Consider the following 58,345-nt stretch of genomic DNA (forward strand, 5'->3'; position numbering starts at 1 on the left):
AACAGGGTGTTTCACTCAGTGTTAATGTCATGTAGCTTCAGTGAAGGGATGGAACCAGCTAATATACACATACAGGACATGACAGATTTAGTGGAATAAGATTATTTTAACAAACTTAAAGGGACAGGTTACCTTAACATCAAAAATACATACTTTTCCTCTGGTCTAGATTGCTTTGGTGCAAGATATCAGACATGGAGCAGAGTGCCATCTAGTCCATTATATTGGAGAGAAGGCCGATGTCTTACTAACGCAAAGTCGTTCCAGGACTAGCTGCAACGTAACTTTTGCAACATGTGACGTTATGGCAACCTACCACGTGAACTTTGAGAGTGTCATCACCAGCACATCATTTTAACCATCGCGGGAATGTTGTGCCGACATTTCCACCACTTTTTGGAGATGTTGTGATGTTTTAGCAAAGTAGCAGCAACGTAACTAACGGAAGCATTGCAGCTGTAATGTTGCAGTAACGTCACACATTATTCATCACAATCGCAACATTGCAGGGACATGCTGTGTTTTCCAGGTCTATGCCGGATATCTCCAAAACTCTGCGACTCACACCAAAACAATTTAAATGAATAAACAGCACTACAGGCCAGAGGAAAATATGCATTTTTGATTTTGAGATCAACTGTACCTTTAAAGGTACTTCAAAGGAAATAAAAGTGAAAAAGTGAATGAAGACGTTCAAAAAATACCATAAAGAACGACAAAGACATGGTCATAAAGGAAAATGATACATTGTACATAACGTACAAATAATGACTCTCAGTGTGTGAAGAGTAAGGAGAAACGCAAGTAATAAAAACAAGCAGCTGCACTCAAACAAATAACACAAAAGTCAAAAAGGAGAGAACATGCACAGTTACATACATTGAGGTGATGCTTACATACTTTTGCATATCTGTGTCCTGTAGAGACGATCAGAAGTGCAGCAGAGTACTGAGATTACACAAAATCAGCAACATAAAAACTCATGATATCACAGTGAGTGGCACCACTCAACCATATAGCTTTTTTAGTCATTTCAGAGACACACACACACTCATACACTGCCTGATACACAAAACATCACGTGCACACCAGAGACGTGATAAGAAAGCTGGATGGATTCTTGTTGCGCTTTGTTGACTGAAAATGTGATGAGAAAAAGGAGTAAAACTAAAGAACGATGGCAAGGACAGTGTGTGTGTGTGTGTGTGTGTGTGTGTGTGTGTGTGTGTGTGTGTGTGTGTGTGTGTGTGTGTGTGTGTGTGTGTGTTTATGTGTGTATGTTCTCCTGGGTATGTCGCTGCAGCCCTGTGTGGCAGAGATAAGACCACCGCCTACACAGAACTGTTTCTTGGGAATTAGAGAGCTGTCCCCAAAGTCCACTGGTGACACACAACACCATCCGTCCCCCGTCTACAACGCAGCCTCCCAACTGTCCAACAAGACGCTCCAGTGTCAGCGCCAACTGCTCCTGTCCAGATACTGTCAACAGAGCAGGCATGTTTTGTGTGTGTCTGTTTCTACATGTGTGTGAGCTACATGGCACGACCACAGACGTGCTGCAATTTCCTGTAGGTGTGTGTGTGTGTGTGTGTGTGTGTGTGTGTACGTCTGTGCTGCTGTATGACAGTGAGCGGCGGCGGCGGGCCTATAATTCCTGGCCTCCTCCTTTCATCTTGATAACCTCTTATCAGAGCAGAGCAGCCCGCTCACACTGCGGCAGCAGCCACATCCCTGCCCAGCTGTCCACGCTGCCACCACCAAGACCTCATTTCACTCTTACTCTCATAATATCGCTCTTCACACGGACTGACACCATCATAATATCACTTTTATTCACAGGGATCAGTCTGCTCCATCAGCAGTTCAGCTCATTGCCATCCAACCCCTCAGGTTCAAGTTCAAATCCATTATGATACCAGAGGGCAGTTGTTTTGCACACAAAGAGCAACACAGCCAGAGTGTACAGATGTTAAAAGACATAAGCAAACACATCAAAATGGGATACAGTTTAAAATAAAATGCATCACAGTAAAACACCATATAGCATATATAATAATATAACACAATATAGTTAAGTGTGAGTGTCTATCTAGTTAAATTGACACGCCAGGTGGTTTGTAAACAGAACCACCTGGGAAGTTGTCCTTAGAAACTGTTTGGAAAAGGGCAGGAACTTTCAAAAATCACTTGGCAGGTGATTGGATGAACCATGTGTCTGTCGCCTCTAACACTGACTAACTTCAACCAATCAGATCAAACTCTTGTCGACGCTCGTTGCAAAAAGAGTGAAAACATCTTTTCCATGGAAAAGCCTTCAGTGTCATTCTTTGCTTTTCTTTCAATGAAGAAATACTCTCCAGTTCTGGTATAAGTGATGCTATCGCAGTATCTATGCTAACATCTTCAGGAGCTGCCATTGTTTGTTCAAGATGAGTCACTTCTATTGACTCTTCTCGCTGTCATCACACCTGAAAACAACGTCCGTAGCTGCCACTAGTCCCTCCTAGGACACTGATTGGCTGCGCAAGTTTTGGTGTGGGCCCAAACAAATAACTTGAACTAACATAACTTTATATACATTAGATACATAGCTATATGTGACTTGTCTCGCCACTGTTTATCACAAATAAAATCATACCTTAGCTAGCTGCAGAATGTCTTCACTTTCTTGGAAAGTGTGTGAAGGGATGGCGTGGAAAGGGAACAGCTGTAAACAATGACAAAAACTTCAAAAGAGTCAAGTTATTGGTTGCGTTTGAAGCAGGAAGTTTTACATCCAATCACAGTAATGATGTTAAATAAACTGGACGATGAACAGGCAGTTGTGATATCCCAGTATGGTCTTGACAGGTCTTGAAGTAAAATCCTGAGTCTTCTTTGACTGAGACCAAGACAAGGCCAAGACCTTCAAAAAGTGGTCTTAAGGCCAAGTTCACAAAATTATCTAAAGCCAGCGTTTGGTTTGTCCATTGTGGGCTACTGTAGAAACATGGTGGTGCAACATGGTGCCTTTTGTGCAAGAGGACCTGCGTCCGCTATAAAGATATAATCATCTCATTCTAACACAACAAAACAGATCACAGATATTACAGATAACACAATAAATTAGCATCACCAACTGTCTTTCCGTATGTTTCTATTCATCCTGTTCAGGGTTGTAGAAAACTGGATCCTATGCAGCATGAACTGAGAGAGAGGCAGGCTACATCCTATCCTAATACATCCTGTATTAGTATTAATAATGAATAATAATAATTGTTATTATTGTTTAAATAATAAGTATTTTATTTATTAAATAATAAGTATTGTTGCAGTGGCATACAGGGTTATCTCCCATTTTGGTCTTGTCATTTTCTGCCAACTTTCATTAGTCTGTCTATCTAATAAACCAACTATACTGATATGAAATAGTAGTGCAAACACTAATGATACCTTTATGATATGAATGATATGTTGAATGAATGATAGCCTTTCCAACTATATCACTGCAATCACGCAGTAAATCATCCAGTGGGAATACATTTAAATTGCTCATAAAGGGGGTGAAGAATCGTGCCATAGCCACAATTTTAGAAATACTGTGGTCATGAATCCTGGATAAAGCATTTATAGATAAGACGTCTGCCTGGTTTGGTTGAAAAAAAATGATGAAACAGATGTTTATATTATGTTATATCATATCATATTGCAATTATACAGTTTAACATGTCTTCAGAAGTAATTAAATATCTTATTTATATGTAAATGCTATAACTAAACCCTCTCAACAATAACTATTTGATTGTAATCCATATGATTTTATGAGACCAAAAATCCTTGTGGATATGACACAATGAAGCCTAAATTTCAAAATAAAAGCTCATGTCATAAGTGATCATTACACTAACAGACTACCTGCACATCTAATTTCCATTAGAAAAATTAACTTTGTTCATGTAACAAGTTTCTAAATACCCCACATTCCCCCATATACCATGGACATGACCTAAGCGTCCTCAGTTTCAGCTCTGTACAGCTCTGTGTTTCCTGACATCCTCACTGCTCAAATCTTCTGTGTAGTTGTTTTGAACCCGTGACCTCGCTGACCTTTACTGTATTCTGCAGTTTATTTCTGTTGGCACACAATGAGAATTTCATGCCAAGCAACTGTGGAAAGAGTGAAAAGTTTAGGGAAATAGGTGACTCAATTATAAGTTTTTGTCCAACAGTTGGCATGATTTGCATCTGGCCTAACTGATACACTTTATCTGCCTTATGAGGATATAATTTTAATTTAACTGCTGCAGATTCTTAAGTGGCAGAAAAGGCCCAGTGTTGCAAGTTTTAAAAAGGCCTCAATTCTTCCTAACTGTTTTCCTCCCCTGATTTCCCTGAAAACTGTAAATGAACAAAGAGAGAGGAAAGTTGGGGAGCTGCTTTGACTATCAAATGACTGGGACAGTGTCGGGCTTGTGCACAGCCAGGCCGTGTCCAGACCATATCTCTCCCCCATGATTGCAGCTCCTTCCCCGATTTGCATTACTGTGTTCCATTCTAAGCTTTGCTGGACCACAAAGAAATTGAGTCTTTGCATTTTATATTTGCTTTGTTCAAATGTCTGTCGACTCTTTTCCATGTGGGCTCGGCCTTATCAGGGGCTGTATGCACATTTCATCAACAGACAAAAAAGCTCCCATCCTGCAGGCTCGGTGCAGCCTGTGACTGCTGCATGATGCCCTTTATATTACATTTATGTGTCTGTCTGTGATCAACTTAGTTTTTAATTGTTTCATAATGGTTCAGTGTTTTTTTATATGGTGCCTTCACTGTGGAGACATGTTATCAATACTACACTAGCGGCAGACACACAACCATAAAGGAAGAGGAACCAAGAATTAAAACTGACACCTTCACCTTTCCCTCTTGCTTCAGATGCTAATACCCTTTAACACAAACATTATTTGTACTATCTGTAGATAAATTACACAGTTTGACATCATTTTACATTTAGAGTTGTAAATATGATGCATCTGTCCTCATACTGCACAAGTTTTTTTTCAATACAAGAGGTGTGTCTTTCAAAAAAAGTTGTCCCCAACCCCTCCCACGGACTGTCTCTGAGCCCTAAACTTTTCTGCTGGTTGGAGAAGTAGTTCTTGTAGCCTTCAGCCTGTACTGAGGTAGACACGCGAGCTGTGCCGCCCTCCACCTGGCTATAATTTTAATCTTACTGCTCACCTCGCTCATTATCTGTGGCGTCCACTCAGGTAGGCGACCCTTCGGCTTTTTTCTCTCCTGCTGCTCTTACTATGTCTTATTATATAAGATTATATATTATAATTTAGTTGATTTAGTGAAGAATATCTGGCTTATGGCGGTGTATTTATGCATTTGAAACTTCCACTGGTGAGATTTAATATCACCACAGGCCATTTACTGCTTGATTGACTCTGAATTGTAGAGATATGAGAGGTGAAGACTTTGCTTTTGAGTTTCCTTCTCAATTAAATTAACAGTTTATCTTAAACTTGAGTGTACTATTTATTTTTTATTAGTTATTTAAATCATTTTTATCATAATCACTATGGTTCTATGTCACTGGACGATCCAATCAATTCACATCGGTCATGCTTTTTAGGTGATATCAGGTCAAATGAATTAATATTCAGTTGAATATACGTACATTGCCTCTGTGTTTATGTAAGTTTTTCATCAGCGCCGTCACATCAGTGCTTGCTCTTGGTGGGATCTGCTGGGTTTATAAAGAGTACAGTCTGCATGAAAAGTACCCCAAGCTAATTCAGTTAACATTTGATGCCATATCAATAATAATGAATCATTAATTAATTAATTAATTATTATCTTCTTCTGTGATGCTTATATCTAAAAAGGTGTTTAGTTAAATCTATCTAAATGTGAGTGTTAATTTCTCAGTGTTTCTCATATGATCCGCTGTCCACAACACACTGTCTTACTCTGTTGTGTTTGAAATTTCTAACAGATTTCTATTAATCAGATGAGATTATATTGTCATGTTGTGTCGGTGGAGCTGGATATATTTAGCCTTATAATAATACTGTCTATCAGATTTTCTCAGACTTTATCAGACATTATCAGCCTCTTCTCCTTCCTCTAAAGATATGGAGCGAGAATGGCCTCGTCTGTTATTGCAATTCTCAGTTCTCTCACAAGTTACATCAGTTTTTTTTAAGGCTTTAATGGTAATTTTCTTCACAGAGCAGCAAATTAACTCGTTGTCTCTAAAAAGTTAATCAACAACTCAGAGTTAGTCTTTAGTGAAAATATAATAATAATAAAAAAAAACACACCACCACTGAACAGTTACAGTCACATGATAAGAACACCACACACGCATGAAAAACACATAATCATCAATGCATGCACCATAAAAATAAACTGTGCTCTGTCTTAAAAAAAAGTTAGTGTGTGGGCTGTCAAAATTTGAAGCACTTTCTAATGAACTTGGTTTTAAACTTAAAAAAAGATGGGTCTCAGGAGAGATGTAACAATTCAAGCTGGAAAGTCTGCTGATATACTGATCATGTTTCTTTAGAAATGTAATTTAATGAGTTGATTGAACTCAGTTAAAAGAAGTTAAAAGAACTCATATTTATAAGCTCTGAAGTGCTCTGAAAATAAATAGAACTTTTAAGTTTAAGTAACTTGAATAATTAAAACTGTATTATATATTTTTATTATTTATGTTGATTCCACTAAATTCAGGTATGATATTTTACAGTGCAGTGTGACAGAGGTTTCTGCTGACACTTTCACTTAGAAAATCTGTCTGCAAACACAGCTCAGCTGTTGGTGTGTTGTGCTATTTGCTCTGGAGGGCGTCCCTGAGGACATATCTTTTGCATTCTTCTAACTGGCGCACCTTGTAGAAAGGCCACCTCGTAACCGTTTGGTCACTGGCTGCATCACTGCAATTATAGACCTATTTATTTTTAGTTTTTTACTTTCAGCCACTGTTTCAGCAAACTTCCCTTTCCTAGAAAAGGAAGTTTGAAGAAGCCTGCTGTCGAGCGATCTCGTCCCTGATAACTTCAAGTTAGATTAGTTGTCAAGAGTGTGGTGATAATGTGATAACTGCTTCAATCAAAGTAACAGTAAATCAGAAACTGTTGTGTGCAATATATTTACACAGCTGGCAAAAATCTTCAGCTGTCACCTTCTGAAAAATGATCCTATCAGTAGGGTTGTGTGATATGACATAAATATCTCAATCTTTTTTAGGCTGTTTCATGTTATACAAAGTATATCTCAATATACACATTTTCTATAAATTAAAACACTGTTAATGCCAGGGGAAATGAACAAAATCAAATATCACAATATTTTTGAGCAAATACCTTGACATCGATTAAGCAACAATATTGTAGAGATGATTACTGGTGCTTTCAAAAAATGCTAAGATGATGATATTTCTGATATATAATAGTGATGCACAAAACAATCCAGTGGAAACATTTATTTTACCCAAAGTCGCTCATTTTTACTCAGGAAGAAATATTTTACAAAATGTAACACAGTAATGTTACTACAACTTTTTAATATTATAATATCATTCTAACATTAATTATATATATAACATTCTCATATTGTGAACTTCAGTAAGAATAACATCAAGAATCATGAATGCAGCATCACAATTTCGGATTATTCTCTTCAGCTGAAGGATATTTTTTTGTATGTTCATTCATCAATGCAAATCCCCATTTAACAGGACCGGTGGTGGTGGGATTCACTTCATAAAGCTTGAGTTAAAGTTAAAAATAAAAAAGATATGAATAGAGTGTGGAAATATATTTTAAGTTAATTATATCCCAATATTAAATCAACTTGATGCTTTGAAGGCACAACAAATGCATTGCCGATAAATATTAGGTCAGAAAATACAACAATTGCCTGTTTTTTAACATGACTAACGGTATTAACCACATCCACTTCTCTTTTTTCTATCTAAATACAGATACAGAGACAGGTCACTTTGTTTGTTGAACATACAGATACAATTAATGTGTTTGATATAATGAGCGTGGGTAAAGACAAATAACTTTGCTGTAATGGAACCTTTAAAACCAGGAAAAGACAACACTTGTGCCATATCACAATACAACAATAAAGTTTCATATCACAATATCATTATAATATTGATATATTGCTCAATCCTTCCTGAGAGGATGCATTTGACACAAATCTTAAAGATTTCTAACGTCCCTGCTGTGGTGGTGCTTTAGGTCGAGGTCTGTTCCATCAGCATGGAGGATTCGTCAGAGCAGTCCCACTGGGTGTCTCCGGCTCTGCTCAGCTCAGATCCTCTGGCTGGTTTCTCCTCTGAGTCCAGTCTGCTGCCTCCAGGAGAAGAAGGAGAGGCCTTTTTCTCCAGCCAGGACTCAGACTACGCCAGCTTGCCCTCCTTCTTCTCCAACCCGAGCCACAGCCGAGCGCCATCCACCTACAGACACAGCTCGGGTCAGTGCCCCCCACCCGTCAAATCTTTCTTCTTATCCACCCTCTGAATCATGATCTGACTTTACTTTGTCCGTCTTTCTAAAGTCCGGCAGGTGTTCACCTCTCCAAGCCTCCTCAGCAATCTCCAGCTGCTGGACGGGCCAGGCAGCCACTCCCTGAGCTCGCCCTACACCTCCTCGACCTCCACCTGGAGCAGCAGCCCCCTCAGTAAGGCCCCGCTGCATTCACACACCCCGACCTCCCTCTACACCCCCGGCATCACCTCCTCCTTCACCAACACCTCTAGAGATGGATACTTGTCCCCGAGCAGAGAGGGCAGGGAGAGCCCCCGGCTTCAGGAGGCCCTGAAGGCCGAGCGCCTGAGCCCACTCGGAGGGTCTGGGGCCAGCAGCAGTTTTCTGAATCTGACCCCCGCCGCTGGGAGCGTGTACACTCCGTCGTCCCACCCACACATGCTGAGCCCCTACAGCTCGTACATGACAGGGCCGCAGGACTACAACTCTGCAGCCCTCTACTCCAGCCCCGGATCCTGGATCAGCCCCTCATACTCACCTAAACTCCACAATAAGATGCGGATATCCACTCCAGGTGAGAGCACAGTGACATGTGACATTTTGTCTGATTTTATTTTGTTAGGACATTAATTTGATTATATGACAGAGTTGAAATTGTAAAATCAATTGGATTAAGTTAAGTGAACCTTGAAAAACGATGTGTCTGCTTTCTCCGATTTTATTTTGTTAGGTCTATAATTTGATTATATGACAATCAGTCAATAATCTAAAAGTGAAGGCATTTATCAAAACTTTATTTTTAACCTTGAACTGTAAATCCTTTTAAGCTGGTTCAATGTTAACATGTAAGTTGCACTGCTGCTTTAAAAAATGTGAGTTAACTCAACATGGGTTGAAAGATTGGTTCAAAGTCGTCTTGTGAGTTTTGAAAATGTAAAACCAGTGAAGTGAATCTGAGAATAGATACAGGACTTTTGTGTAATCAACAAATCTTTTCTCATTAACTTAATCAGAGGTTTTATTAATCTGAAGTTAATGCAACTCAAAATTCATTGTTTTGTTTTTGTTTTTTTTGTTTTTTTCAGACAATTTCAGAACTTTAAAACATAAATTCTTCTGACTTGAAGTCTGTAATAAATGCACTACTGTGAGTTCACTTAACTCATCAAATTAAAATTCAAAAGAAACTCGATCACAGGTCAACTTTGAAACTTGTTTTTAAGTTGAACCTACTGAAATGATTTACAGTGTACTAACCTTAATCATGGTTGTTTTCATTATTATGAAAATAAACATCCATCATTTGCCTTAACATTAAAGAGACATAAACATATATGTTTTATTTCTTCAAACTAAAAAACAGAGGTTGGAGGAGAGTTTCTCAACTCTCAAATATTTGCATTTTGGTAAGTCTGCTAATATGCTGATCAAGTTTCTTTCGAAACTTAATTAAATGAGTTGAGTGAACTCACAGCTGTAGATCCAACTCAAAAGGCTTCAAGTCAGAAAAGGTCATGTTTTTAAGTTCTGAAGTGATCTGAAAATAAAAACTAAAAATTTGAAAAATTAATTCAGTGGCTGTTCTGGAGCTTTCGACCGTATCACATGGCCTTCATGGTCATAGAAAGGTAGGTAGTCAAATTCAACTTTTAAGTCAACGGAAAACAAGAAGCTCTTAAAGTGCTCAGGGCAAATATACCAAGTGACTAAGATCATGTGATATGATTGAAAGCTCCAGATAAGCGAACAAATGGACAAAATGATTAAAGAATATAGTTCAGTATTGAGTTATAATGTTTATTATATATTTATTTATATTTGTTTCCAAATATTGTCTGATTTATTTCAGGAAGCATTTGTCTCTTAAATGTACATGTAGCATTTTGTAATAATAATGTAATACAAACATGTACAGTAACAACTTTCTACTTTTGAAACAGAGGCCAGAGAGTGTGTGAACTGTGGAGCTACAGCAACCCCTCTGTGGCGTCGGGATGGTACAGGCCACTACCTGTGCAACGCCTGTGGACTGTACCACAAGATGAACGGCCAAAACAGACCACTAATCCGACCCAAGAAGAGACTGGTATGATCCACTGAGACACACACTAACAACACGTCTTTCTGGGTGGCTGAATATATTGGTATGAACTAGTAGGGCAAACACACAGGTTTTACTAATGGTGCTAATTACGATCCCATTCCATTTAGTGTAGAAGAGCCTTTCTAGTGAGCCAACATGCAAAGTAGCAGCACCCTGTTTGATTCGAATGGAACAGAACCTTTATTAGTGTCAAAATGATGAAATAATTTGTGAAATATTCAACAAATAATAAATCATATCATCCAAAGCAGTTTAAAAACCCTGATGATGTCCCTTCTGTGTTTCAGATTGTCAGCAAGCGTGCAGGCACACTGTGCGCCAACTGCCACACAAGCACAACAACACTGTGGAGACGTAATGCCAATGGAGAGCCTGTGTGTAACGCATGTGGACTCTACTTTAAACTGCACAATGTGAGTCAGTCATTTAGATAAAAGTCATAACCAGGCAGAGCTCTGTTGCACGATTAAAAACTCATCTCTGTTCACTAAAGTCAAGTTTATTGATGTAAACTGAAATTAAATAGAGTTCAGTCAGTATGGACATGCTTTCTTACCCAAATAAAATAAACAAAAAATAAATCTGAGTGCTGTCAGGACCTAAAGGGGGGGGACACAACTGCCTTTAGCTGCTGTTAATCTTGAATCACATTTTAAATTGCAGTTTAAACTTTTGGTGTAATAGAATTAAATTTAATCTAGGTAAAAATTAAACTGAGGTTTAAAGAGGGTTAAACCTCTCTTGCAATATTTCTAATAATAATAATAACATTAGTAGTAGTAATAGTAGTATGATAATATTCATATGAATATTTTTAATAATAATATGTAATATTTCTTAGATTCCTAAATATATCGTAAATGTAATGGGTTTAAACGCTAACTGCTGCACAACTTGTATCTCAGCTCTGCTTGTAAAACCAAATTCTGATGGGCCAACTTCTTTCTTTCCCAGGTCAACCGGCCCCTCACCATGAAGAAGGACGGCATTCAAACGCGCAACAGAAAAGTGTCCAACAAGAACAAGAAGAGCAAGAAGGCCGCCATGTTCGAGCCGTACTCGGAGGGAACTCAGCCGTCCTCCTTGGATGCCAACGGTGGGCCCTTTTCCCTCGGCCCAGGGACTCTCCTCACCTACAGCCACACGCCACACCTCATCCCAACACCGTCACCCCTGCACCCCTCCGCCTCCTTACCCTACACACACCACCTCAACACTGGCATGGTGCCCACACTGGTGTGAAATGACAAAACAGGCACCTGAAAGCCATGTATATTTAGGAGTCAGCTGGTCGCTTGCTTGCTGTGTGAATTTGTACATATGTGTTTCTACACTGGATGTCATGTGAATGAGGTTTTCTGTTTATTTCACTGTATTTTAGGGGGAAGCATCGATTCTGTGCTTGTGCTTGTTTGAAATCAGATAAGGGAATTTCTTTTCAGCTGTAAATACAAACACAAATCTAATTTGACTGCTACATTGGAGGCTTAATCCCTCTTCTATTATTCATAATGTGAAATTATACTTTTTTGTGTGTCTGTTTTGTATTTGCAAAATTGATATTATCATAGTGAAACCTACAGAGAAAATAATAAAATGTGTGACTGATTCTGCTGGCGTTATGAAGGCTTCTGTTTTTGATGTCATTTGAATTGTGGCTTTATCCGTTCAGCACAGTGAGCTGACCACAGCGAGGCCTCCTGAGTGGAGTTATTGTACTCCTCTGCTCAGGTACACTGCCCTCTTTGTTGAGGCAGCGCTCCACTCTGACACTGTAATTGTGCATGTATGCAAATTCTCCATTCTGCAGAAGTGACAAACATTCTACTAAAGTGCAACACTTAACAGCAGCCTTTTATATTTAGAGCGGCGCTGCCAGTGGATGACTGGGCTTCAAGTTGAAAAACACAGGGTCATGTTTGTTTGCTATTACTCATCACTTCATTCTCATAAAGGGGATTTTTTTTTTCATGCATAGAATTTACACTTTCATGCTTGAGTGCAAAAGGTCAGAGTCGACAGGGAACCTTGTCATGACATGCAACATGATAGTAAAAAGATTAAAATTGAGTGAGAACGACGAAAGCCGTCTGTTTGAAGCACTAACAGGACGGGGACATCAGTTAACATATACTGGTGTCATTATCCAAAACAATGAATAAAATCAACTCTTGGGTTTTGCTACCAAAGATGTATCTTCTCAAGTCTTATAATGTAGAGAGAATCCTGCTGTTTCTTCTGTCTTCATGTCGGTTGAAATGTTGGAATGTAAAGGGGAAATACTGAGGCTTTAGGTCACGTCCATATATTGATAACGTAATTATTGTGACAGGTCTAACCCAGCTAACGCAAAACACTCCCATGACATTCCTGTAACATTCCTTACAGGTTTATATTTGCTAATCCCCTTTTAGGCAACTATCCGCAAATGTTTAAAAATATTGTGCAACTGATTTTGTTCAGTTTAATGTTCCAAAAGCATTTTAATAAAACCACGAGGTAACGTAACCACAATGTTCTTCATCTTCCCAAACATTTTTAAAATGTTACCAAAGGTTAGTTTTATGCATGGCACACTTAGAATTGGAACTTCAAGAGGCTGTTCGGGGGAAACGTTCACACAACCTTCTTGGAACATCCAGCTAACCTCACAATAGTGTTACAATAATGCAGTGATGACATCGGTTTTCACGTCAGAAAAGAGCTGCTGTTTTTAACATCCAGGAAATGTTAAGGGGAAGCGTTCAAATAATCTTCCTGGAACATTCACCTTCCCAAAACATTCTGGGAATGTAACAAAAAGATTGGTGTTATGTCAGAAATGATTTCAACATTCAGGGAACTTTGTCCAGGAACATTCAGTAAATGTTTCCAGAAAAGAAAAAAAGTTCTTTCCAGTAACAAGTAGTGTAAGGGATTACAATTTCCTAAATAGTAATTACATTACAGTTACTAATCCAAACAACTTTCAGTTTGATGTTTAGAGTTATGATCTTATGATGACATGTATGTGCGATCGGTCCTGTCAGCTGCTGGTCAAAAAGCAAAACGAATGATAAAGGCTGAGAGAGGGGGAGAGAAGTGTACTTTCCACAAGTGTAAGTGTCGTTATTATTTTGAGTTTGTTTGGCTCCATGAGAGAGAATATGTGGTGATGGAATCTAATTTAAAGCCCAGCAAAATATAAAAGTAATAAAGTACTATAATGAGTGATGTAACTAATTACTTTTGAGACCAAGTAATAAGTAAAGTAATTTTATTACTTTTTAAAGGAGTAATAAGTAAAAAGTAACTCATTACACTTCATGAGTAACTTTCCCAACACTGATCTTGACACATGTTATTGAAAACATACACACACATTAAATATTTTATAAGTGAGAAATAAATGAATTCAAGCTAAGTTAACAGGACATCTCCTTGTTTTTATTTCCTCTCATCAGGAAAACAGTATAAAACAATGTAGCGTCCTTCATAAATGAGACAAAATAAGCTCCCTTTTTTTCTGTCATCAGTAAAACAATATACAAATTAAAATTTTTAAATGTGTAGAATTTCTTCCATAGTCTTTTATTTATTTAGCTACCCAAATAAAATCCCACCTGATGGTCCCGACCCCGTCTTTGGAAATGAATGGTGTATACATAGCATACATTAAATTAGGCTTCTAGGCTACTTTGATTGTTTATATCCAGTTGATACCATTTAATGAACCTATTTCAAATTGATCATACTTGTGACCGCAAACACGTAACTGATTAGATTAGATTAGATTAGATCAGATTAGGAAGACTATTTATTAACTATTTATAGAAAATTCATTGACAGAATTCTGCAGCAAAGGACAACTGAAAATCCTTGAATGCAACACATTAAATTCAGTGTCGGTTATATCATTCAGGCAGCAGTGCAGTGGTATGTATGTGTGTGTGTGTGTGTGTGTGTGTGTGTATGTGTATATGTGCAGTTTCTGTATGCTGAGCAGCAGCAGGGCTGGGTTTGCTCTCTCAGGACTGGATGATGACTGATATGTTATCACTGAGGCCACAGACCCCAAACCATCCACCTGCTGCTGGCACCGCCACTTTCACCCTCCCTGTCAGTTACTCAGTGAGGAGCACCATGTACGCTATTAGACGTGACACCAGAAAGACTTCTGACAAACAAAATAAATATGCCATCTGTGTCGTCTGAAGGCTCCGCTGTAGGCAGATGGACTCCGATTTGTTTGCTCAAAAGAGTTCACTCATGGTGTCAGAGTCAATATATCATGCTCGAGGTCAGTGTTTCATAATCTGAGGGCACACGCACAACGCTTCACTTGAGACAAATCTATAAATGAACACACACACGCCGTGTGTATGTTCCCACAGCACATTTGCACACGCTTCACTGCAGACATGAGGGAGAAAGACTTTCATTTAAGCATTTTGGTTTCAGCTTAGCGAGCAGGGCCCTGTGAACATCTGGGCACACCACCCACTCATGACACTGCAGAACGCACACAGTCATCACCCCTGAGTGTTTTGGGGATTAACTCGGGAGCAGACATATTGATTATTAGCATTTTGTTACTTTAAAATAGCTGTTTCTTCTGAGCGCAGCTTAATTTCATTATCAGTCAACCATTGTTAAGCATAACTTGCCTGATTCGACCTTGATGGTGGGAATGCAATGGCCTGTGAAGTGAGACGAGGGTTTTTTTTTTTTTTTTTATTTGAATCATTTACCATATTCACCCAAAGTTGATGCTAAATCCCTCTAAATCAAATGAGTCTTTAAAATCCACATTGTTTTCCTCCTCTGGGATGATCAGAAGTAGTAAAACAAACAGGAGACAAATAATCAGATGAAAAAAAAAAAAGAAATATTAAAAAATTAAGACGATTTGGCAAGTGCATCCATAATTTATACTCTTTTCCTTAACTGTCTCTATCTGCTGTTTATCTGCAGGGCTGCCAGCTCTGCTCTGGGGAAATGGCAACAAATGCCGGGGATAGATTAGCAACCACAGGCCTGCTCACAACGCCATCCGTTAGTGGCCCTCTTCTCTCAGCATTTGTCTCTACCCATTCATCCTGTGTTATCCTGCAGGGTTGTACAATGACACTAGTTTCATTAATGTAACCAGGAGGCAAGTGATCCGATTATGAACTGCTTTACCATCAAAAGTCTGGGAAACTCTATAATAGATTATATGTTTTGATTCGGCATAATTTCAAACAACAGCCCTCCTGGAGGAGTAAACAGACGCACTTCAGAACAAGTCAACATTACACTGTTACACTGATGAAGAAGAATAACTTCTGACCAAATGCAGCTACCACAGCCTGATGTCCAATGTAGCATACTCCTTTTAAAACATGTGGTGCATGAGCGCCCTCTAAAGGTAAAACTAAACACTGCCGCTTCAGTTTTACCCCCCAACTGCCACAGGATGTAAAACCCTGAACACTGCAGTCGTGAGATAACAGCATTTATGTGTATGTGTGTATGTGTGTATTGTCATGTACACTGCTGATGCATAATATGAAGGAGCTGAACAAAATATGAATTGAGGAAGGCTTTGCACATTAGACTATGACACAGAGAGGACTGAATCAAGAAGAAGAAACAAAGACATTCTGCAAATTTAGATGTATTTTGTGTGTAACTTTGTGTATAGTCTGGACAATAATATACATGTATGTTAAGAGAAAGAATATGATGTATATGAATGGTGTTCAACTCATTAAATACAAGCTCTTTTGATGTACCTCATAGCCTATTAGTCCTGTAGACTACTGTATCTGTGCTTGATAACCACCGTCTCTCCAGACTTTCACTCCCCCTTCCTTGTCATATCTTCAGCTGTTCTATCAATAAAGCCATAAAAACCTGAAACAAAAAGTTTGTGGTTGGCTGGAGTCAGTGTGTAGGCATTGCTCTTTTTATTTAAGCTGAAGATTAGATGCGCAATAAATGTTGGGGGCGTAAGAGGGAATTTATAGTATTTTTTACTAGTCTGGTAAATAAATTATACTCTATAAATATTGACTGTAATCATATGATGCAATTGCAGATTATATCAAAGCATTTAATTTGAATTTTTAGGCAAAATGCTCTATAAAAATCAAAAGATATTTGTAAAGTTTGTGATGAACTGTGATGAACATTAAATCTTTGCTCTCTACATCTCAGACTTTCTCACCGTCACAGGGGTCCTACACATTTACAGCTGTGGTAAATGGCATATTTATTTACATATGCGGGCTCAAACTGTTTAAATCGGATGTTACTGTGCTATACACAACCAAAATTATATTTCATTACATAATTCTACAGAAGGGAGACAAACTAAAGGAAAACAAAGTTTCATCTTTCAAAATGTGACACCTGTCTGTAAGTAGACTTGGCATCTTATTAGAGCTGTAACAACTAATCAATTAATCAAATATTAATAAAGCTTATAATTAATCACCAGCTATTTCGATAATTGATTAGTCAGTGTGAGTAATTTTTTAACTAAAAAAAGATATCATTCTCTAATTTCGGCTTTTTAAATGTGAATATGTTTTTGTTTTTTTTTTGTTTTTTTGTTTTTTTAAATCCTCTCTGATTTGGGCTTCGGGAAACACTGATGAACATTTTTTTCTGGTGAAGGTTTTATGGACCACACAAGGAATTGATTGATCCAGAAAATGAATGACAGTTCAATCAATAATAAAAAAAATGGTTACAGGAAAGACTTGAAAATACATCCAAACGCGTGGAGCACATGGACGAGATTCTGACAGGATTAATTAATTGATGAGTCAAGTCTTTTTTTTAAAGAAATGTCCAAATTCTCTGATTTAAGCTATTGTGAAAGTAACACAATCACAATTTACAGTAATTTCAAGCACTTCATTCAAAAATCCATAGACAACATCATCTAAGCACTTTACAAACCCTGCTTTTTCAAGGATAAGTTATGTGAAGATCTGTTTAAAATACAAAAATGTGTATCAGTTATCAGTTTCAGTTTTCTTAACTTTGTTGGCCATGAGAAGCAGGTAATTACTGGTAATGGATGAAAAAATCCATACCATGCATTCCTGCTGAATATGAATGAATCCATGAAATAAAGGATCAGACGATCTTCACCGTGTGTTTTATCTCCCAACATACTTGACAACCTTGAGAGGAAGATTTCAATACCAAAAAAATTCAGTTTCAGAGACTTTTTTTCCTGCATTCTGCTGACTTTTAAAGAATGAATGTAATAAAAATATACTGCAAACATTTTAATGTTAAATACTTTGGAGAGAATACAGAACAATTTGCTGCTCTAGCATCACTTTGCATGAATCTCTAGCATAAACTAATAATCATTAGTTTTCTTTTAGGAGCAGGGGAACAAAATAAACAAATGAAAGAAAACTAACAGAGCAGATTTTAAAAAATGCATGTCCCTCTCCTGAAAAACTTTCCTTAAGAAACAGATACTCTTCTTAGGAAGTCTGGCTTGGTGTGGCTGTCTGATTGAAAACAGCAGACCTTTAGAGTTGGGAGAAATACAGGAGAACTGTGATCCTCGGAGGAAATGGGAAGAAGGCAATGAAAAATGGGAGTTTCCAGGGAAAATCAGGTGGGTTGGCAAGTGTGCCTCCCAACGGATTCACAACACTGCAACTGCTACGGTTAAAATATTTTACTTATTACATGCAAATCTATTTCCTCTGAACCTGAAACAGGGTTTTTCTGATAATCAAACTGAGTTACCATTTCATTTCACTTCATTCTACAACTTATCTGCTGGAATGAGACACTTGTCTTTGTGTAATAAATAAGAAATTGTAACAGGAACATGTGGCAGTGCTATGAGTCCTGTGAGAAATTTGTTGCAGAACAAGCCTTTCTTATAGCAGGTACAGTAGAGTAGACACAGGTAGTGATAAAGGTCTCATTCTATTCAAGTCAAACAGAATCAGGGTGCTGCTATTGTGTATATTGGTGCACTGGAAGGGCTCTGCCAAACTAAATGGAATGGGACGCTAATTAATATCCTAACTAACAGATTTATGTGTTTGGCCTACTGTTTCATGTCAATATGGCCGCCATGAAAAAGGTCTATTACAGTTTGCTTGACAATGTGCTGTAGATGTGTGTATATTTTTCAGACCATTCATGGAAGCAACAAAATAAAGACACACGAAAAACATAAATATATTTATTTTTTTTTAAGCATGCCTAAAACTCCAGTACAGCCAACAGAAGGAGCTGAGCATTACACAGTGAAAAGGAAATATAACTTATCTTCTCCGTCAGCTGTCAGTTTGTTAAGTAGTAAAAATTGGTCCTTGGATAACGCACAAAGAGAAAATAAAAAATAAGCAGTCTCATCAAACCAGCTGAATCTGTTTCACTGTCTCTTAGCTTATCAGGTTCATTTAAAGCACTTCAGTCTGGAGAGTAACAACTGAAAATCTCTGCTGTGTGTTAAAAAAATAAAAGACACAGGACAAAGCGCGGTGAGAGGTTTAACAGCTCACCAAGCTACATATTATGTATACTCCCACAGACTGCTTCAGCCAATCCACGTTCTGTCAGTGCACAAGCAGACTGGGCTTTTTGTAAACATCAATGATTTAGTTTGATTTATGTTGGCATGACACAGAAGTGTGCCGCTGTGGACGAGATGCGGCACCTTCACTGTTTCTTAGCGATGAGAACTCCGACCATGACTCCCATTAGCAGCGCCACTCCAACTAGCAGCCACCTACTTAGAGTCTCCCGAGATCTCCTCGCCTCTGCAGCCGCGTCCCGCCCGAAAACCTCAGCAAAGCAGTCCTGCAGTCAAAAATAATGGATTCAGACAAAAACAAACAAAAACAGAGAGGAATATTGTTTTCTTTTCTGTTCATCCAAATTAAAAGGAAAAAATATTTTGGGCGGTTTCCTACAAAATCATTTTGCATGTGTGCATTTTGTCTTCAGTGTAATATATAAGTTCCTCGTACTCACTGCTTACATATATCTTTATTTACTTTAAATATGTATCTATGTATATATAGCATGAGTATCTATGTATGCTTGCATATACTGTATGTGCACACGTGTCATTCTTTTCCCCAATTCTAATTCTATTATTAATTATTATAATTATACAATTGTTTGTAATCTAAGGTATTGCAAATGATATGTAAGAGTGGAAAATACATTATTCTAGAGCTTGTACAAAAAGTTGGTCAAAAGAAAATTAGCGGCTAACTATTTTGTTAATCAATTAATTGTTTCAGTCACTTTTTAGGCAAATATGTTAAACAATTGCAGGTTCCAGCTTCTTAAATGACAAGATTTTGCTTTTCTTTGTCATTTATAATAGTAAATGGAGAGTCTTTGGGGTTTAGACGATTAGTTGGGCAAAATATGTAATTTGAAGCCTCACTTTGGGCTCCAGGCAATTGTGATTATAATCAGCAGATTAATTACTGATGAAAATAGTTGTTAGTTGCAGCCCTATCACACGCACAACAAGCGTAACAACAAAACAGCAAAACAGTAAAACAAGAAAGTTCAAAGCTCAATCTTATCTTGCATTTTTGAATCTATGATGTACTAGATAATATGAAAACTTCAGTACCTTTTAGTAGTTGCACAAAATAACGTAATCAAGCAAGAGTATACAAGTCAACAGGAGGAGAAGTTTTGGGGAACATTTTGACATGTTTTGTGCCATTAGTGTGTTTTTTCCTGTTAAATTGTGTGACACAGTTAGGAATGAACAGATCTAACTTATTCACTCCACATTCAAAGTTGTGCATTTTCCTTGACAGATGGTTGAAAACAGTAACAGTTAATAAGATACAAAATGCACAATTTCTTACCTCATATTTTCATTTTTATTCTCCTTTTCTCTCTTTTATTTCATTTCAAGTTGAAGTTTCCTTATCAAACAAATGGCTCTGCCAGACAAGAAATGTCAAAGGAGGTACTGATCCAAAAGTAGTGACCTTTTACCCCCCTACATTTAAAACCTGTACACCTCACTATAAGAGCTGTTTTATATAGAGGAACATGATGTCAGGCATTGCTGTGGCACTAAAACTTGTTTAGTTAGTTAGTAAATGACTGTAACTTATTGTGGAAACTGAATTTTAAAATAACAGTGACAAAGAAGTTCTGTTGTATTGGTCACTCATGGCCATTATCAACTAAATAGAGTCAGTACTGGTGCAGATACTGATCAATATTAGATAAAAACAGCACAATAAATGCACGTTGAGTCCGAGCTCTGCTGACTCACCCATCCTCCTTGGCTCTCAATCCACGGATTAATGTGCTCATCCAGATACATGGTCATCCAGTCTGCGATGCGGGAAACCAGCTCGCTTGCATCCTTCTCCACACACTCCACACACAGCACACCACCGAAGGCAAACAGGCCCACTATACGTCCCCAGTTGACTCCGTCCTTGAACACCTCGTCCATCACGCTCTTAAAGCTGTGGTAGGCCGTGTCAGGAGTGATGTCAAGCTGCGAGGAGAGGTCACTAAACGCTTGCGTGAAGAGCAGCTCAAACTCATCCGCCGAGTCCCGAAGAGCTGCCTTAACAGCCTCTATGTCAGCACCTGAGGACGAAGACGTCCCCGGCTGGCTGCCCCCGTTCCTGCTGTTGACCAGCAGGCCGTTTGTGGCGGCTGAGCTGGCCTTGTCTCCTCCTTCAGTCCTTCCACCAGCATCCTCTGGCCTCAGCAGAGAGGTCGGGTAGTTCCTCTGAGACAGTCTGTAGCTTATAAAGAACTCCACCAGCTCTCTGTTATTGTACGACATTATTTACACACTGTGAATGTCTGACACACAGCCAGCCTAATCAGACGCCGTGGTTTCTCCTGCCATTCCTCTCAGCCTCTCAGCTGTCACATCAGAGCTTCTTTGCCTTATGTCGCAGTTCGTGGAAGCATCCTGGAGGCATAGTGGAATGAGAAAAAGAGACATTAATTCTTGTAAGCAAACATTTTGTAACCCATGCTGCTGTGTTTTAGCATCCATTGGTTTCCATTCACTTCTGTGAGATATAAGGTTGTCATAGTATTTAAGTATTGATACTTTCTTGATATCAGGTGTTTAAAATGATAGAACATCTGTTAATTATAGTATTAAAAGAACTTGGGCCAGAACTGGGCTAAATGCTGCCTAAGGGCCATAACCATCCCACTGAAAGGTTCCAGTATCATTTTGCTCACCATTAAACAGTTATCAGGCCTAAATTCTGAAAGAGGTCAGTGCTGTGTTCATTGTAGAGGTACACAATATGGTATTATTGTTTGACTGAAAATGCAATTGTGATATGCGATATGATTAGTGGGAATTATCACTTCTGCATTACAATTTTTCATTTTGACTGATAAAAATGATTAAAATCATGCTGATGTGATATTTTTGGGGGTCTGTACCAAACAAACATGTTTTCTGTCACTGGAGAACAAGTCTTGTATGCCAGGGTATCTCTGCAGCATTTCAGTAGCTCATATCATTATATAAAACTGTTTTCTCACATTATTCCTTTTTCAAAATTTGATTCTGGTTCTGAAATTTGGTTATTGCACTTGGCTATATTGCAATGTCGATAATTTTGTGATTAATTGCTCAGTCCTGCATGCATGACATACTGTAAAACTTTAAAAGGGAAACTTCACCCCAAAATCCAAAATATACAGACCTATTTTATGTCTGATCTGTAGAGCTATTTATCCATCTAAATTGTTTTGCTGTGGCTGATTTCTCCAAAACTCTGCAACTCACACCAAAATAATCTAGATGCATAAATAACACTACAGGTAAGAGGAAAAATATGATTTTTGCTTTGGGGATGAACTGTCCCTATATGTTTTCAACCCTAAAAACAAAAATAATTAGGCCACAATTCCCTCATATGGCAATTCAGAAGGATGACCAACAGCAGAAGTGCACTGCTGTGTTAGCGAGCTATTTGCTCATTGACATCTACATGCTAGTGTGCCCTATATAGAACATTTCTACTACATTATGACACTACTCCATTATTAGAGGTTCAGCCATTATTAGAACCTTGTATTACATCTGTGTCTGACCCATGGCTGCCTGATCAATATCTCATGAAAAATAATTGCCCATCTCTGACCTTACCAATAAAATCAATATCTAAGTGCTCATTAAAGTCTATTCAATTTTCATTTTCTTGCCTGAAATTTGGCTTGCAGCAAAACCAGACAGTATTTTGTGACTGTGTGTGAAGTGTTAATCTAAAAAATAAAAAATATCCTATTTTGTGTGCCTAAAGCTGTTTGTCATGGTAACAAGTTATCTTCTTTTAATAGCCTTATTATATCGAACTTCAGGTATTACCACAGTAGCAGTGGTACAACATCTATACGGAGACTCCTGTAACTTCCTTGAGTTGTGTGATCCATCACAGTGAACATCAAGTCTGCATTCATGGTTGTCAGTCACATTATCATTGCTGGGTAACAGTTAACTGCAGACTGATTAGAAATTTCTGCACTGCATTAGCACACGATAATTATGTGTAAAATTTGCACTACATGTTCCAACAATCTGCTCATACGTTTTTCCAGTTGTACAGACATAAATGTAAACTACTGGATGACTGGGACGTTTAAAAAAACTGTACCACACATTTGACAATAAACATGAGCTAACAAACATAAGTTAAATAGCAGCCTTACAATCCAATAACATCAAACCATCACGATGTATTTGAGGCCAAATATATGGGAAGATATCAACCTGCCAGCGCTGACAGCTCAAGCTACAACGTAGATACCAGTTTTAGCTTCAGGTGCTAACTAGGCTAGCTGTTTATAAACACTCCAAAGAAAACGTTTCAAAAACAGCTACGAACTACAGCCACTGGTTTAATATGAGCTAATTCTTACTGACAGATATACTTACGACTGCTGAGAGGTTGTTTTCCCTTTCAGAGCTCAGCTACGGAGTTCCTAGAAGCTGTAGTTGTGAATGCAGACACAATATGGACATTTTTGCAGCTGCAGACTCTGTGGCCCGAACAGTGATGCACGCTGGCGGTTGGCCAATTCTGCTACTGTACGGCCGGAAGTCCCGCCTTCCGCTGCCTCTCCACCAATTAGCACCCGAGAGAGAGCGGAAATTGAGGGGCCCGTACAAATGAAAGGAAATTCATTGGAAGAAGCTTCGTACGTTTGTTCTGGGTATTCTCACATCCTCAAGGCTAAATGGCAGAAAGCCTCGCTTGTTGGGGACAGATTTTGTCTTAGTGAGAAATTAAAAGAAGTTTCCTTTAGAATTGTGCATTGAATATATCCAGCAAAAAGAAGTGAAAGATTTAGAACTGGTATTGAACATTCTCGCACTTTCTGTGTAATAGGAGAAGAAACCACCTGTCATTTGTTTTCAGTGTTTGTGTACCAGAATATTTTTGGTGGATGTTCAGCATGATATAAGACGGAAAACGGGCAAAAAGGTCAGTTCTAGGATGAAGCTACATTTCTTGTTTATTTGTTTTGTTTTTGTGCAGTAGCTTCTTTTTCTTGTGAAAAAAAATCCATATTCACAATAAGAGATGGATGGAATCCAAACCAAATTTTAGACTTTAAACAAACAAATAAATAAATAAAACAAGAACTGCATCAACATGGTCTCACATTAAGTGACCTTCAGAACAAGAGAGCAATCAAATTCAATCAATCAATTACCGGTTTGATATTTGGAGGGATAATATACCAATTTAATTTGTATTAGTATTTCCTCTTTTTTAAAAAAATTTTTTTGCAGTTTCATAGCTTTTAAAAAGTTTGCAGTGATTTTGCTGTTGTGTCACTTGTAAGTGACACTTATTTTAAGAATGTGTTTTTGAAGTTAAAATTAAAACTCTGGCTCAACGAGAAAATCTGGTCATCAGTGGAGAATCAAAAGTTCAATTATGTATGAGCCTTAGTTGATAGTGTAACATCATTTAACATAAATGTACTTTTATAATAAAGCACTTACATTTTCATATGAATGTCTCACCTTCTAACTGCTCCCTATAAAAACAGCATCAGCTCCTGACCAGTCAGTACTGAAATATTGACAAGCTCCTACACAAACAATACTGCTATCTGTATTTGTCTAACATTACATAAATAACAGACAGGGCAGAAGTTCAAAATGTGGGCTCTCTTCATTATATTTTATGAACACTCAGCTAAATGCAAAAAGTAACAAGTGTTGAATCTTTACGTTATGACCTAATTTTTTGCAGCAAATTATGGCAAGTAGTATCAGTAAGTATTGGTATAAATGTAATTAAAACAGTATCCACCCCCAATAAAAGGTTCAACTAAAAAGTGAGACTAACATTATCTGCCATTACTTCCCTGTTGAAATTATGCATCATTACATAAAAATCACCTTCTTAAGAACCCATTTTGCTGCTCTATTTAAAAGCTCCATTAAATTCGGCACATAATGTGCTTAAAATGGCTGTTTTCATTAGAACTGGCACAAAAGATAATTGTCACAGACAGTGGTTGGTGTAGGAAAGAACTTATGTTTTTTATTAAACAAACATATTTATTAAAACGTGTACATAAGCAATTAGCATATCCTACACTTCCTAAATGTGAAATGATAAATTCATACAGTTCTTTTGTCACGATTGAGAAAACAAAAACTATGGAAGTAGGGAAGTTGGCATTATAATTTCTTAAATCTTGAGACAGTTTAAAGGTGAATAACACAGATCATATGAAGAAACTAACAAAGAACAATGGCTAAAATATATACAATGTCACTTACATATACCAGTATATACTTATGTACTATGATGCAACTTTTTTCCATCTTTCCAACACTGGTAACATCTGGAGGAAACATCTGGACTTAAAGAGTTTTGATGAACAGTGCCATTTGACCAAATATTTGATTTGTAACTGTGTTTTTTCTTTGTCTTAATTCATACACTCCTTTTAAAATGAACTGTTTTTTAACCAAGGCACACTAACAGAAGGTCATCCAAGCATTTGCTTTCCCATCTTGCAAAGTGCTCTCCTTCTCTTTAGAAGGGTCGTCCAAGTTCACAGGTTCTGTCTCGTCTGTTATAGGTTCTGTCTCGTCCGTTATAGGTTCTGTCTCGTCCGTTACAGGTTCTGTCTCGTCCGTTACAGGTTCTGTCTCGTCCGTTACAGGTTCTGTCTCGTCCGTTACAGGTTCTGTCTCGTCCGTTATAGGTTCTGTCTCGTCCGCTACAGGTTCTGTCTCGTCCGTTTCAAGTTCTGTCTCGTCTGTTATAGGTTCTGTCTCATCTATCACAGGTTCTGTCTCGTCTGTCACAGGTTCTGTCTCATCTATCAGCTTTGCTGGCTCCTTTGCTTTTAGATTCTCATTGTGTTTATTTATGTCAATGTTTCCATTTTCGGTAGGTTTATCGTCTGTTTCTGGCTCACTGTCTGAGTCAATGGAAATGGTCTCTGTGCATGTGCTGACTTTTAAGGTACAGTTCAGTGTCTCTGTCTCACATGGCTTGTTTTGGTCTGTGTTTGGAGTCCCAGACTTGAGGCCTCCAGTTTTCCCCGCTGAGGTGCCATCAGACTTGCTCTCCTCAAATATCAAGTTATGCTTCACTTTCTTGACTGCGTGCATGTCGAACCCGAGCAGGACAGCCACTTTCCTGGTCTCACACTGTTTCTCGCACATCTTTCGCTTGATTGCAAAGTGAGTTGAAATGTCAGACTTCCACAGCCACAGACTTCCAGACAGCTTCTCCTCTTCTTGAGGAGTAAGGTACGGTCGCCGGTTGAAGTAGGCAGTCAGGAAGTTTTTCCTGGCTTCGTACGTCTTGTGCTCATAGCTTCTAGGATCCAGAGCAAGGCCGTCGGATTCTGACCTACTTCCAACGGCTGTGGAGATCTTTGCGTCCTTGCTCAGTTTCATCCTCTTGGGGTTGGACGCAGTATGCATTGGCGGCTGCCTCTTGAGAAAACCAGCCCCGGAGGAGTTGAGAGTCAAGGCAGACTTGAAACCTTGGCTCGCCTGGGTCCTGCCAACAGCCCTGCACTGCACTAGATGCAGTGTGATTGTGGAGGCCACCATGTTGCTGGTATACACCCCCAAGCAATGAATGCACTTGTATGTCATCTTTTTTTCAACTGGATGCATTGTTTGGAGCACTTGGTGTCGTTCCCTCAGATGCATGGCCAAAGCATCAGAGATGGGACCTTTGAGGATGGTGAAACACAGTGGACACAGAGTCTTTCCAACTTCACTCTTTTGAGACGTCACTGCAGGGAAACCTCGAGCAGCAAGTGGTTCATTCAACTTCTCAATCATTCTGGGAGCGCTGACTTTGACAAGAGGTGGAACACTATTCTGAGAGGGCGATGGCGAATCTTGACCATTGATAGATTCCTTCATGTTGAAAGTGAGAACAACAAGCTGTACATTAGTGGACTTCTCTTGTTTGATGGTGAGGTCAAAGGTTAGAGGTGATGCACCAGGGGGTCCAACAAATTCGTCAGGATGAGCCTGAGCTGCATGCTCCATGATTTTCTCAACATTGTGGAAAGCACAGTGGCACTGTGGACATGTGAGCCCATGGATTAGCATGTGGTTAAGCAGTGTATCACTGGGTAGGTAGCGGTTGCAAAGCAAACACTTGCTGGTGAAGTTGTGGATTTTCATGATGTACTTAGCCAGTGCCCACACTTTCTTTGCCTTGTGTGCATTCTCAAAATGAGCATTATAGAGATTTTCAGGGAAAAGTTCATTGCAAACGGTACATATCTTCCACTTCTGTGTCTGTGCTGTGTTTACACCTGCAGAATTATTTTCAGCCACAGTGCTGTTGCCAGCCACCTGACTGGCTGTGATGGAAGACTGACTTTTAATAACAGGGGCCACTGGCTTTAAATAGCCAATTACTGGCTGAGCTATTTGGTCAGCTCTAGGTGTATGGCCCCTGCTAATCATCAGAGGGGTCTTCTGAGATGCGACTGGGAAGGATTGGGTCTTGGAAACGATGATATTTGCGTGTCCAATCATGGTGGTTACTTGAGCACCAATGCGCTCGTGGTACTCTATAACATGCTGTACTAGAGCCTCGTAGCTACGAGTGGAGAACTGACAGCGTTTACAGAGGATGTTGTTGCCATTGACAGAACTAGCACCATTTCTGACAGATGATTCTGAAACCATACCGAGATATGGTGACACAATATGCTGAAAATGTTCCCTATAGATGTGCCTTCTCACTACGTTATAGAGTGTGTCCCGGAACGTACATTTTTTGCAATAGTACATTGCTTTTTCTACAGCATCTCCCTGTCTGATTCTATCAAGGTATGTTTTGTCCTTCTTTCCCAGTGCAGCTGCCTGCGAGTTTCCATAGCTCTGGCGTGTTGAACTGGATATGTGGAATATTTTAACATGTGTCTCCAATGTTCTTTTGCTTGCAGTGAATGTGCAGTATGGACAGTTGAGCAGGATTTTACTCTCAAAGATTTTCCTGTGTACATTGCGGAAGTGATTCTTGTAGCCTGAGTAGTATTTGGAAGAAAATGAGCACTCTGTGCAGCAAAATGGCTTCGATCGGTATTCCTAAAAGACATCAGAGAGAAAATAATGGCTTTAAGACAAATATAGTGATTTGCGGAGAAGCATTTGAAAATGCCTTGAGCACTTTTTCTTACCTGTGTTTTAGAGTATGATGGATCCCATCCACAGATATCAAGGCAAAGAGTGCCCTTTACAAATTGCTCATTCGGACAAAACTCTTTGAACTCCTGTGGAAAGAATTGAAAAGATGAAGGCATATGTGTTATAATACATGTTATGTTATATTTAGGGTTACACAATATAGTAGAAAAAAATATTCAGATATTGCGATTGGGATATGATTCACGATTAGAGTGAATGATTATTTATGAATTATAATTTTCATTTTCACTGGGAAAAAAAATAAAAATGATGATGTGATACTTGTTGTTGTTGATGTTGCACCAAACATCTGCAGAACAAAGATTTGTAGGCCAGAGCATCTCAGCAGCACTAAAGTATTTCATTACATTGCGGTTTTGTCACACATTTTTCATTTATCACAAAATTTAAGCTTTTGCAAATTGGATGATGTATTTGAGCAGTTTTGATAATATTTCAATTGATTGTGAAGTCCTACTTATAAGAATTTGTTATCTAAATTATTTATTTATGGTGAGCCAGCATAAAATCTAGTTGTCACATTTAACTCACATTTTTAATAAAACCTTTTCTAACTGGACCTTTAATACTGTCACAGAGATTAAAAAGACTTACTCACACTACAGGCTGCATAAGTCAAAATATGCCTCATTTTAATTTTAAGTTTATATTCACCTCTGCTGCCTCCTTGCAAAACTCCAGTCCAATGTCTCCAAGTGCCTTCTTCACTTGTTTCCTGGCTCTCCTGATTCTTGTAAGATTATTCACTGGAAGTTGATACATCTCTTCTGACAAGCAGAAAACAAAATGACTTATTAGTCCGAGGTAGGTTGATTTGCATCCAAACAACAGTGAGCAAATTCTTAAATATTATTTAGCATGACAGTTCAATCATCTCCAGCATCATGAGAGTGACTTCATTAACAGGCGACATGCTCTTTGAACACGTGTCTCCATTCATTAACTCACTGTCAACAACTTATTTACATATCATGACATGACAATGTTATCTATGAATACGACTTTCTTCAGGGGCCCAATAACGTTATAACTGTTTCAGCAGGCATGCTTCAAGATAGCTTTAATTACCAATTGATTGCTGATTTGACCAGAAATGACCTCTGTGAAACAGAAAGCAGGTGTATGAGTTGTCTTTCTCCTGGGTCTACTGTGATTTCTGGAACCAGAGATTTACAGTACACGTTGTTAGCACTGTTGCTAACGTAACGTTGCTATGTGTTAGCCAACATTAGCTGTGTTGCCCGCTCTTGCAGGCTTGGTCACCTACTGTACTTAGCATCAACGCTAGCGTTACACAGCCGGTTGGCGTTATTTATTTCTTCATTTTCTCTGATGATACCAGTCGATGTGTTTCACTCACCTTATGATACGTCTAGGGAGTAGCTGTACACTGCTTGCTTCACCACATAAAGAGCTAACAAAGAAGTTAACAGGCTGGTCGGGGGCGTACAGACCGATGATGATGTTGTTCGCTATCCTCAAAGAACACCGGTGCTGCTGATGCTCAGCTAGCTTACTAAGCTAGCTAGTTAGCCGTCACATCTGCTCTGCTGCAGCTGCTGACTAGCTGGAGGGACGAGCGGTAGGTCAGACTGGCGCACATCTCATGAAAACAATATTCTCCAAACATGAAGACTGCCAGCACCACACAGTGTCCTCTGTGCAATTCTTGTGCTGGCACCGGTAGCTATCGTTATCTTTTCCAAGTGAGCCAACTCTCTCAATCCAAAATGGCGGCGACAAAACGACGGAAGTCGTAGCAGGGAGCTGGGCAGTGGCTGAATGACCAAAAGTTAGTAAAATTAATTTGGGTTATAATAATGCAATGCTGTACATGTATTGTTCAGGATTGCACGTTCATGAAAACACCGCAAGTACAACTCTAGTCTTTCTTTATTGACTGATATCTGTTTCCCACAAATGAGCACATGAACACTTAGGAACAGAGGCGTAGTGGGGGTTAAACCCAAGAAAACTCAGTTCATCTACGTCTGAAATGTTGCTGAGACTTTACTCATATCTTCACATCAACTGCATCAACCAATGAGATGAAACAAGGTATTTACTTGTATATATCTGATAATGACCCCCCCTTTTCATCAAATGATGAAAAATGACCAAAATGACCTTTTTTAACCTGCCACTATATAGTATAAATACCCAGTTCTATACTATGTTGTTGCTTACATCAGGGGTTCCCAAACTTTTACGTGCCTTAGCCCGCCAACAGCATTATCTTATTCCCAGGCCCACCTTTTGCAACATATCTTTAAAAATCCAAAGTGGACTGTTTTTATGGCCTTTGTGTGTGTTTGTTTCAAGTCACGCTGAAGTTTAGATGTTTTGAAGCACTCATTTGAGAGGGTCTTACAGCAGAGAACACATTTAGTGCATACATTGCCATTTGCATTTGCAGTTTTGGCAGTTGTTCAGCTTGTCAAGTCTCTTCCATTCCAAAAATGTGTCAGATTTTTTAAGGTAGCACTAAATTTCAAAAGCAGCACAGCTGCTTGGCAGGCGGCAGGTAGCAGTCCAGGTCAACACTGACAACTTATGACGTGGTGAATGATGTTTATATATTATTACAAATGATATTTCATAATAATCCACATAATTATTATTCAATTTTTTATTTTTGAACAATTTTCTTGCATTTTGTGGAAGGATCCCAGGAGGCCCTCAGTGGTACCCAGGGACCCCATTTTGAAAATCACTGGCCTACATACATTATAAATTAGTGTCACTGTCATGATCAAAGCAACAAGTAGCAAAGTGTAGTTATGGAATAGCATATTCCTATAATACTATAATATTTCTTTCTTCTTTTAGTAGGACCTGTGCTGTTGAAAATACACCCACAGACCACTGTTCCTCTGTAACAAAATAGTTTAGATAAGACATGGCTGCAGATATAGATTTTACTATATGATTTGGCTTAAGTTGGGTCAGGGTTTGGGTCACTCCCCCTTTTAAAAATTAACAAACCACTGACTGATTATGACTCATATTTTTTAATGAGTCTGTATTTATTATATTTCAGTTCCAACAAATCTAGTCATTGTGTTCAAACAAGAGCTTGACTTAAAGATAGTTGTTGTGTCATTCCAGTGGTTCCATAACTTCCAGTACAACAGTGCGAGTTCCTGTCATCACCAGTCTGGACACTGTCCTGTAATCCAGGTAGAGAACACACTGTCCATTCACCTGGCACACAAACTGCCGTACCTAAAGAAAATGTGACGTGAAGTAAACAGGTATTATTTTTGTCTCAGAGTCAAATATACCGTTGAGGTTCTAATAGCATTTTCTCTTTCTGTGCCATGTGTGTAACATATATCTAACCTTAACTCCAGCAGCTGCTGCGGGACTCCCAGGGTCAACAGCCTGCACATAACAGGGAGCCATGCCTCTGACAACAAAGCCCCAGCCCAGGGCGTCTCCTATCACCTGGGATGGACAGAGGGTGAGATAAATTACACTTAATGTAGAAATTAAATAGTATCTATATAGTTTAGTTTACTTGGTCAAATACAACTTCATCAGTCCAGATGAAAAAGTGACTTCAAGAAAGTGTTGAGTTGTTGTTCTGATGTGAACTATGAAGATGCCTGAGTGTGTAACTGATTTAAATGGACATTTTTTTATGTTGGTATCACAAAACCTGTAGGCAAAGCTCACCTCGAGTAAGTTTAGTTTTGTCCCTTGTACCTACAGATAAATGCTTTAATTATCCAGTTCTAGATGTTGTAGGATTATTGCTCAGGTTACACTGACTGAATGCTGTTAAATCCTGCACATGACATAAGTGTTAGCTCTTAAATAGACATGGTTAAGTCATTACAGTAACTCACCGTCAACACTTTCTTGATGAAGGGTGCTCCAGGTGCCAGTAACTCTTCACATGTAAAGTTTCTTTCAAGAACTGTAAAATTATTAAAAGATTTAATAATTAACCAACTTCACACAAGCAAGCCTCAATACACATTTTTGAAAGATTTGTCACATGAATGTTAATTAGACACTCACCTGATTTAGGATTGCATCTCGCCACTGAAGTTGAGGACAGCTGAACAAGAGATGGAAATCCACTTTCAGAGTGGAGCTGAAGGGAATTCAAGCTGCCTCGACGTCCACTGGTAACCTGTTTCACGTCTTTCCTGGACCCCACTGTAAATACATTTGTTATTTTAAACTGTCTTTATTGTTTTCACATTAAATGCTTACAGGGAATGCAATATGTCGACACCAGCAAGTAATCTTTTCTTAAAACCTCTCTTCTTCATTCTTCTCGACCTCTTTGCCTGTAACAAGTGCATTAGCGAAAAGAGGAAAAAGTATATACAGTACGTATATACTTTAACAATGAAAACTCTTAACAATCTGTCATAAATCATCCAAGTGACCTTGTATCAGTATACCCCCTCAAGTCACCATGTTTCACAAAAGGTCATTTCATTCTAATTCAGTTTACCTCTAACTGTATATGTATTTTTTTTAATGACAAGCCCTCATAATTTATGTTTCCTGAATCAGTATTTGGATTTGCTGAATTGATTTTTTTCTTTATATACTTGAACAGCTCTTAGTCTGTTAGCTCGATGCTAAATATATATAATGGAAATTCCCAGTAACGCATTAGCAGAAGGTAGCAACACAATTGCAGTAATATTAAAATGACCTGTGTTCATACTTTCAGGCATTATGATGATTCAACCTTTTTCCCATGATCTAGAGTAAATAAAAATCTCAATAAATTGGCATTTTGAATTGCCATACTTCTACATCAAAATACATATAGAATTGGCATCTAAGTATCATGATAGTATCAAATTGGGAGATACGTGTAGCATCACAGGTCTGTTAGGTTCTATGGGCACCTTTACAGACAGCGCTGTAATTAAATTAGCAGTAAAATTGATATGCAATAATTAGAATTCACAACAAAGTGAATGAAGCACAAAAAGGCAAGATATTTTGTCTTTACCAGACTGAAAAGCACTGCTGCCCCCCTGAGGTCGGCTTTTGCGCACAACAAATGGACTTTCAGGATGGCTGTCCTCTTGTGTTGACACTGCCATGCCTTCATCATCGTCACGTTCGCTTTCATTTAACAGCTCAGACAGGCGCCGACGCCGGCGAAAATTGATGCAGAACTGATAAAGCAGTCCACTGTCAAAGAACTCATGCTTCTTTGCCACTAGTGGTGGGAGTGGGAAAGAGAGAGAGAGAGCACAAAACAACAGAGGAACAGAAATAATGGGATGTATCACAAAGAGTTGGTGAGTGTATGTGCTTTAGATTGCGAAACGTCCCAGCTGGCCACCCATTGCTAGCAGCCACTGACAGCCAGCTCATTGCTGGTGCCATACATCAAAGGGCAAATGAGGACGCCGCTCACCGTGCTGAATGATGCCATGCTCCTGCAATGCGCGGCACAGCTCCAGTCCCCGACGCCGGCTCTCTGCCTCTCCGTTCTGAAGGAGCCAGTCAATCAACTGGCAGCCAGGGAAAGAGCGCTGATATGCAACACCATGCTCCTCTCTTAGCTGCAAGATGGAGTTCTTTTCCCCAATGAGACTGAAGACGCAGACATGAACACACAAAAATTAGGAGCATCGCCACATGCACATTACTTTTCAACTGACAAAATTACCAGTAGTATATCAACAGAAGCATAAATAGTTGAGGTGAAAAATCTAAAACGTCTTCTGTACACACAGAGGGCTTATTTCTCTCTAATTTTGTTCACCATTTCGTTCAAATCCGTGTTTGTGAGCCCTGCTCCTTTGCCAAGAGTCATCCATCTACCTGACAAGTGTAGCATACAGAGATGCGGATTAACCAACATGATTATTGCACAGGTGTTCCTTTAACTGGTCATTTTAACTGGTTTATTTTAAATAAAACATTTATTAGGCACTGAACAAGTGCTATTACACATAAGTCTACAGATACCTTTTTTTTTTCCCATGAGGGCAAAGTCATGACCCGCCCTACTTCTTACCACTCACCTTCTCACTTATATTATTACCTTAACCTTAACCAATTGCTTCTCATGTCTAAACCAATCAGAGGCAGAGTAGTGTCGGTCCTGACTCTGCTTTCTTGGGAAAAAATGGTATATGTAGCCAGGTAGATGTAGAGAGAAATAAACCTTTTGAGTGCACAGAGAAAGTCTGTCTTTTTACTTCAACTCATGAAAAATGGGATCAAAAACTAAAATGCTGTGTTTATGTTTTTGTTGAGTATATATCTGACAGGAGATGAGCTACTGTGTTGCTGTGTGTGAAATTATATCCTAACCTAGTAATCATATTGTTGTGTGTGTGTGTCATCATGACTGCAGTTTACATTGCACTTCAAGGTCAGCTGCTCCTCAAACAAGAGAATCTGAGCACAGAACAAACAGCAGCTCTTACTGTTCATACAGTCGTTGTCCTCGCATGAAGATTTTCACCTCCGTATTGAAGGGAAATGTGCCGTCGTCCTTGCGGAAACGGTACAGCAACTTGGCATCTTTGAATACCGACCTCTTATCACAGACTAAGGAAAATAAAAGTTTAAAATAAGTTTTGAAATTAGCAAGTCTGTAAATAAAGATACAGTAATATTTACTCATTTGGACAGAAAGTGTTTGAGTATCCACTTTTGTTGTTGCTTCCTTCTTACCGTGGTGAACGATGTCATTATCCATGAGGTGCTGCAGGAGGCAGACAGCTGTTACTCTATCGGGAGATTCCTTGTGGCTCACAAGCCAGTCTATAAGTTCCTGTGCCACAAAGCAGTTGGGATATGTGCGCAGGTGGTAGCGTCGGTCCTTGATCAGTTTTCCATCGTGAAGCCTCAACCTTAAAATTAAATTCAAATTAGCCACAATCCTGAACTAAAAACTTAAAATCAACCATACGTCTACCCTTAGAACTTGAATCTCCCATAAGCCTGATTGTAAGCATTTCATAGTCCACTGTCTCTGCATTTATACCTGAGTTGTTCTCCAGCAATCATGACTTCAGCTTTATGTTGTCTGGCCATGGTTTTTCTCCTAATGCTACTTGTTCGCTCCATGTTTGTTATCTGTGGACTACAATGTAAGTGAAGCTAACTCTTAGTTATGGCCCTTTGTGTTTACAAAATAGCCCCTGAAACACACAGAACCCCACTGCCATGTGGGAAAGATGTTGTGTATACACCAAGTGAGAGAGACAAAGACTTGTCAGGAGACCACAGACAGAGGACATCCACCAAAGGAAAACTGAAAATTTATGTTTTTCTGTTTTCTCTTCTCCTTTCTTGAGGCTGAAACAATCATTGGTTTTCTTGTTGGCTGTTCTGACAGTACATAGGGTTTGTTTGACTTGTTCCCTATTCTTCAGCAGTCACACTTTATTTCAGCATTTTGAGTGAAACAAATGAATGACTGTTGATATCCACATGATAACCCTTTTCTAATTGTCTTCATGGTGCTGATTATGCCAGCTACAGCCAGTTAATGAATGTTGTGATGCAGGATGCATTTTGTGACTGCTTTTTAAAGGTTTGTTCATTTTAGGATCGGCTTCTGCAGTAGAAAGAACACTTCATGAATATTTTCAAACATTTCAAAATCTGCAGCGCAAAATGGCAACTCAGTGCACACAGCCAGTCGCTGGACTGTGAGTGTGCTGAGCTGGGTTAGGAGTGAGATAAACAGCCTGCAGAAATGGAGTCTTTGCACTCTTTTCACGCAGTGAATTAAGGATTTCATTCGACCAAACCAGAGTTGGTGGTTGTTGAAAGAGTAGGTAGACTATCAAAGATGGTTTTGTTGAGTTTTACGTTTTTATATCTAGTTTGAATGGAGTGAATTTTCTGAGGATTTAATGAGCCAATTAAGCTCCTTTCAGTTCAGTAAAAGAGAGAAACTTGAATTTAGAAGGTGTGTGGTTGGGTTTCTCTGTTTAAAAAGGAAAATAAGTGAAAGACTATTTAATTTCTTGACACTTTGTAAGTTTAGATTGTTTATTGGACATAGTGAGCGTACCCAGCGTGCCTAACATAGTGAATTCATCTCCCAGCTCAGACTCAAGAGGGCAGGACAGGGGACGACTGATTGATGACCTGACGACGGTCATTTGGAGAGTTTTAACATATCGTCCAACTCTAGTCAGTTTTTTACCAACAGCAGATGGCAGACAGCCTACCCCCAGTTTGGTGAAGCAGCAGGAGTAGTGGTGTAGGAAGCTAAGCAATGTACTGTTGTGGACAGGGTCAACAGCAAAACATATTTTAGCCACTCAAAAAAAAAGCCCACTTAAGAATATCAATATTAGTTGAAGTGTACATTATATTTAGAATCTTTTCACCCCCTTTTCTTACTGTTAGACAGCCTTTTCTGATAGATAGCCTCTGGTATATAAGCCAAATACCACTCCCTCCATAGCAACCAAACTCCATTTGCAGGGTAGCCCCAGACTTAGTCTCCTGTTAAGCAGCTGCATGATTGGTGGAGTTTGTAGGTGGGTTTGCACACAGACTTTTTATCAAATTGACATCCATGTCTGCATGATGGTCTCTGTTCTCAGAGGCACATAAAGTGAAGCCTTGTTTCCAAGAGCTCTTGAGACTGTGATGATTATAATTGATCATACTGGTGCATAGAAATTCATTTTTAGGAGGCGTGACTGTTTTACTGCATGTGTTTTTGTGGTGAAATATGTCCTGAGTGTCTGCTGGTGATGTGCACTTAGGCTGTTAGCATTCTATCATTAGCATAAGTTATAGCACATACAGTGACCCCGCCCTGCTGGCATAAATCCTAACATGTGTCCCTGAGCCATCCTTGTTGCTCAGTCACACTGTCTCCTCTTTTCCTTTATTCCCAGCAACTAAACTGGACTGAAACAATGTCAAACAATGCCTCAACATTCTCAGACAGAATTGTCTATTGGTTTTGGCTTCAGTCCTCTATCTTGTCAGCGATGCTTTCACTATCTTTGGAGAAAGCATTGCCTGAGAGGGTCACCTCAGGGCAGGACCGTCTCTTAACCCTTTGATATCTTGTGCAGTTGTTTCACCTCTGGACACCGCTGGGGTGACGTCCCAGAATCAGACAGCAGATCCTGGAACATGCCAGAGATGATCACTGTGTCAGAGATGCGGCTGAGCTGTGTGTCAGGGGGCTCAGGATTTCTTTGTTAAGTCTTCAAACGCTTGTCTGGCTGTCAGAGCTCAGAGGATGACCTGCTGGGAAAGTCTAAGGGCTGTCCCAGACTGTGAGAATACAATGAGAAGAATACAACTGAGAAAACACAGAACACAGAAGGAGATAGAAGATTTTGTGATATGATGAGTTCTAAAATGTTTTAAGCTGACCTGATTAAGGTTGCAAATTTTGTCCATTCGTGCATTTTGACCATTAATAATGAATAATGTACAAAATGCACATCTTTTTCACAGTTTAAGTTTTATTTAAACAATTCTAGCAGCTCTTTACTTATGTGAAACATTACCTCATGAAAGATAAACAATTTATATGAACAGAATAATAAAACAGTAAGGCTTTTGTTAGAAACAGCTGCTCTTGTCTGCCTGTCCATAATAAACAAATCCTCAACCAAACAAAATAATGTCAAATGGGAGGCGATATCTGACATTTTGTATACTAACAAGGCAGATCAAACCAACCCATGAGAAAAGCTGTGAGCTCTGGAGAAGTGACAGACAAAATATACATTAATCGTTAATTAATCCATTAATCGTTAACATCCCTAGACCTGATCAACAACATGAATATTTTGCTTACAGACAAAGAGTAAACAAACACTCAGTTTGTTAATTTACATGTAAAATATGAGCCTCATTTTATTGGCCACATAAAAATAATTGCTCCCTCTTGCACTCATGCAGCCTGTGATGTTTCACACGTCTGAGCTGAGAATGAATGCTGATAGTAGCACTGTGCAGTGTAGAGTGATGGCCACAAGATGCCAGGATTCTCCTATCTACTAACTGTAAGGAACACAGTCACAACTACAGCATCAAATTAACTGTCTGAAAGCCTCCCTTTTTTATTCAGAATGTTTTCACATGCAATGAATTTACCTTGGTATGTTGGTGCAAAATAATAAATATAACAGGGGAAAATAATAATTAAAAAAAAAGGATGAAAAAGCATGTAGTGCAAGTTAAGAAAAATTCTAAATTGACAATAAGATATGAAAAGTATATTGTAAAAATATGTGCCTGTTATTTCAAGGAAGGAATGTGCAAAGTTCACAGTATTAATTAATTTATATAGTATTAAATAATTAATAATAAGTATATTTGCAATATGCAAGATAGAGTCCAAGAGGTGTACATTAATGTAACACACTGAGTCAGGTGAGTAGACTTTACATTAATGTAACATATAGAGGGAGGACGGGGATATGAGACAGTGTCAGGAGGAGTCCTGGGCCTTATTCAGCTTCAGCCAGCTGAAAAGGGAAAGACAGTCAGGACATCACAATATAACACTGGATCTTTACACATCTTTGTGACAAATGCCATGTTGAAGAAGCTGCTCTTTGTTTTTTCTTCTCTCATTTTAGTATAACATATTCCAAATTTGATCAGATATGTTTCATATACTAATTAAGCCATTGCCATCTTCTTTACTTACTGTAGCAAAGAAACCTAATTTAATTTTCTAGAAGAAAGCAGAGGTTCCACCTGTCAAACTATACCTGAAAGAAATATTAAAGCTCTTTTAACAAGAGAGAAACCAATTTACACAGTTCAAACAATCTTGTTCAGTTCAGCAGGATTTGGCACCCCCTTCTATGTTACATTGATAACTGTCTAATTTTAATGAAGTCCTGGGAAGGATAGGGAGTGGGACAAAGGGATAGTTGTGTACATGTCCTTTTTTGTTTATTTGTTTGCTTTATCTCTCACTTTATCTCTAAAGTCAGAGCAAATTTGTAATACTGACTGTTTTTATGAGTGCCTCCTCAGTAAAATGAGGCAGTCATGACAATGTATAAACCACCACAAATTCAGACAGAAATATGAACTAAATTAAGACCAAAAGGCTGCGTGTAATGTGAGGTAACACTCCTGGGGTGTTTGAGAGTTGGGGAGGAGAGATGGAGGGCTCTGGGGCATTGTTCTGTTTTTCATCCTGTGTTAACTGATATGAAGTGGTCCACCTCACTGGTATTGTTTACAGTGTTTGATTGCTTTAAAAAGAAAAAGGAAACATGCTTATCTAAATACCATGATGATACAGTTTCTCACAATAAAGTTTTTTTAAACGTAAGTGTTAGAAAGGCTTATGCCTTTAATAATGAAATCTCACATTTACATTAACACTACATGAAAAATGTGAAAATGTCATTGTTCAATATTACAATGATATGACTTGCGATAAATATATATTGAAGTGTACAAAAAAAGACAGAAAATTAAAATTAAATTATATTAATACAGTTTTGCAGTGGAAAAAATGATCTCATATATCTGTGAATTTGTTAGGAAAATATTAAAAGTAAAAGTCTGGGTGTATTTGACCCATAAACACACCATATTATATCTAAACAGTTCTGTAGAAGTCTAAATGTAAAATGGAGGACAAGTCATATAAGAAAAGAACATACTGCAGAAGGGAACGTGTCGCTGTGCATTTACAGGTTTTGGTCAAATGATGATCACGAACAGCTCGTGTGGACAGAGCAGCTTTTATGCAAATCGTCCTCTCCAGCGTGTTTTCATTGGAGAGCAGCGTGGAGGTGTAGTCTGGAAGGCGTGACATCATGCCAATGCAGCTTTATGAAGAAAGTGCGCTTCTGCTGAACACCCAGAGGTGCGTCCAGTCCGCTGCCATCGCTGGACTTTACTGCGTGAGAGGCTGCTGAAGCTAAACTGGCTGCGCGCTGCAGAGAAACCAGCCCGCAAAGAGTTTGACGCTTTTACGCACGCATGTATTTTTTCCTCTTGAGCTGAAGTCAAAGTTTGGAATTACTGCTGTTTTTTTTCTAAAGTGAGCGCGCTTTGACTGACTGCATGAACTAGCTGTGGACATTTGGAGCTCTCTAAAGAGACCAGCTTGTTGTTTAACATGACCGCTGAGGCGCATTCACATTTGGGACTGCAGAAAGCCAACATGGATTTCGTCAGCGACTTCGACTTGATGAAGTTCGGCGTGAAGAAAGAGGCGATGCAGGGGATGGAGCGCTCCTTCATCGGGCCGTGCAGCCAGCTTCAGAGACCAGACTCTGTCTCCTCCACACCAGGCAGCACACCTTGCAACTCAGTCCCCTCGTCGCCAAACCTCAACCCAAACGAGCAGAGAAATAACCCCGGGGGCGACCAGTTCTGGATACCCAACAACGGGGGTTACCCTCAGCAGATGTACCCTCAGGCTTTCGGTCTGACACCCGAGGACGCGATGGAGGCCCTGATCGGAGCCACGGCGCAGCAGGGACACCCATCTGCGCCCCACGGCCACCACCCGCCACCTTTCCAGGCTGAGTACGAGTACGGTCACCTGAGCGAGCCTGTGCAGCACTACCCGGGACTCCCGGGTCACCCCGACATGCAAGGCATCCCCAGCAGCCACTGCCAGGACCCCTCCTATCTCAAAGATGACATGGGCTGCGCGTCCCCTCAGTCGCCGGAGGCCCAGCAGGTCCTCGGCGCGCACCACCACCACATCCAGCAGCAGCACAGCCGCCACGACAGGCGCTCCAACGCCGAGACCCACTTCTCAGACGACCAGCTGGTGTCCATGTCCGTCAGGGAGCTGAACCGTCTCCTCAGAGGCCTCAGCAAGGACGAGGTGATGCGTCTGAAGCAGAAGCGGCGGACCCTGAAAAACAGAGGTTATGCACAGTCGTGCCGTTTCAAGCGCGTCCAGCAGAAACACATCTTGGAGCACGAAAAGACAAGCCTGGTGTCACAGGTGGAGCAGCTCAAACACGAACTCAACAGACTGATCCGGGAGAGGGACGCGTACAAACTCAAGTGTGAGAAACTGTCCGGTGCAAACTGCTACCACGAAACTGGCTCCACCAGTGACAATCCCTCCTCTCCAGAGTATTTAATGTGAGTTTGTTCGTGTGCTGCAGAACTGATTGTTTTCCATGGGGAGGCATTATGTTGACAGCTCACCTGACAAACAGTCCCATGGATCCTCAGAGTTCTAATTAATGATGGACATAAAGGGCATCACTCAAATAATTGTAACAGATCCAGCTAGGCAACAAGTTATGAATGGAAAATTACAATGAGGCATGCATGCAGGACATGTATGAGATGTTTTTATTTTATAGCTACAGGCATATCTGTATTTTGTCTGAAAGGAGATACTTGAAATCAAAGAATATTCCCTTTTTATTATTATTATATATACACAACTTTAATCCTTCTGCTTCAGTTACTGCTCAATCTTCATTTTGGTGATTTCTTTTGCTTTGCTTTTAGTTTTTGTAGCTCAAATTATATTTTGTGTTCTCCCTTCCTCAAAATAAAAAAAAAACATATACGGAAAAGAATGAATGATGCTAGAAATGATATTTCTATTATTTTTATTAAGCTGTTTCTGCTGGACAGACGTGTTCCCCATTTGCTTTTCTTTTTAAAATAATATAAAATGATGCAAATTGTTTTTTCATCTACTATGTTTTTCATTTACTATGGATCAATAAACCTATTGTGACTTTTTACAATTGTGTCTCATGTGCTGATGAATTATTACTTTCCGACAGCCTCATGCAAAATCGTCTATTTCATCACGGTATTGTAATTTGTTATGCTTATTTTGCTTTTCTAGTATTTTTTTAATAATTATATTCGCAATATACAAATAAAATATTTTAAATTCTCAAAGTCATAACAGAAGATACACCCAACACAACATCGGTGCACACAACATAAGATTATGGTAGTGAAGTCTTTCAGTCAGTGTACAGACCTGCAATGATTAATTTAGTAATTGATTAGCTGTCAGCTATTAAATTGGTCGCTATAACTATTTCTATAATGGATTAATCAGTTTGAGTAATTTTTTAAGGAATAAAAAGTCAAAATTCTTTCCTTCTTCTTCTTAAATGTGACTATTTTCTGGATTCTTTACTTCTCTATGAATAGCTTTGGCAAGACATTTGAGGATGTCATCTTGGGTTTTGGGGAAATACTAACTGAGATTTTTAACAATTTTCTGACATTTTTTTTTTTGAACAAACAAGTAATCAGTTGAGCAAGAAAACAACAGATTAGTCAACTATGAAAATTGTCAGTTGCAGTCCAAGTACAGTACATGAATATGCTGTAATCATATAAAAATATGAGAGTAAACTGGCTAATTTTTTTGCAGGGTAGATGCTAAGACTATAAGCACACCTCTCCCCCATAAAGTTTGACCCTAAAATTACTCAATGACCCTATAAAAATTTAAAATACTCATAAAGTCACATTCAAGAAGTCACGTTACTTGATCATTGTGTTACATAAGTGTCATATGGTATATTTTGCCAGACACCCAAAGGAAGCAGTGCAGTAAAAGTCACTGCTGTGCTGCTGTGTGTTTGTTGGTTTGGTGGTGACTGAAAGGACGAGTGGCTTTCTCTCCTTCCCCGACCTTTGCCCTTCATGGAGTGCTGCTTCCTGTGGGACCCCGGCATGTGAAAGCACAGGGGGGCTGACTGGCAGGGGCTGCGGGGCACAGATAAAATGGAGTGGAAATCAGGCTTCCCCTCTGCTCTCTTCCTCAGACAAACAGATCACCTCTGCATTCATTAACAGAGGAAGAGAGAAGCAACAACCACGGCACGCTGTTCCACCGAATCTTTTCACTTGATATGTTTTTGTTTTTTCCCCTGCTGTGTTACAGTTTGAAACCTTCAAGCAAATTTCCTGAACACAGATCATTCTCAGTTCAGGATTACAATAATATTTGGATGACCATAATAGTCCCAAGGCCACAGTGATAATGTGAGATAAGTAGTTACATTGTAAATTGAGTTTATAACCTCTCTGTGACGGCTTGCATGTGTGCTCAGGATCTTAAAGTGTTTTTCACTTTCTCATAGTCAGGGTTAGGAGGGTTACTTTAAAAATATAATAGGTATTCCAATACTGTCACTATTTTCCTATTTAAAAAATAGGGTCATTAACCTAATCCAAGTATATTAAAGTAATGTAACTTGATCACTCTCCATTATTTTTCAAATATAATAAATATTCCAATACTATTACTAATTACCAGTTAAAAATGTAGTCAGTAACGTAATCCCTAATCACAGTATTGAAGTAATGTAACTTAATTAATTTCTATTACTTTAGGAATAACCTCAGTGTAAAATATTTTAAATTGTTTAGTCTAATATAATGTTTTATGTTGCATGCAAATGCATGTTTAGATTAATATCCATAATTATGCACTTTTAAATGTGCTATGTTCAGTACCGTATGCTATTCACACTTGACATTCAGACTTCAAGTAAACTTATTCTGAGGCTTGTGTTTTTACCCACACCTCCTCTTGGTCGCCAGCATCACCACCTACAGTCCTAAAACATTTTTCAGTTGTCGTAGAATTGGCAGGTTGGCTGGTTAACTGGCTGTTAGCCGTTGATCTGTTAACAGTTGGTCTGTGTGGTAAATGCTGGCATTTGATCTGTGTATCTAATGTTAGTAGTTGGTCTTATCAGCAATATAACATTAAATATTTCTTTAAATTAGGTATTGAATTCTTGGACGATAGTTGGAAGAACTTCCATTTTACTGTGATTTTGTTCCTCCTTTCGGATTTAAAGACGAAATAATTGCAACATTTTCACCATGTGAAGCATTTTGAAGGCCATGATATAAATTGACAACCATAAGATTATCACTTTTTTTTCACTTAGAGCACAGTGGTGTTGTGAAACTCCTGTAGTATTGTAATGTGTGAGCATTGTGCATGGTAATATATCATTCTTTATTTTCAAATGTATTTTTAAGTCTTAATCCTAATTTTACTACATGTACCTGTTATCTGATTACATCTTTTTTTTTTATCTGTAACTGTAATGTAGTACAGTTACCTTTCTTTTGCATCCAAATGATATAATCCCATTACACGTAGTCCATTACTCCCCATGCCTGTATATTGTTCACCCTTTGTGAAAGTTCATCTGGGCAGGTGGCTCTGTTAATGGTGCCACCCATTAGCCTGGAAACCAGGTTCTCTTTTCATGTGTGACCCCTTGACAGTTCTGACCTCACCCCGCTCTGTTGTGGGAAAGCGGCTCTAAAATCATGCCACAGGTGCAAAAGCACTTTTCCTTCTGAAAAACAGGCCTAGAATCCCCGAAGGTCGACCCGCTGCTGTGGGAGAACATGACGTAGGTGAGTGCGTTTGTGAACTTCAAGGGTGTAGCAAAAAATAACCAGATGGTTATGACAGTGAATAATGCTCCTCTATATTTTAATGTTATTGGGAAGGGCTCATTAATCAGTGACTCTTATATGTGGCATAAGACTGTGTTTAGAGTCCTAGTTTAATTTAAAATGAGGCTTCCCCTATTTTAAAAGTGTACTCATTAATAGTAAACCTGCTCAGATGACTGATGTGCAGACAGTAAAAGATTTCTCTTATTTTAATTAGTTTGATCACATTTTTGGTCATTTATGTTTGTTTCAAATTAATATAATTTTATTTATCTTTATGTCATTTGTACATGACTGCTGCAATGGATTGGTTGTCAACTATTGAATTAATCGCTAACTAGTGTGATTATTGATTAATCATTTTGAGTTTGTTGTTTTTTTTAAGATAATGATTCCAAAATCTCTGATTCCAGTTTCTTAAATGTGAATATTTTGTAGTTCCTTGGGCTGTGGATAAAATAAGACAATTGAAGACGTCACCTGGGAAACACTTTTTTTTTTTTTTTTTATCTTTTTGGACCAAACAACTAAGTCATTAATTGAGAAAGTGAGTGATGGATAAATCAATGATGAAAATAATCATTAGTTACATCAACTAAAAATGTACAAAATTATGTAGTATTTTAGATTGAACTACCTTTAGTGTAAGTGTTCATTTGTAGAGCTGAAACTAACAGTTATTTTATCATCAATTAATATGTCAATCATTTTATTGAATAATCAATTAGTTTTGTGGGTCATAAAATGTCCAATGTTATAAAATGTCAGAAAACTGTGAAAAATGGTGGTCAGTGTTTCTGAAAGTTAAAGGTGATATCCTCTAATATTTTTGTTTCGTCAAAAACCCAAAGAGGACCAAAGAAACCAGAAAATATTCACATTTGAAGGTGACATCATGGAATTTTTATTTAAAAATGACTGAAAAACAATGAATTGATTATTGAAATAACTGGCAGTTATTTGATGGTTGACAACTAATCAATGAATCCACTAATCGTTGCAGCTCTATACATTTGCACGTGCAATCCTTGATAAAGTCACGTGCAAGGTATGCATGTGTGTGTAAACATGCATATATTTTACACTGCATGCACTTTTGTATTTTAGTGGTTGTGGTTTTTCAAACAATGTCTTTCTTTGTTCACTGTCATATGTTTTTTGCGCACTTACACACATCACATGTGGATTTCTAAGCAACGGCGGAATAATACAGTAGAAGTGTTTGGCGAGGAGAGCGGTTTGTGGTTCTGTGTGACAGTGTGCAGGGTGCCATTGTAGAAACGATTAGCCAGCTCTTTTCCCTCGCATGTGATAGGCTGGTGGGCCTGATGTGGGAGCCTCGCGCTCACCCCCCTCCTCACCCTCCACCCCCACCCCCCGATCCTCCTCCTCCTCCTCCTCCCCGCCACCAACACCCCGAGCCCACAGCGCCTGAGGCTGGCTACTGAGTCAGCAGGAGGGAAAGGTGTCTGCACGGCTGTGGCATCAGTACAAGAGAGAGAAAGCAAAATAGCTGGAGAAGGATAAAGAGCAGTGAAAACGCTTTAGAACAGACGTGCTTGCATTTTTTTTAAAAACAGATGGAGAGAAAGAACGATTGCATGGAAAAGAAAGTCATAAGGAGATGATAAAGCAGCTTGAACAGGAAGCATCATCACCACCTAAATTTATTTCAAAACCTCTTCTGCAGACATCTCTTTATTAGATAGTGACTAATATTACATTCATATTCTCATATTCAATATCTCTTTCACTTTAGTTTTCACTATGACACACTTACTTGCTGAATACTACCTTATAGATAGCTGGTGCTCAGTGCAAACACTCGAAATGTGTCCGTCAGGGTCAGTTAAACGTGATGCCAACCTCTTGGTCGAGTGCTGGGGTTTGCCAAGGCCTGGCTGCGTCTCAGACAGCGGACACAGACAGAGGAATGCTGCAGATACGCACCATTGTGTGGGGAGAGGCAGAGGAATGCGGGCTGCCAGGCTACGTACACTGTCACCAATGAACACAGCCAGAGGCCTCGAGCCATGAGGGAAGGCCGGGGCCAACAGAGCCCACAGTCAAACATCACTCACCACTTCCATCTGTGATATCATACCCATCTCTTCTGGACGGTGTTGATTCGGCCCAGCTTGGCTGTCTAAACACTGAGTATCTTATTGAAGAGCTTGTGACTGACTGTCACAAAAATCATCAGAGATTAGATAGAGAATGGCCCGTCAAATAAGAATTACTTTATCTGCTTTGTTTCAAACAAACCCTGTTAATCAGTCAGTGATTTCTGCATTCACTGTAATGATTGTCACTAATCTCTTGCGGCTAAATGTCAACTGACCAGACATTTGACCCCCAATAAGCAGGCGGTTTCCAGCCTCAGCCAGTTTCTTCCACTGTTGTTTTGCAAGAGTAAAGACTCACACTGGTGATCGTCTCTGAGAGCAGCTTCACGTGAAGAGTGCACTGCAGAGATTGGGATGGAGGACAGGATGGACGAGGTGCTTCCTCTTTCACTTCCTATATGAGGGTCCAGTCAAGTGACTCTTTGTGAGAGTGTTAGGTTGTATGTCGCAGGAAAACGCAGCTTCGGCGGCTGTGGTTTCCGGTCAGGATGTCCAGTCGTTTCTGTGCACAGTTGTGACACTGTGAATCATGCAGCGATCACACACGCACACAGACGTCTCCATGGACATGGCATTCATACACACACGCAGACATGCGTATGCAAATGCAGGCATTCATGTGTAAGTGCACTTTGAGGCAAATATTTTTAATAACATCATGTGAATGTGGCTTTTTTGGTCAGATTTGTGTCTCATACTTTTTCAGAAGTGGCAAAAGTACACACACCTCACTCAAGTAGAAGTACAGATACTTGTGTAAAAAATACTTGTAAAAGTAGAGGTATTGATTCAACTTACTCAAGCAGAAGTGACAAAGTACAAGCTCTGAAATGTATTTAAAGTATAAAAGTAAAAAGTAGCCCTCTAAATGACATTTCTACCCTGTTTCTGAACAAAAGATAACTGAACCTCACCTCACCTCACATTAATATAATTCAAAGACTACTAAACTTAAACTATTCGAGCTTTAAATAAAAATTTTAAAAATATGAAAATGAATGACCATAAATGTTGCTCCAGTGTTTAAATCAGCTTTCAATTTCAGGAACACAACTTTAAACATTATGATCAACACAACAACACACTTCAGGTCTAATTAAGCTTTTTTAAAATTTTGTCAGAAATTCAATCATCGCTACAAGATGCCCAAAATCTTTTGTTCAGCCTCATTAGAAGGTGGTTCTCAAAGTTCTTTGGGTCTAAAATTCAGTCCTGCAGAGTTAAAAAGCCTCTCATAGGCAGTGGACAGGTTTTCTAGATGTTGTTTCTCCATGGTCGAGTCTGTCCTTTTAGTCTTGTTACATCTTTTAAGTTGTTTTTGTCTTGATACATCTGTCATCCATACACTGATAGATACACCAAAGAACTGTAATGTGTTGTTGTCTGATCTGTTTAGGCTGAATTTGGTCTAGATGTTGGGAAAGTGGTGCACAGTGATGTAAAATAATAGATAATTCTTGTCAAATGCTAAATGCTATAGTAAAAAGTATTTCTGCTTAGTTTCTTCCCACCTCTGTTCGTTTCTGATTGCCTCAGCTGCTGCTCGGAATATGAGGTCTTTTTTTTTTTTTTTTTGTTGCCACATCCTCAAAGAGTCTACAGTAATTATGATTGTACTACTGGTAATGACTAAAGTTATCACATGATGGTTTCTGCAGGCTTTAACAGAGTGGATTAATGTGTAGCCTCAGAACTACAATAAAGCTTGTCTCGCTATCTTATTGGCTGTAATAAGGAATCTGGCCTCCTGGGGACGATGTGTTCAGCGTGTTTGTGCATGAACTCCTGGATCTGATAGGAAGACGTCTGATAAAGTGCTTGTCACGTTTAAGTGGACACCACTGATGGAAGTGTGACAAAGTCCTGTCACATTACAGACCCTGGACTTTGGGTTACAGAGCAAAGGGTGAACTACTGTATGTAATGATTATACAGGTTCCTCCCAGCGTGACAGTATCATTATAAAACAGCCTGAGCCTGTTAACAGAGGTAGAAAACAGAGGGGTTTTACTAGCATACACAACAGGGGTAAATGAACTGTGCAACTCATGTGAAAAAGACTTAAAGTGATAGTTTGTATTTTTTTTAAGTAGGGTTGTATGAAGTACTTATCCATAGTCAAGCAGCAAAACATGTTTTCGCCAATTAAAAAAGGTCCACCTAAAAATGTATCATTTTAAGTGTATTCTTTTTATATTTAGAATATTCTCACCGCTTTAATTTGCCATCAGACAGCCTTCTTCAATGGGAAACTGCCAAATATCACAGTCTCCAAAGAAACCAAACTCCATAGGCAAAATCAGTAATTTAATCAGAACACAGGAGTTGTTGGTCTACTGCTGCCTGGATCTTTTAGTTTGTTTGTGTGACTTTTGTGTTTTAAAAGGATAGTTCAGATTTAACAAAGTCACACAATAGCACAAAACAAACTGACAGATCCAGGCAGCAGCAGACAAGCGGATCCCATGTTCTGCGAGGTAAGTTTACTGATTTCGCTTATGGAGTTTGGTTGGTTTGGAGACTACAATAATTGGCTTCTATAAGAGCAGTTTTCTGTCAAAAAAGTCTGAAGCCAAAGTAAAGTGGTGAAAATATGCTAAATATAGCAAATCTGATTAATTTTTTAGTGGCTGAAATACCTTTTGCTGCTGACCCTGCTCACAGCAGGTAATTGCTTAGCTTCCATGCTGGTAATCCTCTCTGCTTCTCCAAACTACGGCGTTCTGACTGTGACCTACTGCAGGTAACTCACTGACTGTCGATAAGTACCTTGCAGAACCTCACTTAAAATAATCCGAACTGTCCCTTTAATAATGTAACACGCACATTCCAATAAGCAAACTCCCAACACCTTGACTTTCCTTCCTACGATAAATGCACAGCATATTGTCCTGTTTTCATGAGTGACAGTGCAGTTTTGCAGCATAAATAAGAGGCCAGAGAGTGGAAGTGGGATCGTTAAAGAGGAGAGAGGTGTAGAAAAAAGGAGAGGAGAGATCTCTTTCCCTTTCATTCCCTGCTAGGATTTCCTGCTCTGTTTTATGGGGGTCATGCAGCTGGCAGGCGCCCTCCTGTTTCTGTCCATAATGATGACAGGCATCCATTAGTGCACAGTAGAAACACGAGCCACAGAGGTTAACTCAGGCTCTCCCCCTCTCCCCCTCCCCTCCTGACAGCCTCTTCCCTTTCCCCAGCCCCCGGCCCACTCTATACAACCTACACCTATCTATAGGGCAGATAATTGTGGCTTTCAGTTGGAGTTGGCAAAGCATGGTTGACTGAGGGTGAGCTCCTGCTCCAGACACCAGCGTGTTCACCCTGGCCTGTTTAAAACAACCTGGAAAGCAGGTCTGGCCAACTGGGACCATATTATGTCTCTGATAAATAACAGTCACATGCAGGAAAAGTAATGGTGAGAAAATAGATAGTTCTTGCTGCTGGTAGGAAATGAAAGTGAAGAAATCATGTTATTTTTGTGATTTTGTGTTTGTGTAGGTAGGAGATAGATAATGTTGTGTTTGGGTGGAATCCTAAAGAAATGAGATGCAGTTTTTGAGTGAGAAAATGAGTGAGAAAAGTAGATGCAGGGTTTCTGCAGGTTTCAACAGGTTGAATTTAAGAATTTTTTTTGTCTGGAATGCACCAACAAGAAGATAAGTTCTAATCAGAGTTTAGCAAAACTAGGTTTAAAATGAGTAAATCTGGGTTTAAAATTAAGCAAAATGTGAGTTTGCATGGTTTGCTGGGTCATATTGTTTGTCTGTTACATATAAAGTAAACAAAACATCATATTGTTCGCTTGCTGGCTAAAAAGTTTTTTTTAATGTTGGGCTGTTTGGTAGCTAGCTAAAAAATTAGGTGGCATAGTTAGTCAACTCATGACGACTTGAGAGAGAAGCTCTAATTTGTCCTCTGTGAAAAACTTGTTGGCTGAATTAGCAAGTGGAGTGAAAGAAACAAGAGACACATCATTAAACTCACTTTGACTGAGCCCGTCCCTTTTTCTCAATACACCTAAAAAAGGCAGTTATTTTAGAAGTTACATTTCCTTAAGTGTAAGCTTAAAGTTAATACTGAATCAAAGTTCAAATAAATTAAAGTTTTGATGAAAGATTTAATTTAATTAAATTTAAATTTGAGTAAAAACTAAACCGACGGTTAAAGAGAGGTTCAAGTTTAATTTTTCTAAATTTTAAGCTAGTTTCAAAGTTTGGTGCAGCATAGTTAAAAGTTAATCAGGTTTAAAAATTACTAATTGTTGGTGCAGCCTAGCCTTTAAGACTTTTTTAAAGAGCATTACAAATGCAATGTAAGAATTTCATGTACTGGCAAATAAGTACGTGCACGGTTTGCATGAATGGCTACTGGGCAATGCTGGTTTCAAGTTATAACCAGTTTTATAAAAGTAATGTTAACGTCATAATTAAATACATTTTAAGTTTTGTCAAAATTGCATTTAAGACATTTTCAGGCCTAAAATTCAAATGATAGGATTTTAGACTTTTTAAACCTTTTCACAGTCAAGCAAAAACCCTGTAGATATGAGCAGATGACAGGGTTTGAAATTGAAACTACAGTTGTCACTGCACATGTACCATTCAACACCCCTCTTCATAAGTTTCTGTGGGTGTCGCTGACATGAGAATATGGCAGCGGTGTCATACGTGCTGGTGAAGTCTCACAGGCCTCTTTGGAATTGGGTGTGTCACTCTCCCACTAATGTGTCATGTTAACAGCTCAGTTGTGTCATAACTCTTCCGTCATGTTTCTCAGAAGCGGCACGCTCAACTTAAAGCCATATTATTTTCCCTTTCAGCTGATTTTAGCACAGCCGTATCCGCAGCTGGAGAACTTGGCAGGACAGTGTTCACACACCCATTCTTTGATTCTTTGGCCATCTTTGTCATCAGGCTTGATGTTAATCCTCCGCTACAACAACTGAGGAACAACCGACTGTGTGCTGTGGTTGGACTGTCGGGGAGAGAAGCTTGTGATTGGCCAGCACAGAGTGTATAAGGGATCTATTTAAGGGGATGCAGGCCTTTATACTACAGTGAACCCATGTACTTGTTTGCTCTTTTTGTGGTCAAGATACAGGAAGTACTTTGTTCTGGGATTTAACGGCTGAAAAAAAGAAACCCTGACTTCTCAGAAAAATTAAATGAAAGGTTACAAGTAAGCAACAAAGTTTATGGAGGGCGTAATAAGATTTCCCATCGGAGTTAAGACAGTGTTCACTTTTAAGACAAACTACCAGCAGTTACATGCTTCTCATGTCTTTGTTGTAAACAGAATTGAAAACTCTCATGCTTACTTCCAAATGATGAACTTTAACACATGTAATAAATACTAACATTTTTAATAAATACTAATATTTTAAATTAAGTACATTGTTGATAATTTATGGAATCAAACCTGCATTAACTAATTATTTGGCCATTTAGGGGGAGCAGAAACAAATTGTAAATGCAACACTGACAGTTTATTACCTTTTAAGCAGCATCTCCCAAACTTGGGAAACTTTCCAAACGGCCCACTTTTTATTGGGCTGTCAACTGGCAGAGTAAAATGCATAACAATGCTATGATATGTTAATTTGTTTTCTTAATTAAAATAGAAGAAAAGCATGGTTTATTTTTCTAGACTGTTCAGCCGAGATGCTGTGTGTAGGACTGTTTGTCCCCGAACCCCCTTGTCTCTCTTCTGGAGAACCTGGAACTGAAAATGTGTTGCCCTGTCTCACTAACGTAATGTTGATTGTGATTTCTGTGATTCATTCAGACTCATCGTGTGCATGATGTTGAAACAAAAATTCACGGAAGAGTTTGTAAAGCTCAGTGTGCCTCAGTGTATTTAATGTGGGGGCGGTGTAATAACAGCTTTAAAATGAATAAACTGGACAGACATCTCCAATCTAAGCATTCAAGTCAAAGAATTTGTCCAGTGCAAAGAAGGGACATTCAAGAGAGTGTTTTAGCAATGGAAAAGTAATTCAGTCATGTGTTTAAGTATCATTTGAATTTTGTTTTGTGTGTCTGTTTGTTGGTGATTAATGTGTTGCTAGCTAGCTAATATTACTTGCCAGTTTAGCCAAAGCTATCTTGCTAGCTGCAATTGACATCACACACCAAATTTCTCTTTTGGGTCTCAATCTGAAAAAGTTGGGGACCCACAGTTTTAAAGTGTTAGTTTGACCCTTTGAGAAGCTACAGCCAGTTACAGCTAGTTAGCATGGCTTAGCATATAGACTGGAAAAAGGAGAAAACAGCCATTGTTTCTGGGTTCAAAAGGTAAAAAAAATCCATCTATGAGAACCTAAAAAGCTCATTCTTTTACACAATGTAGCTTGTTTGTTTAATTGGTACAAAAACTGAAGTATAAACATGACAAGTTGTGCTTTTATGAGGGGTTTCATGCCAGACTGTTTCTTGGCTAGAAGCAGTGACTTCCTGAAGACTCCGTGAATTGACTGGTAGTCTCACAGTGACTAGTGATTCATTGTTCTCTTCAGTATTTTCCAAATCGCCAAACAATTCTTTCAAGTTGATAAGGTTAGCAGTTGCTTATTTACAAAACCAGCAGATATATAGCCACATTGGTCACCTTGTGGATGTAAGGTAAATATTCATTGTCATTTTATCTCTGTTTTAGTTCTATACCATCTCCGTATAGTTGATCAGTCAGAGCTTTCTTTTTGCTGGGAATGATGCAAATGAAGCAGCAAGACTGAACCACCAAACATTCAGCTGAAAGATACGAAAGCACTTCATAGAGCTAAGGTGATTTGCATAGTTGGGTGATAATTATCTGTTGCTGATTACTAGGACTCTTTTATACATAGTCATTTGATCCATTGTTAAAGGACAAGTGAGTGTTTAGGGTTTAGTGCCATCTAGTGATGAGGTGGTAGATTGCAACGAAATGATTACCACTCACCTCACTCTCCCCTTCCAACTGGGAGTAAGAGTAGGAGAATCTACAGTAGCTGCGAAACTCACAAAGAACATGAAAGGCCTTATGTAGAGTTAGAGTTTGGTTTGTCCATTCTGGGCTACTGTAGAAACATGGTAGTGGGGCACCTCTGTAGCACAGCTGGTAGAGCGTGCGCCCCATGCACTGAGGCTATCAGTCCTCTGCAGCGGCGACAGGTTCGTCTCCCACCTGCAACCCCATTTCCTGTCATATCTTCAGCTGTCCCTATCAAATAAAAACAAAAATGCCCAAAAAATAATCTTTAAAAATCTTTTTTAAAAATTGTCATTACACACTGGTAAACATCCCTACAGATGTTGTATATCATTTCTTCTATATTCTGCCAATAGATTCCCCAAAATCTTACGCGCCGGACTTGTAATGTAGCATGACCAAAATTTCTACAGTCCTACTTGCGGCTCTGTGAAACTGTACTAAGCACTGTTAAGGCATAGCAGTGCTTTGGGCTAAAAATGCTCAGGGTAACATGCTCACAATGACCATGTTAGTATGTTAATGTTAAGCAAGTATTACCTTTACTGTGTTCACCATCTTCCTTTTGTGACAAATTTCAACATGTCACTGAAATGTCACCAAAGATATTACAATTGGTCCTGAGGGAGACCTAAATATTTGTGTAAAATGTCATAGCAGTCCATCCCATAAACTGCATTTCATTCAAAACTACAAATATGGTGGCGTCAGAAGAAAAGTCAGTAGGATTAATTTCTTCAGGAATATGAATACCTGTACAAAATTTAGTTCTGTCTTAATATTGTTGAAATACTTCAGTCAGGTCAGTGATTTGGTACTACCAGAGATGTGTTCATTCAACTCAAAAGTTATTTTTGAGGCTGTATTTTGAGGTGATGTTATGCTGGATTACATTATATTATGTCTCCTAATAATTTGACATGAAACAGCTGATTGCTAAAAGATTCCATAAGTCTTTACAAGCCACAAAATAACTGGTATGAAATCATTGATGTAAAACTGCAGATGATTTTAAAAAGCAGCAGTGCAGTGTCAGAGAAGAGAAAGTGAACAGTGTGAAGGAACACACCGCCCACACGTGGCTGAGCAACGGCCTGCAGCACTAACATGTCCAAGCTGTACAACAACACAAGTAGGTGGCCAACAAACTCTGACCCCAGCCTGCACATCAGGTGTTGAGAAACGTTCAACCGTCTAATCGTTGTGGGAACCCCCTATCTGTCGGCCTCCCGTCTCATAGAGCACAGATTGACACCTTAGACAAAATCAGGCAAATGAGACAAAACGAAACCTATCAGACGGCAGACTGATAACATCAAAGCCCAGAAAATAAATCTTGTCTTAAAATGTGTCAGTGCCTCTGTTTTTCTGCTGTGCTGAAAAACATTTGGAGTGAGTATGTCAGCCTCAAGTCTCTTTTGTACAGCTGAGGTCAGAAGGTCACTATAAGTCTGTGAGTGACAGCAGTAATGGTGAGTGGGGCTATATTTAAATCCCGAGGAGAGGAACAGCCTTGACTCATGTGTGGACCCTGTGCATCCTCTTTCCATGCAAAAAATGAAACTGCTCTTCTTTGAAAAGTTGCCTAAAATAAAACTGCAATCATAAATGTGATTTAATGTCAATAATTATTTTAAGACACTGATTGTGTCATCTATTGTGGAATCGCTGAATGACACATTGTGAAATAGCGAACTCTGCAACATTTAATTAATCTTGAGTCGATTATGAAATGAATTGCCAACTATTTTGATAAATAATGAATTGTTTCTGCCATTTTTTAAGAACAGAAAGTCCAAATTCTCTTACTCAAGCTTCGTAAATGTGAAGATTGTTTTGTTTCTTTACTCCTTTGTGGTAGAAATCTGAATACTATTGGGCTTTAGGCAAAGCACGGCATTTGAGGACATTACTTTTGGCTTTGAGAAACACTGATCAACCTTTTTTTTCCCCATTTTCTGACACTTTATGAAAACAACAAACTAACCAATCAATTAATCTAGAAAATTATATACAGATTTTTATTTATTTAGCTGCAGGCCTAGATAAATATGAAAATGTGTATAAAAATTATACGTTGAACAATGTTTTCATGGCTCCTGGTAAGTTAGAAAGTAGGTTACATATATTGAATAGACTAAAGTATCGCTGGCTAGTAAGAATAGATTTTATTGACCTGTGTGATAAAGTGAACCCTTTCTTTCCCAACGTCCTGCTGAGGAGTCCAGTTGCTTTGTTGTCTTCATAGATTTGGAGGCTAACCATGTTGAATCATCAGTGGCAGTGGAGGTGTTTAGTAGTAAGGGCCACTGTGGTTGATTGGCGGAAGGAGTGGAAAGCAGGAGCGCTGGGCTTTCCCACACAACCAGAGGAGAAGACTTTGAAATAGGAGCAGCTTCTGTGAAGCTTTATCAAGCCCCAATCACCTGATAAATCTGTCAGAAGCTGCGGCCCCTCCATAGGAACCTGTTATTCATAGTATGTGCTAGTAAAACAAATCTTTGAGGGACTAATCTTTTAATCCTGATTCAGTGTTTCATCAGCAGGAGAAACACTTGTGTTTGCTGCGGAGACTTAAACTTGTTATCTCCAGTGGTGCTTCCCAAATCAGTTTAAAGTGCCACATAAATATTTGAGATTAATGAGAAAAGTGTGGCAGATGGATCGTGTGTTATCCCCTCACTCTTTGTTTTCAGACCTGCTTACCCGCGGGGCTTCTTTGACATGCGCATGCATACCTATCAGTGCTGCTATCTCTTTACAGTATATCTGTGTCAGCAGTAGGCTCAGGCAGGAGCATGAGAAATGGAGGCGAGCTCAGTCCTCAGTCCCACGGATAGGGGCTGTGCACTCATCTGTAAACGGTTTCTGTGTGTGTGTGTGTGTGTGTGTGTGTGTGTGTTTATTTCCATCTGTTTTCATCACTCCTGGAAAGGTGGCATGACGAGTCTTCCCACAGGAGTGGCGAGAGCGCTGCCGTCCCGCACCTTTGTCCTCTCCTCACCTTACTCGATGACATGGGCCTTATCGCTGCATCTACAGGGCCAGTTAGTCCTCTTTACCGTTTGTTTGAGGATTAGAAAATACTACTGTACCCATCGTGAGCTACAGAACACCAAGTTTTCTGACACGAACAAGGCACAGATATCTTCCTCTATGAAGTCACATTATTGCAGATCATCTTAAGCATGATTGATTCATCTCTTGGGCTGCTACGGACTCTCACTGTATAGCTCCCTTCCAGTTTAAAGGAGAAATCTATAATATATCAACTGTACTAAATTATAGATGTGTATGAGACAAATAGACTTGATTTACCATTTATTTACTATTAAAAATAAATCTGATTAATATTAGATAAGATTTGCTGATATAAAAAACTACATGGATGGTGTATTATATGTTTCAAGGAGAAATACGTAACAGTAATATTTACTGTATTAAATCATAAAATGATCATGATTTGTCATCAGAGATTAAGGAAACAGGCTATGTTGAAATACTGGCTTCTCCAGCAGCAACGTTACAGCTAGCATTTTGAAATTTCCACTCTGGTCCAGAACGTTTATTATTGTTTGGCTGTTTTTAAGTTTATTAGAGGTTTTATTAATTCCGAATTAGTTAGTGTGTGTTAATGATGATCTTATAATAATCTTTTAGAGAAAGTAGATAATATAATATAATGGTTAAATTGAACAATATGTTAACAGGGTCTAGCAGGCTGTCATGGGAGTTATTGTCTTCATGGATGAGGTAATATTAAAGATTTATTTGTGTAACATTTTGTCACATGCTCCAACTTTTACCCTCACTCTCTGATGAATCCCATGTTTTCTCTGAAGTTATAGCAACTAGCAACTAGCTAGCAACAGCTAGCAGGAACACACCACTGCCTTGAATACATTACAGATTTCTCTACATTTGATAATTGCTGGCAACGTTTGGCATAATGTAAGTACACAACTCAACAAAATATGTAACATGACTAGAGTTTTTAGACAGTTTAATGCTGAAATGTTACATATTATAGCTTTAATTCAAGGGGAGTAAGAAAGGAAAAATTAGTCTTTGTAATCTTCATGAACTTTATAGAGAAATTTAATGTAAAACATAATTTAAAACATTGCAGTTATCCTCCATTGAGTCTGGCAGGTGCTCTGCCTGTCACAGCAATGCATGCATAGAGTGCCATAACAATAATAACCCAAGACCACTGCAACACAAGAATTATCGGTTCTGCTATGGAAACACCAGAGGAGTTTGAGAAGACATCTTGAGGACCTCGACTTTGCTGTTGACATCGTACTACTCTCACACACCCAAGAGCAGATGCAAGACAAGTCCCAACTGCCAGAAACAACTGCAACTGAGCTTGGACTCAAAATAAATGGTCCAAGAACCAAAATCATAATAATCAACAACAAAGGCATAAATCCTGTAACAACTGGTGACCAGCTACTGGAAGAGGTCGATATATTCACATACCTAGGGAGTGTTATAGCTGTGGATGGGGGAACAGAGAGGGACACTAAACCAAAACTTGTAAAAGCAAAAACAGCATTCAACATCC

General features: G+C 38.9%; 5 protein-coding genes and 1 long non-coding RNA gene across 6 annotated transcripts; 3 read left to right on the forward strand and 3 right to left on the reverse strand.

Moving 5' to 3' along the window:
* Positions 1-5,103: 5,103 nt before the first annotated feature.
* gata1a (GATA binding protein 1a) lies at positions 5,104-12,218 on the forward strand. The gene is made up of 6 exons (XM_084728263.1): positions 5,104-5,246; positions 8,244-8,478; positions 8,563-9,066; positions 10,433-10,578; positions 10,884-11,009; positions 11,551-12,218. The coding sequence occupies exons 2-6, from the start codon at positions 8,265-8,267 to the stop codon at positions 11,836-11,838; spliced, it is 1,278 nt and encodes a 425-aa protein (XP_084584389.1). The 5' UTR covers positions 5,104-5,246; positions 8,244-8,264; the 3' UTR covers positions 11,839-12,218.
* A 6,553-nt stretch (positions 12,219-18,771) lies between these two features.
* LOC146331208 (bcl-2-like protein 1) lies at positions 18,772-23,671 on the reverse strand. Its single transcript, XM_084728276.1, has 3 exons — positions 23,513-23,671; positions 20,864-21,523; positions 18,772-19,407 (listed from the first exon to the last, which is right to left on the reverse strand). Exons 2-3 carry the CDS (start codon positions 21,389-21,391, stop codon positions 19,267-19,269), a joined length of 669 nt encoding a protein of 222 aa, XP_084584402.1. The 5' UTR covers positions 21,392-21,523; positions 23,513-23,671; the 3' UTR covers positions 18,772-19,266.
* Positions 23,672-25,110: 1,439 nt separating this feature from the next.
* On the reverse strand, positions 25,111-30,005 carry adnpa (activity-dependent neuroprotector homeobox a). The gene is made up of 4 exons (XM_084728288.1): positions 29,655-30,005; positions 28,949-29,061; positions 28,267-28,359; positions 25,111-28,174 (listed from the first exon to the last, which is right to left on the reverse strand). Exons 2-4 carry the CDS (start codon positions 29,054-29,056, stop codon positions 25,580-25,582), a joined length of 2,796 nt encoding a protein of 931 aa, XP_084584414.1. The 5' UTR covers positions 29,057-29,061; positions 29,655-30,005; the 3' UTR covers positions 25,111-25,579.
* Positions 29,975-32,460, forward strand: LOC146331210 (uncharacterized). Its single transcript, XR_014771464.1, has 4 exons — positions 29,975-30,086; positions 31,403-31,474; positions 31,648-31,757; positions 32,330-32,460. It is a non-coding gene; the product is annotated as an uncharacterized LOC146331210 (long non-coding RNA).
* Positions 31,287-35,665, reverse strand: LOC146331211 (DEP domain-containing mTOR-interacting protein). The gene is made up of 9 exons (XM_084728301.1): positions 35,277-35,665; positions 34,964-35,142; positions 34,714-34,837; positions 33,693-33,871; positions 33,279-33,491; positions 32,321-32,461; positions 32,146-32,216; positions 31,637-31,741; positions 31,287-31,519 (listed from the first exon to the last, which is right to left on the reverse strand). Exons 1-9 carry the CDS (start codon positions 35,357-35,359, stop codon positions 31,394-31,396), a joined length of 1,221 nt encoding a protein of 406 aa, XP_084584427.1. The 5' UTR covers positions 35,360-35,665; the 3' UTR covers positions 31,287-31,393.
* A 4,412-nt stretch (positions 35,666-40,077) lies between these two features.
* mafbb (v-maf avian musculoaponeurotic fibrosarcoma oncogene homolog Bb) lies at positions 40,078-41,979 on the forward strand. The gene has a single exon (XM_084728328.1). The coding sequence runs from the start codon at positions 40,371-40,373 to the stop codon at positions 41,358-41,360; it is 990 nt and encodes a 329-aa protein (XP_084584454.1). The 5' UTR covers positions 40,078-40,370; the 3' UTR covers positions 41,361-41,979.
* Positions 41,980-58,345: the final 16,366 nt, after the last annotated feature.

This window comes from Lutjanus erythropterus, chromosome 2 (assembly GCF_056507025.1).
Source record: "Lutjanus erythropterus isolate fLutEry1 chromosome 2, fLutEry1.hap2, whole genome shotgun sequence".
In the NCBI taxonomy this organism is placed as follows: Eukaryota; Metazoa; Chordata; class Actinopteri; order Lutjaniformes; family Lutjanidae; genus Lutjanus; species Lutjanus erythropterus.

Excerpts from the sequence above, each read along its gene's own strand:
- gata1a (XM_084728263.1), top strand. The coding sequence starts at position 8,265 with ATGGAGGATTCGTCAGAGCAGTCCCACTGGGTGTCTCCGGCTCTGCTC. Across the intron at positions 9,067-10,432 it reads GATGCGGATATCCACTCCAG|AGGCCAGAGAGTGTGTGAAC; the intron begins GTGAGAGCACAG and ends CTTTTGAAACAG. Across the intron at positions 10,579-10,883 it reads TCCGACCCAAGAAGAGACTG|ATTGTCAGCAAGCGTGCAGG; the intron begins GTATGATCCACT and ends TCTGTGTTTCAG.
- LOC146331208 (XM_084728276.1), bottom strand. The coding sequence starts at position 21,391 with ATGTCGTACAATAACAGAGAGCTGGTGGAGTTCTTTATAAGCTACAGA. Across the intron at positions 19,408-20,863 it reads TTGAGAGCCAAGGAGGATGG|GACTGCTTTGCTGAGGTTTT; the intron begins GTGAGTCAGCAG and ends TTTTGACTGCAG.
- adnpa (XM_084728288.1), bottom strand. The coding sequence starts at position 29,056 with ATGTATCAACTTCCAGTGAATAATCTTACAAGAATCAGGAGAGCCAGG. Across the intron at positions 28,360-28,948 it reads TTTGCAAGGAGGCAGCAGAG|GAGTTCAAAGAGTTTTGTCC; the intron begins GTGAATATAAAC and ends TTCTTTCCACAG. Across the intron at positions 28,175-28,266 it reads CATCATACTCTAAAACACAG|GAATACCGATCGAAGCCATT; the intron begins GTAAGAAAAAGT and ends GATGTCTTTTAG.
- LOC146331211 (XM_084728301.1), bottom strand. The coding sequence starts at position 35,359 with ATGGAGCGAACAAGTAGCATTAGGAGAAAAACCATGGCCAGACAACAT. Across the intron at positions 35,143-35,276 it reads ATTGCTGGAGAACAACTCAG|GTTGAGGCTTCACGATGGAA; the intron begins GTATAAATGCAG and ends TTTAATTTTAAG. Across the intron at positions 31,742-32,145 it reads TCATCAAGAAAGTGTTGACG|GTGATAGGAGACGCCCTGGG; the intron begins GTGAGTTACTGT and ends TGTCCATCCCAG.
- mafbb (XM_084728328.1), top strand. The coding sequence starts at position 40,371 with ATGACCGCTGAGGCGCATTCACATTTGGGACTGCAGAAAGCCAACATG.